The sequence below is a fragment of the Leucoraja erinacea genome, chromosome 17 (assembly GCF_028641065.1).
Source record: "Leucoraja erinacea ecotype New England chromosome 17, Leri_hhj_1, whole genome shotgun sequence".
Lineage (NCBI taxonomy): Eukaryota > Metazoa > Chordata > Chondrichthyes > Rajiformes > Rajidae > Leucoraja > Leucoraja erinaceus.
The window spans coordinates 2,622,280-2,692,500 of NC_073393.1; the positions used below are offsets into that span (position 1 = coordinate 2,622,280).

Consider the following 70,221-nt stretch of genomic DNA (forward strand, 5'->3'; position numbering starts at 1 on the left):
GTTCTATTGCATATGTATCTGTGTGAATTGCCTTTACGAGCCTGTCATGCTGCTGCAAGTAAGAATGCCATTGTTGTGTTGTGGGTGCAGCTAACAATTAAACATCCTTGGCCCTTGACTTAATCTGCCACTATATTCCTAGCACATTGCCCAAGCAATGAGGAGCCTGACTCCTCAGCTCCTAGACTCCACATTGAGCTCGGCCACTCCACATCACGAACATTGCTCCCATTTTCACGGACACACGTGGACCACACGTGGACATTATTGCCATTTGCACCTTCTCTTTGGCCAACATCTACCGACCTCCAGCCAGGGAGCGAAACGCCGCCGTGAAGTGGCCTTCTGGGAGTTGTAGTCTCCACACGCGTGCGCGGCACGGTGGCAGCGGTGCCTTGGACTACAACCCCCAGAACACCTCGCGCCGCAAGGCCGAGCTGAACCCGTTGGTAAAGCGGGAGGAGAGGGTGACTGCAACTCCCAGAGCACCCCGCGCGGCTGGACATCGGCTACTCTGAGGTAAAACAAAGTGTTGTGAGGCCGCCTGTGGCGAAGGGAACACGGACTACAACTCCTCGAACACTTTGTGAACAGGGCCTTGGCGGGAGAGGTGGATCTGACGGTTTAAAACTGTTGTTGACATGGGGGAGAGTTGACTACAACCCCCAGGGTACCTTGCGCGGCTGAGCTGAAGCTAACGGTGCGGGATGCACAGGTGGCGGCGGTGACGTTGGACTACAACTCCCAGAGGGCCCTGCGCCAGTGGCTGTTGCCGGGGATGGAGCTAACGGTCCTGGAGGCGGGGGTGACGTTGGACTACAACTCCCAGAGGGCCGTGCGCGGCTGGGCATTGGCGGCTAGCGGACAGACGGACGGACGGACGGTTGTGGAGCCGCCGCGCCGATGTGAGGGCAGCCGTCGTTTGCACGGCCATGTACGGGCTGAGGCGGGGATGGGTGGCCTGTGGGGCGTGGGCCGCCCGCCTCAGCACGGTGGGCACCCGGTCGGCAGTGAAGGAGCGGCCGGCGGTCCCGGTCCGGGGCGGGGGCAGCGGCAGCGGCAGAGTGCTGGACATGGGCAGCCTGAACCCGCAGGTCCGCGCCGCCGAGTACGCGGTCCGTGGGCCCATCGTCATTAAAGCCGCACAACTAGAGAGAGAGCTGCAACAGGTAGGTGGGTGCAACCTGTGCCTTGACCAGGAGAAGCCGCAGCCTGTTCGGCCCATCGTCCCTCTACTAGCCCTGTCAGAGTGCCATTCCGTCTCTTGGCTTCTTGGTCCTCCAAAATATTCCAAATTGAATTTAAACTGGAGTTGGTGGAGGGAGGACTTGAGCCATTCAGGGTTTTCAGGGTCTCCCCAGAGATGCTCCCTGTCCCAAAAGTCTTCAATTCTAAAAACTGAATAATATAGAAATAATACAGGTAGCTTGTTCGTTTTGTAACCCTAATCCAATCCTAATGCAGAACGCCTGATGCCAACTCATTGGGAACATTGGGCTTTGTCTCTGGAAATGATGCAATAGACAATAAATGCAGGAGAAGGCCATTCGGCCCCGCCATTCAATGTGATCATGGCTGATGATTCTACAATGTTTCCTATCGAGTCCATACACAAGATTAGAAGTTGCTCAGCCAGAGCTGAACACACTTCTCATCATTTGTATACAATGGTGTCTGTCTTGCGTTTCTTGTGCGTGGTGGTGGAAAGATTGGTGAAAAAGGGGCCGCAACGTGCAAGCTCTTTCCTTGACCCCACTACAATGCTGAGAATAATTATTTCTAACCCTTTGCTCTGCCTACTATACTTGAAGATAGACATAAAATGTAGGAGTAACTCGGTGAGACAGACAGCACCTCTGGAGGGAAAGGTCTTCAGACTCGAGAAGGGGCTTGACCAAAAAAGTAATCTATTCCTTCTCTCCAAAGATGCTGCTTGTCCCGCTGAATTACTCCAGCATTTTGCGTCTATCTTTGGTGTAAACCAGCATCTGCAGTTCCTTCCTGCACTTGTCAAAGAGTTGTTTCTTTACTCCCCATGTCCTTTCCTGGTAGCCTTTCAGTTTATTGTCTCGTAATCAAGATACAGTGTTCTATTGCCACGTATACTAAGGTAGTGTGAAGCTTTGTTTTACATACAATCCAAACAGGTCAGATAGTACATTACGTAAATGCAAAGCAGCCAGACTCAAGTATAGTTGGAAGGAACTACAGATGCTGGTTTACACTGAAAATGCTGGAATAACTCAGCAGGACATGCAGCATCTCTGGAGAAAGGGAATGGGTGGTGTTTCGGGTCGAGACCCTTTTCTAGTCTGCAGAGATGCTGTCTGTCCCACTGAGTTACTCCTGCATTTTATGTCTATCTTCAAGTATAGTAGGCAGAGCGAAGGGTGCAGAATATTATTCTCAGCATTGTAGCGCATCATTTCCAGAGACGGCCCAATGTTCTCAGTGAGTTGGCATCAGGCATTCTGCACGAGGATAGGATTAGGGTTATAAAATGAACAAACTACCTGTATTATTTACATTATTCGGGCATGCCTGTAACAGAACGTTAAAATAAATTGAGTGAAAGAAGACAGTCTGAAGAAGGGTTCCAACATTGCTGATCCATTCTCTGCAAAGATGTGGCCTGACCTGCTGAGTTACTCCAACATAAATTTCCAGCATCTACATTTTCTCAAGTCCCCCAAAATAAGACAGTGTTGAGGCTGTGTAGTGCATTAATTTGATTCCACTGTCCATGCAGGGAGCCTCCTTCACAAATGTGCCCAAATTCCTTTGTAAATTTGTCCCCCTTCCAGCAATCATCGGCTTGCTAACCAAGGGCAGATTTTCGACATAAGATTGCTTCTGCACGGGTGACAAATATGGAGAAGGGTCTGTAATCTTGACAACACATTAATGTTATCAGGGCATGCTCAGCACCCTCATTTTCACACTATAACTTGAAAATAAAAACCAACGGTGCTGAAAGCATTCAACAGGTCTGGTAACATATGGTGCTCGTGAAAGGCAACATTTGACCGCAGGTCTTTTGTGCTGTGGCTCTCTGATAAAGAATTACATAAACAAAGCTAATTAAGATACTGTATGTCCTCTTCTTGGCAATTATTTATGTATACATTCACTTTTATTTTGGTGAATAATTGGATGGTTTAGAAGGTGGGTGGGGTTTGGAGGATCTTGTTTTTGAGCTATTTATTATTGTGGCTGTCTAATGAAGATCGAGCCAAGTGTTTATTCAAGCATATCCAACATGGGAATAGGAGAACAGTAAGTCCTTGGACCCTATTCAAGAGTCTAGAGTGCTTTATTGTCATATGTCCCAGATAGAACAATTACATTTTTACTTGCAGTAGCACAACAGAATATGTAAACGTAGTACACTGTGAACAATATAATAAATGAGAGAGAAAGAAAGTTCAGTGTGTGTGTATATGTATATACACACATACTCACACATAGACATATATATAGATTATATTTTTTATACACACTTACACACACTTACACACACACACACACACACACACACACACACACACACACACACACACACACACACACACACACACACACACACACACACACACACACACACACACACACACACACACACACACACACACAAACACAAACAAGTGCATGTTGTTCAGAGCTTATTTTAAGTTGTAGCGTTTAATAACCTAATGGCTGTAGTGCAGAAGCTGTTCCTGAACCTGGACGTTACAGCTTTTAGACTTTTTTGTATATAATTTCAGATTCCCAGTATCTGCAATGTTTTGTTTTCGTATTTGCCTGTATCACACTGAGAAGAGCGAGTCATTTAAGCTGGTAATAATTTAACTTGTTGGCAACAACACTCTTCGACGAGAAGCAGTCTTTAACACCATTTCACAGAAAAGTTATTTTCTGTAATATGAAACTTATGAGAGCAAGGTTTTCATTCCAAGTTGTTCAGGATTCAATAGTTCTTGCACGACTCAATAGTCCTTGCATGAAGTCAATAGATTGTAATTTGGTACCATCAGAATAAAGAAACATTATCTCTGCATTTAAAATAACTCCAGTTTAAGTTTTTTCCTTTGCTAATACCTTTTTTGCAATCTGACATCTGTAGATAAATAAGGTATCTTCAGTTGCAAAAACAATTTCTTGACATGCTATTGTACATATCCTGTTTCGGAAAGATTTGTACAGCTTCAGTAAATAGAAAGCAAGATTAATAAGTGGTCTTTTCATTCCATTTCCATTCAATGGACCATTCTATTGTGTTAGACTATCCGACTAGTATAGTGAGCATTTAAAGGGTTTTGTAACTTAGTTTTAATGTTATCATGTTTTTGATATGATAATGAAATTCAAAATAACTACAGATGTAGAAATCAGAAACAGAAAATAGTGGAAACGTGTCCCTTTATTTTGTTTTTCCTCTCCATAACAACCTCAGTCACAACCAGCTGACCAATGGCTTATCACCATAGAAATCCTGTCTTGGCTATAGCCTCGGAGTGATTTCAGTTGTCCTCTCCGTTTTCTTTCTCATGCTCACTGCAACTTAAATCTAATGTGTTTTCTCACTTTCCCAGTTCTGACGAAGGGTCGTCAGACCGAAACATTCTCGACCCGAAACGTCACCCATTCCTTCTCTCCAGAGATGCTGCCTAACCCGCAGAGTTACTCCAGCGTTTTGTGTCTGTCTTCGGACTGAAATATTAACTATGTCCCTTTTTCTGCAGATGCTGCTAGATCTGTTGAGTGCTTCAAGTATTTAATTTTACGTTACATTAACCTTGGTTTCCTGAGTGTAAAAATATTTCTGTTTTATCCTTTAAGATATTAAAGGCACAATTCAACTATTTTAGGCTGTTAATCACATGGTACTTATTGATTGGAAAGATCTATTCATAAAGTAAGGAATGAACTTAATCATGTGAGCTGAGCTTGCCTGAAGCAAATAGATGGCTGTTTTTAAGCATACTTACTGTGGGACATAATTATAAAAGCAGGTGCAATGAGTATCCTGTGAGAATTTGCCAGACTTTGTTTACAGTGTTGCCATTCTGAGTCCTGGCACCTTGCCGACGTTTGGTTATTGCTCTCTCTATTGCTTCTACAACTCCTATAACTGACTGTGTTTTTCTCTCTGCATCAGCTTCCTCGTTTCTCTGCTGTTGCCCAGTGTCCTACATTGTGCAACAGTTTCCCGTCTCAGTTTTCTTTCTGTTAACTATCCAAACCCTTCCAAGAAAATCATGAAAAGGTTTGGATAGTTAAAATAACCTTTCTTGGAAGGGTTTGGATAGTTAACAGAGAGCTTGGACTCTGTTTTATCAAACTATTGTACATAGAATCTCCTCTCATCTACTAATAATGCAGGTAAAGTGACATCTCTTGCCATACAATGCACATTTCAAAACCCCTTTTTATGTTTGTAAACACTTTCTAGTAAATAGGCTAACGTGGACAGAACAAGTCATCAAACTATTCATGGTCATGCAGTGCGGCACAGTGGTGCAGCGGGTAGAGCCGATGCCTCACAACGCCAGAGACCTAGATTCAATCCTGACCTCGGGTGTTGTCTGTGTGGAGTTTTCTTGCTCTCTCTGCAAACGCATGGGTCTCTTCTGGATACTCCAGTTTCCTCTCATAGCCCAAAGATGTACGGGTCTGTAGGTTAATTGGCCCTCTGTAAATTGCCCCTAGTGTGTAGGGAGTGGATGAGAAATGGGATCACGTAGAACTAGTGTGAACGGGTAATTGATGTTTGGCGCGCGCACTGTGGACCCAAGGCCTGTATCCATGCTGTGTCTGTCAAACTTTTCATCAATCAGCTGTCGCTGCTGATTGATGGAAATGTCGAATGTCTTCATAAATGTCGAATCTCTTCATTTAATCTGATGGGGGCTCGGCGTCGGTAATGGGAGTCTCGGCGGGCGGGGGGGGGGGGGGGGGGGGGGGGGGCTCACGATCGACCAGCGATCAATGGTCGATGAGCGTGGGGGGGGGGGGGGGAGAGAGAAGACAATGGGGACCCCAGCATGGGGGGACCGCCGTGAAAGAACAATGGAGGGTCTGGCGTGGGGGTACCCCGGTCGGGGGGGGGGGGGGGGGGTGCTCTAGTTCTAGAATCCTCTGCATAGGGGATAAGTCTGTGCTCGTTTGTTTGTTCATTTGTTCCAGTGAAGCCAGCCAGTCGCTTGTCTTTTTCTTTTTATTTTCACTGTTAATTTCAAGTTTTCATGTCCCTTGTGTGTTGTGACTGTTGGCAGACCAATTTCCCTCTGGGGATGAATAAAGTTTTATCATATTGTATCGTATGCTTTGAGTTTTATATGCACACTTGCTTTTCTGATTTTTTTCAATGTTCATTCCCTTTGTTTCTTCCTGTGCCTCATAGCATCTCTCCAGCAACTCTTGGCACCTATTATCACATTTTTACTGGCAGAAACATTCCTCGCTTTCTGTAAACAGCAATTCTAAAGCAGATGGACACGTTTATCGTAGTGTAAGACCCAACTATTTAGTTAGAAGCCATCATATCTCCCAGCAACCATCCCATTCAAAAGGAAAAATCCCATTAATTTCCTGCCATTTCCTTCATTCTCCTTTTCCTCCCATATTGCAAACCATAAATTAGTGCAAATATGCAGTCACAGTTCTTCTTCCTCTTCCCCCCCCCCCCGCCCCCCATTCTTCCCTTCAGCATCTCTGCCTAGCCGAGCTCTGACAATGTGTTGGGAAAATTTGAGGTGAACATTGAAGTTGTGAAGGAAAATAAGCTGCACATTGCAGAGGCTTTGGGAAGAATTGTGCGCCAAGTGAAGAGGAATGTGATTGTAATGGATGATCTGGACTCTGGACTGAAAGAAGACAGCAATGTGAATGAAATAAAGATTTCAGATTAGTACTGGGAAGGAAACCTTGGAATTCACCAATTATCTTGGTACTTTATTTGGGTTAGTCCTTTACCAAGAACCAATGTGACTAATGTACCATTGTGACCACAAGGCCCCCGTGATCCAATTTCACTGACATAATTTCAGCATATTGTGTGTTGCTGGCCCTCTTTTATCCGTTTGATGCTCTGGTCCTATCCAACTTTTCTATTTTCTCTTGCCTTTGCACCCACAATTGTGATCTGTGGGATAGTGTCGGCTTGGCCTACGTGGAGCCAGCCAGAACCTGTAGCTGTCTAAACTCAGTATCTCTCATCATCATGGCCAAATATTCCCACTGCTCCAGCAATATTCCGGATGACTTGCTGACCCCTTTCTCTGGCATTACCTCATTCATATGCCTCCGGAATCACGTGCTAGCAGTTTGTAGTGTGCTGCGGTTCTCAAAATGGAACCTGCATATGAGCTAACTCCATCACTATTATCTCCTCTTTTTCTCGTTTATTAGAGTTTTGATCCAATGTCACTCTGCAAATGCGTTCCCATTTCGCATATCAGTGAGCCAGTTTCCTTTAAGTAGACACGAGGAGCTGCAGATGCTGGTTGACAAAAAAGACAGAGTGCTGGAGTAACTTAGCAGGTCAGGCAGCATTCGGCCCGAAACGTTGCCTATTTCCTTTGCTCCATAGATGTTGCTGCACCCGCTGAGTTTCTCCAGCATTTTTGTGTACCTTCGATTTTCCAGCATCTGCAGTTCCTTCTTAAACATTAATAAACTGTCACTTGACTGGTGATGCCCTTTCTACTGAACATCTGCAGAACACATTTAATTGCTCCATCATCTTATTTTCAGGGAGCTGCCCTTAACTATTTCAATTTGTAAATTGACTCTGAAATGTGTTTCCTGTCACGCATGCTTCCTCCTAACTGCAGTCACTTCCCTAGTTATTCCACGTCTTCAACCTTTTTAAGCAGTTTGTTCAGAGATTAACAACCTGTGCCCTGTTTGAACAATATATATATTTGCTTTGTCACACAATGCAATCTCAACCTAACCTTGGCCTAACCTCCTCTTGCATATTCTACACACCGCTTTGCAAACTCCATGCTGCTCTGTCTTCCTCTTGCCCAAGGCTTGCTTTGTTGGCAAATCTTTCAACATTTGTAATTTTAGTCCCTGGAGTTTCTTATGTAAATTATCCCCTTTCTTATTCCTTTTCTGCTTTTTTCGGGCAAAATAACTAATCTGTAACTTCAGCCCACTGCTGCCTGGTCCTCTGTTAGAGCACAGGGAAGCAATTTGAACTAGATAAAAGTGCAGTGGAATGAAACTTGAACACATACCTCATTTATCTGGAAGATTTGTTTAAAAATATCCACAGGAGTTCCAGTTCCAGTTTAATTCCACATGGTTTCTCAGTAAACTGGTTTTGTACGTTATCTTATGCAAAGTCATTCACTGAGGTTTTTAAATTCTTGGCCTCGGTTCAAATCATAAATATTTGCCAATAAATATAAAGTCAGTTTTTGTATTTTAACGAGAACTTTGGTGTGTGCCGAAGGTGTGTCAATGAATAAAATTAAGTCCACACTTTCGATTAGTACTTTGCAAAAAAACAATTTTTGGCGGTTTTTAAAACTATATTTACAGACAGATGAAACCACAGGCAACTGGCTGCATAAAGGATTCTTTTGAGTCAGTTCATGCTCATTTGTGCAGTTGAAAATAATCTTATGCATTCATGCTGGGTCTGTTCTAGTGTATAGTATCCAAATGCAATAGAGAATCCAAGGCATGAAAGAGTCTGCCATATTTCCTCAGCTAACCTACTTGTGAAAAATTAGCATACAGATTGTTTATTTAGCCTAGCAATAGTTGTGCAGTCTGGATTTTGACTTCGCTGAGTTGGCAATCTTTACAATGTATTCTCCACATTTAAATGGCAATAATACTGATTTGTAAAATGAACAGTTTTATGCTAGGGCATGCTTCTCAATCCAGTGAGAACACTGCAGTGTTTTCTCCAGCTCACTGCGGCAGTACACTGCAATCATTCTCCATCAGAACTATTGGACAACATCACATTGTTCCTCATGTTGATGAGCCCATTTTTCTTTTAATATTTAGGTAATTTCCAATGCTGTCTCATGGTAGTCCACACATAGAAGGCATTTAAAAACATCTTTACTGTGGTCCCACAGCAGCTTAAACAAATTAATTTTACTGAAGTCAAAACTATTACACATTTACATAAAATTTGAGGAACTACCGGCTACTGATCTGTTGTACAGATTACAACAAGATAAATGATTCTGTCTTCTGCTCTGCACACCTCATTCCCATTTACTTAGGCTGCTTTTTTTTCATTTAGAATCATAGAGTAATACAGTGTGGAAACAGGCCCTTCGGCCCAACTCGCCCACACCGGCCTGATGTGGCTTATTCTTACCACCCTGCTCAGTTACTGGTGTGATTTATAACAACTATTTTCTACCACTTGCTTTCCGCAACATATTTCAACTGTGCTTACTGTAGTATAGGGGAGCTTGTTCTTGTTCTGCCAGGAATAATCAATAACTCTATCAATACTAGGTATCCTCTCCCTCCTGCTTCCTGTTGTATATAATTTGTCCGTTATTATTGTGGTGCAATGGAATGTGTTCCTGTTTCGTTTAGAGTAATTCAATCCAAATGTGACTTTTTTTGGCGGTGGGGGGAACGACAAGAGCAGTGCAGGGCTGCCTCACAGCGCCAGAGGCCCGGATTCGATCCTGGCCTCCGGTGCTGTCTGTGTGGCGTTTGTATGTTCTCCTTGTTACCGTGTGGGTTTTCTCCAGGTGATCTGGTTTGCTCCCACATTCCAAAGGCGTGTGGGTTTGTAGGTTAATTGGCTTCTGTAAATTGCCCCTAGTTTTAACAAATATTGACTTGGGACGGATGAGGGCTGGCTTTACTGTTTTTGTGTGTTTGTTTCAGGATTACATATCTTTTAGGCAGGTTTAGAGTCTCCGGTCCGACGGCCCATCGCGTGGCTGGCTGGAGCAACTGTTAAAATTGTTTGTCAGTCCATTCACCTTCCTGACTGTTGTTTGAATCAGGTTTGGGTTTTTGTCCTCAAGTGAAGTAATTAAACTCTTTTTGAACGAACCTGGTTGTTGACTTATGTTACTCGGCTCTTGAAGTACCTGCTTTCGGGAGTCGTAACTAAAGGATAGAACTATTATTATAGGTATGAACATCATTGTCCTTAAGAAATTTGCGAAGATGTAACTTGATCAGAATATTCAGAATTTGTTAACTTTTAACAAATATAAAATTACTTTAGAGCAGGTGATTATTTGATTAGAATTATTAATTAGAATTATTTGATTTTAGTAAATTGGATCTGCAGCTACTTAATTTTGTCCTTTGTTGCAGATATTAAACTTAAAAATTTAAACATTATGAGATTCAACAGTGTACTTATGAGATGAGGCAATGTCTTCGAACAGCTTGGATCAACTGATGTGCTTTGTAATATATTTTTAAATTATTTACTTCACATATACATTTACAGTTGATTATTTTTACAGGAATAATGTAAGGATGTTATACAGATGCAATTTATTTTATGTTATTCCAGTCGCAAATATTCCTGGCAAACATTTGATTGAACCATCTGCTCAATGTATTTCCCATGAGTGACAGTTAAATGGAATTGCAAAGTTAACTGGCTTCTCCAGCAAATAGCCACAGTTGACAATGATTACATTCTTCTGTTTTTCCTTTACCCAGGGAACCCAGAAGCCCTTCAGAGAAATAATCAAAGCTAATATAGGTGATGCTCATGCGATGGGACAGCAGCCAATCACATTTCTAAGACAGGTACGTGTGAGCACGGAACATTTACTGCAGTGCTTTCCAAAAGGAATTTTAATCGATCTATTCTTCAAAAAAAGAAAATTAATTCCTGCAGGTCCCTATCAATAACGTCTGCCTTTTTTCCACTGTTCTCCATTATGTTGCTTTAATTGGTGGTGCATATTTGCCATCAGTACTAGAGATTATTTAAAATCATTTTTCAGTCTTTTGGTGGTTTGTGTTGGGACCACGGGATGTGCATGTGGATGGTTCACTTGTAGCATGATCTCTGGGAGAATTTGCACTTTTTCCCAGGGACCAAGAGTAATTGGCTTTGTGCCAGTGCATTTTTTCCCCTCGAGTTTCGTCAAAATTCACCATCTTAAGAGATGCAATATATGTGGCTCCACTTTCAAATCTGAATGAATGGTCAAACATTTAATATTAATATTTGTTTAATATACCAAATATTTTACCGACAGACCAGATTTACATACAAATAACTTCCAGTAATCATTCATTAGAATTATTTTGAAGAGGAAAGATCTAGCTTTTCTACTTGCACCTTCTATATTTTCACCCAAATATTATTTAACCCTTAACTCTCCCACACCTCGCTCTGCATGCGACACTCACAAGCCATTCAAAAAAGGGAGAGACTTTACTCATCTGTTGCGCACTGACAGATGTATTCCTGCCAGTATTGTGCTTCACTTTCGATAGCCAATGACTCAATGCTACAGTAACTCGGGGGGGTCAGGTTGCATCCACGGAGAACATGAATAGGTGGCATTTCAGCGTGAATAGTTGACCTATCCATGTTTTCCAGAGATGCTCTCTGACCCACTGCCATACTCCAGCATTGTGCCTTTGTTGCCATGCTGTGAGCTCTGTGACTCCTTAATAACGCTATTAAGTAACATCCTCTAGCCTAAAAAGCAGCACTTTATGTGTCCTCTAATGGGAGATGCAGTTCTTCATGTTCTCCTGTCACACACCAAAGCAGTAAGTTGGAGCTGTCACATTAGAGGACTAATCAAAGATGATTTAAAGACCTTACTGGGGTGATTCCACATCAGTGATTTAGAGAAAAAAACTCAATTGCTTCAAAGTATGCAACTTTTGTTAAAACTGTTGAAACCGAGCCACCAAAACTCAGCTTGCAGATAAGTTAACAGCTGCAATGATCAAAGAATGAGCCAGAGGCAAGGGTAACACATGGATTCCGGTGCTTCAGCAAGCCAGTAAAGGTTGTGTTTGATATTCTGAATACACTCAAATTTAAGAAATTTCAAAACCACCATTTGTCTGAATGCCACATAGGAATTCAATTATGAAATATATTAATTTGGGATATTTGTCTACAGCATTATATATTTATGTCATATGGCAGTTCCTGAGAAGTATTCCCCAGAAATGAATGATTCTTGCTTTGATCACTGAAAACAGTAGGCAGACTGCAGATGATTATTTATCATTACTTATGAAGGAAAGTTACTAATAGGCAAACCATATAAATGGATAGCCCATTCTCTTCCAGCTTTTCTTCCCTTCCATCTCTTCCCCAGAGATGCTGCCTGGCCTGCTGAGTTAATCCAGCATGTTCTGTTCATTTTTTTTGTAAACCAGCACCTGATCCTTGTTTCTCCATTTGAAGGGTCTCGACCCGAAACGTCACCTATTCCTTTTCTCCAGAGATGCTGCCTGTCCCACTGAGTTACTCCAGCATTTTGTGTCTATCGTATCCATTTGAATGATTGGTTATGTTTCTTCTCTATTCAGGTCGTTGCTCTTTGTACTTGTCCTGAACTGATCGAGAGTCCCGATTTTCCTGCTGATGCTAAGGAGAGAGCACAGCGTATTCTACAGGATTGTGGAGGTTATAGTATAGGTATGTTTGTTTCATTCCTTTTTCTGCTGCTAAACTCGTTTTGGGGAAAGTGGTGTCAGGAATGCTGAGGCCGTTGAGTATTGAGGGCGAGGTCTGAAGGCAAATTAGTTATGGAGCTTCAGCGTGCCGTTAAAGATGAGCTTTGCTTTGGTTCAGAGTCTAATTAAGATCAAAGTTCAATGACAGACAACTGCAGATGTTGGAATCTTGATCAGTCTCAAGAGCCCCGACCCAAAACATCGCCTGTCTATTCCCCGCCCAATTGATGCTTGACCCACTGAGTTCCTCCAGCACTTTGTGTTTTACAACAAAGTTCTGTTGGTGGAGGGAGGAGGAATTGTGCTAATGATGTGTCAGTTGAGACTGCTAAACCAGGAGTTTTTTTTTCTACATTTTGGTACGAGTCTAGCTGGAATGATAAATTAAGCAGTAATTGGCACACTTTGGTTGTGTGGGTCAATAATTTGTTTTAGAAATTTATTATCCACTGGAATAAAAGGTAAAAATAAGAATGCTAAAAAGGTGATAAGTGAATTCTGAAGATAATCGTTACTTGGCCATCATTATCCCAGGCTCTTACACCTCCCTCAAGTGAGTGAGTGGCACGCATCCACTGTCAGGCCCTCTAGGAATGGACAATTAAACAGATATTTTAGGATCTGGCACTATGACAAAATTAGATCAGATCCAAACAATAAGACATAGGAACAGAATTAGGGTATTTTGCCCATCAAGTATACACTACCATTCAATCATGGCTGATCCGTTTTTCTCAATCCCATTCTCCTGTGCAAGGCCCTTCCTAATAAACAACTCTGCCTTAAACATCTCAATGTCTTGGCCTCCCTCCGCAACACTCGTGCTCTAACACCAGCTCTATGGTTGACTTTGAAAACAAAGACCAGACAAGTATGACAGTCGGTTCAGGTTTATTATTCTCACGTAGTCCGTGGTACATTGTACAGCTGTGTTTGCATGCTATCCAAACAGATCAGATATACCAAGGCGTGAACACAGTCAGTTCAAACTAGAGTACAATAGGAGAAGATTCAGAGTGCAGAGTTTAGTTCTCAGCATTGTAGCACATCAGTTCCAGAGACAAAGTCCAATGCCCGCAATGGAATAGAGGTGAAGCAGACAGTACCCTAGCTTCTTGATGGGCCATTGGGAAACCTGATAACAGAGCGGAAGAGGCTGTTCCCAGGGAAGATGATGTTCCTGTACTTTCTGTTCTAAACCGCTGCCACTGGAAGTTGAATGTGGCTTGTACTTGATCTTTGTGTATAGGTAGGGTGGATGTGCTTTTAGAGGACTGGCTTGCATGAAATATTTATCCAATGAAATTTGAATGAAATATTAAATACCAGTTTTAATTTAAATGGACACTTGACAAAATAATTCCAGGTTCCTACAGCGCAAGCCAAGGACTGCGTTGCATCCGAGAAGATATTGCAAAGTATGTGGAGTTAAGGGATGGAGGAGTTCCTGCAGATCCTGATAATATTTACATTACCACTGGAGCAAGTGATGGGATTACTGTACGTATGTCAGCCCTTCAATGGCCAAGTACTTTAGTCATTAACTCCAGGAGTGGGTTTTCCACAGCTACACTCTTGGACCTAATTTTACATTTGTTCTATTATGAACTATATATAAATGACAGCTTCAGATTTTCTGAATTGTGTGTCTTTTTTTAACAGTCTGTATTGAAGCTTCTTATGAATGGCGAAGGCAGAATGCGAACTGGGGTAATGATCCCAATCCCACAATATCCCTTGTACTCTGCGGCCATCTCGGAGCTGGGTGCTGTCCAAGTCAACTATTACCTGGATGAGGACAATAACTGGGCTCTGAATAAAAGTGAATTGAGGCGAAGTCTGGACAAGGCCAGGGAATATTGCTTCCCAAAAGTTCTTTGCATTATTAACCCAGGAAACCCAACTGGTATTTTACCATTTAGAAAATAAGATGCATGCATTAGTTAGAATTTTAAGCCATGTTCGGACTTCACTAACAATATCGAATAACATTGAAAAGCCTGTCTTAATGCAGACGTCTCTACATTCTAATGGATTGCATGTTATTCATGGTGTTAGGTTCGTTATAACACTTTTACTTCTTGGGAGAGAAGGTTGTGGATTCCATGTCCATGCCAGAGGGAGTTAAGGGCCTGTCCCACTTGCGCGACCTCGTGGTCGCTTGAGGCGTACGGGCACGTATGGCCGCACGGGGCCAGTCCCACTTAGAAGCATGGAGTTGTGCGGGGCTGGTCCCGACATCGCGCGGGGCTCCGAAATTCCTGCAGTGACCGAAATCTTCGCTCGCCAACGGCCTGGCGGCCCGCGTACGCATGCAGGTGCATTGCGATCGTACACAGCATCTTGCCGGCGTACGCCTAGCGCGTGGTGTTGCATGATTACGTCATCGCCCGGCGTGGCGTTGTGTGATGACGTCACCGCCCAACGCCGCTCGACGCCCAAATTCAGTCGGCCCGCCACTTGCCCAGCTGATTTGTAAGCATGACGTAAAAGACGTCACGTGCGAACTTAGCGTGAACTCCGCTGCCGGTTGCAATCGCATGCAAGTGGGACAGTCCCTTTACTTTACTCAGTGCTGAACCATGGCAGTGTGCCTTTTAGATGCCACTTAAATGTTGATTTTAAACTGTTAATATAGGCATTAAAAATACCACTGCCTGTGTTGGTGAGAAGCTGCAGATAGTGACAATGCTATTTGGCTGCTAGCATGGAGATAAGGCCATTCCTCTGTTCTCCCTTTAGTGAACACCCCCTTATACCTGAGATTGACCTGTCGCGTGTTTTAATACAACTACCCTACATATGCTGTCATTGTGTGTAGTTAGCCTGCCTTTACTTGGGAGGATAGACACAAAGTGCTGGAGTAACTCAGACGGGTCAGGCAGCATCTCTGGAGAAAGGGAATTGTTGACGTTTTGGGTCGGAACCCCCCTTTAGACTGGAAGATAGAGGTGGGAACAAATCAGTGCCAGAACAAAGGCCTTTTCTCCCTACTAGTTTGACTGTCCTCCTGATTAAATTTCACTTTGTATGCCTTGTTGTCACCTTCCCCAAGCAAACAATGATCTATTCTACATTTCCCTTGAACTTCTTCCCCTTTGATCTCTTGTTTCTACACTTTACCCTTTCATATTTCTCATTTCCCACTCCCCTGACTCTCAGTCTGAACAAGGCTCTGGACCTGAAACGTCACCCATTCCTTCTCTCCAGAGATGCTGCCTGTCCCGCTTACTCCAGCATTTTGTGTCTATCTTTGGTGTAAACCAGCATCTGCAGTTCCTTCCTACACATTTTGTCTGATATTTCCTTCCCGCCCTCCACCATCAGTCACCCACTGCATTTTCTTTTCTTGTAGTAATAAGTATGTTAATCTGGTTGATTGCACGTGGGAGACAGAATTAAACATTGATGTTAAATACAGCACAACCACTGGAGTTGAGGTTGTAGCTCCTTGATCTAGCCTTCCTCTCTGTAATCATGCGCGGCACTGTGCAAAACCCCCTCTAGAGGCTGCTCCGTTAACTGCAGGAAATGTTTCATTGGCAAGTAAGATGACTGCTCAATTAAGTGATCACACAAGGAACTGTAGACGCTAGTTTACAGGAAAACAGAAAGTGCTGGAGTAACTCAGCGGGTCAGGCAGCATCTCTGGAGAACATGGATAGCTGACATTTTGAGTTGGGACACTTCTTCAGACTGAAAGTGGTGGGTGTATCTGCCTATCACTGATCCTCACCTGTATCCACCTATCACCTGCCAGACTTTTGTTCTGCATCCTCCCCTCTTCCAGCTTTCTCTCCTCACCACAATCAGTCTGAAGACGGAAGAAGGGTCACCTATACATGTTCAGAGATGCTGCCTGACCCGCTGAATTACTCCAGTATTTTATCTTTTTTTTTAATCAATTAAATGATTAGTTGGCTACAAAGACAGTACTGCTATTTTGAAAATGTAGACATCCGAGCAAGTGATGGATAATTCAACACGCCAAAAGGTGCAAGAACGTTTCTGAATTTGAATTGTGAAATAAATCCGAGTTTTTAACCAACACCTTTTTAAAAAATACACATACAGGCCAAGTGCAAAGCAAAAAATGTATTGAGGATGTAATTCGTTTTGCGTATGAAGAAAAATTATTCCTTCTGGCTGATGAGGTGAGATTTTTCATGGAATTTATCTAATAATCTCAATGCAGCATTGTAATTTTGAGAGTCTGTATATTCTGTGTATATTGTTCAACAGTATATTTGTATTCTTTGTTTTCTGTACGCTAGGTTTACCAGGAAAATATATATTCAGAAGGTTGTGAATTCCACTCGTTCAAGAAAGTACTGTATGAGATGGGTGCTGAGTACTTCAATACAGTGGAATTGGCCTCTTTTCATTCCACATCCAAAGGGTATACAGGAGAGTAAGTGCTTCTATCGTACATATTATAACCTGATTTCTTTGCATTTTCAATAATTACGTATAGGTAGTTTTGTTAACACGTTTCTATAATGCAAATTGGATGCGATGCGATCAGTGAATCTGAGAACAATATGTATTATGTGAACCGGATCGGTTATAATCACCATTTCGATCGGGAACAGACGGCTGTGGAGGCCAAGTCAATGATATTCTTAAGATTCACAGATTCTTGATTAGTATGGGTGTCAGGGGAGAAAGCAGGAGAATGGTGTTGAGAGGGAAAGATAGATCAGTCGTGATTGAATGGCGGAGTAGACTTGGTGGGCCTAACGGCCTAATTCTGCTCCTAGAATTTATGAACTAGAGAACCATGTAAAAGTCACTTTGTACTTGTCAAACAGAAAATAAAACTGCCTGGGGAGGGGGGAGATAAAAAGTTGTGGGTGTTTCCATGTAACGTCCCGCAGTAATCGGACACCATTGTCTCTTATATACACCGCTGATACTTTCATCACAGAAAGCCATTGACAAGTAATCAACTCTTGTGTAAAACTTGGATTTTCTTTGGACAGTCGGAGGCTGAGAAGAGTCCTGACAGAAGTGAATGAACCTCTGAAAAACATTTTTGGCTATTTTAGTAAAAGCATTGTAGCCGATTTATCCTGAGGATTTGGAATCAAAAAGGTTTTGTTATAAGGTTGATTGAATTTACATTAAGGATGTTCCAAAACTCCTTTCTGTTATGCTTGCCTATATTGTCCATTGTTCCAATTAGCTTGGTACTGAACCTTTCTGTCTTTCTAGATGTGGACTTAGGGGTGGCTATATGGAAGTTGTCAACATGGACCTTGAGGTTAAGGCTCACTTTGAGAAGTTGCTCTCAGTTCGCCTGTGTCCTCCTGTTCCGGGGCAAGTAGCCATGGATGTGGTGGTCAACCCCCCAATGCCAGGAGAGGAATCCTACACAACATTTCAAATGGTTAGTTCACCTGTGTGGTTATCCTGGAACTGCCCCTGCTCTCTTTTCCATTGTTAATCCTCAATAATGAGCAATTTCTGTTTTTGAAGAAGTCACTGCAAATGGGAAAACAAGAAAATGTGCCAATAAATTGAATCAGATTAGCAATCGTCCTTCAAGATAATATGGTGAAAGTTGTTACCCGTGCCGTTTTTGTAGTCATTTAGTATGATATTAGGATTCAGAGGATCACGTTGGCATTGGCAGTACTCTTCAAAGATGTGTTCGATAGTAGCTGTTTTTTCCAGAATCCATAGATCTTAAACATTTTCCACATTTCCAATGTGCTTCAATATCTTAAACTGCAAAGCAGAAAAACAAGTACAATCAGTCTGAAGGGTCCAAACTCAAAATGTTGCTTATTTATTTTCCCCCCCCCCCCCCCCATTCTTCTAAACTCCAGCGAGTACATGCCCAGTGCTGACAAATGCTCATCATACGTTGACCTACTCGTTCCTGTAAAATAATTCTTGTCTGATCTTTAACTCCAGACCCACTGCCGTGGGTTGGCTCCTAAATACCTCTTCAGTTCTGGGGTGTAGGAATGTCTAATAATCTCCAGCTAGACCCACATCCAGTGAATACATAATTTCTTTTTTTTTAATCTAACATTAACTCAAACTGCAGTTGCAAGATTTCAACATTGAATTGAATCCTTTATTTGTCATTCCGACCTTTCGGTCTGAACGAAATGTCGTTGCCTGCAGCCATACATGTAATAATAAACAACACACAATAAACACAAATTAACATCCACCACAGTGAGTTCACCAAGCACCTCCTCACTGTGATAGAGGCAAAAGTATTGGGGTTACTGTCTCTTCCCTCCTCTTCTCCCTCTGCGCTGAGGCGATACCCCACCGGGCGTACCCCATCAGGGGGAGGGAGAAGAATTTAGCTAACTGAATCGGGGATTATGCGTAAATATGGAGATTGTAATTTGGCAGTAATCTAATTGTTTTACAAACAAGATACATTTTGGATCATTTAAAATCAGTAAAGGAACAGGCTATAATCTAGCATTATGTGAGGGAAATTGGTTAATTGTTTTTTTTTGGGGGGGGGTTTGTATAAAAATTGAAACTGCATCTAGTTTAAAAAATAAATAAAAAATCCTTAATCTATCTTTAATCTGAGTTTTATATATGGATTAGAATTCTTCCATCACATGCAAAATTCATATGCCCTCTAAGAAAATCTCAATCTAGGCATTCAATGTACAAGAATGTATATTGAGTTTATGGATTCATACTCTGTTCATTCATATGTATATCCTTTATGGTGAGGTTATGGATTTATACTCTGCTATAAATATTAACCATACCACGACCTTTGATAGGATATAGAATCTATTTTTTTTTTAAATCATGGAGTTTTCCTTTGGGGGTAGAGATATCCTTTTCAAATGAACACAACATAATTATTTTGTCTTTAATATATACATGCACAAGTCAAGGTAATGGTGGTGTTGACTGAATTAAAGTGTGACATAATGCTACACCTACTAACAAGGACCGTCTGTTTAATGTGCAGGAGAAGACGATAGTGTTGCAAAATCTTGCTGAGAAAGCCAAGTTATCGGAGGAAGTCTTGAATACTATTTCTGGAATGCACTGCAACCCTTTGCAAGGGGCAATGTATGCATTTCCAAGAATTTTTATTCCTCCCAATGCTATCAAAGAAGCACAGGTTTGTGGTTCGATCAATAACGTATAAATCACTGTTCTCACAACGTTCTCGCTAACTGAATTGATCGCTTACTTCACCGTTAAAGTTAGTTTTTACTATTTTTCCATTCTATTCATTTATACATTTGACTGTTATTTCTCCCAGCTGAATGTAACAGAAGCATGACCTGTCAGAAGGCCTGTAATTAGTTTGCAGGATCACAAATGTCCAAAGCAATCCCATATAATTCCCCTCTCCAACAGAGATGGAATGTGTGGAGTTTGCGCTTTCTCCCAGTAACCATGTGGGTTTCCAGTTTCTGCTCTCATCCCAAAGGTTAATTGGCCTCTGTAAAATTGCCCCTAGTGTGTAGGGAGTGGGATAACATAGAACTAGTGTGAACGGCTGATCAATGGACGGCATGGACTCAATGGGCCGAAGGGCCTGCTTTCCATGCTGTATCTCTAAAACAACAAAACGTGGCAATAACTGCAGCATTTTTAATAAATCTCTAAACAGAATGCATTGTAAATGTCTGGATTTTTATTGTAAGTGTAGTTGCAATGACCTCTTCACCCTGGCACAAAACAATAAATTAGACTCATGAAGATTTACAACAGTTTGCTTTTACCCTTGTTTAGACCAGTGGAATGGCTCCAGATATGTTTTACTGCATGAAACTGTTGGAGGAGACCGGGATCTGTGTGGTGCCTGGCAGCGGATTTGGTCAAAAGGAAGGAACTCATCATTTCAGGTAATTCCACTCCCTTGGCAAGCGCCGTAACAATTAGTTTGTGAATAAACTATGTTCATCATTTATTGCCTAAGTGAATGTGATGTTTCCGGCACTGGCCTCTCACCTGCCCTTCGTAACATCTTTCTAAATTTTGAAAATTACCACCCAATAGTTCAGAAGGTAGACAAAAATGCTGGAGAAACTCAGCGGGCGAGGCAGCATCTATGGAGCGAAGGAATAGGCGACGTTTCGGGTCTCAACCCTTCTTCAGACTGATGAAGGAATAGGTGACGTTTCGGGTCGAGACCCGAAAGGGTCTCGACCCCAAACGTCACCTATTCCTTCGCTCCATAGATGCTGCCTCACCCGCTGAGTTTCTCCAGCATTGCTATCTCCCATCGATTTTTCCAGCATCTGCAGTTCCTTCTTAAAGAAAGTAGGCAGAGCATGGATGTAGCTAACGTGACCCTGATCACAAAAGTGAGAAGAATGCAATGACGTGCTGATACGGTCAGATCTTGTACGATGAGTGAGAGTTATGAGGAACATAGACACTGGTGAACCCCATTTGTGCCCCATATCCTGTCTACTTGAAATACATAGTACATAAGGAACAGGCGTAGAATTAGGCCATTCAGCCCATCGAGTCTATTCCACCATTCAATCATGGTTGATCTATCTCTCCCTCCTAATCCCATTCTCCTGCCTCCACCCCATAACCCCTGACACCTGTACTAATCAAGAATCGATCCTTCTCTGCCTTAAAAATATCCACTGACTTGGCCTCCACAGCCTTCTGTGGCAAAGAATTCCACAGATTCATCACCCACTGACTAAAGAAATGTGTCTTCATCTCCTTCTTCAAAGAAGGTCATTTAATTCTGAGGCTGTGACTTCTAGTTCTGGACTCTCCCACTAGTGGAAACATCCTCTCCACATCCACTCTATCCAAGCCTTTCACTATTCTGTACGTTTCAAAGAGGTTCTCCCCCCTCCCTCCCCTCCCCTCATTCTTCTGGACTCCAGTGAGTACCAGCCCAGTGCCGACAAACACTCATCATAGGTCAACCTACTGATTGCTGGGATAATTCTTGTACAGAAACAGGACACAGATAATTTTAAAAATCCAATAAGTTGTTTATTAGCACAGCTAATTCCGTTCATGCCGTCCTTGCATCTGTGAACTTTGATGATTGCTGCTTTACTTGGCCAAACTATTAGTACTGTTTAATGTTCTAATGCTGACAGCTGTGATCCTGGTTCATCTCCCCATAATGAATCTGCTAACCCACAGAAACCTCGCCGCTGAGGAAACTTTGCCAGAGAGAACTTTCCCTTTCCGCTCAGCATTACAACAGTGTTGTGATGTACCCCCATCCGCCCCACCCCCTCCACCCACCCCTTCCCCCCCACGGCTGTTCACAAAGAACATTCATCCCACAAACCCTGGGGGACAGTTTACTCACCGCCCCTATAACCTCAATATTTTATTTCCCCTTTGAACTGCAAGCAATTCCTCCGTTAATCATCTCCTTTCCTGCAAATGTATTACTTTTTCAGAACCCCACACATAATTAATTACTTTTGATCTAAAAGAGTGCAGGGATTATATTACAAGGCATCAAACACAAAGAGTGTAGATATGATTCATTAAGAATGGACATGATTAATTCTTGTAGCAATTTTTTAAGTTGAATATATTATAAATTTAGCAGGTAGACAAAATTGCTGGAGAAACTCAGCGGTTGCGGCAGCATCTATGGAGTGAAGGAAATAGGCAACGTTTCGGGCTGAAACCCTTCTTCAGAATGATGGTGGTGGTGGTGGGGGGGGGGGTGGCGTGAAGAAGAAAGGAAGAAGAGGAGCCAGAGGGCTGAGGGAGAGCTGAGAAGGGGAGGAAACAGCAAGGGCTACCGGAAATTGGAGAAGTCAATGTTCAGGCCACCGGGATGCAGACTGCCCAAGCGGAATATGAGGTGCTGCTCCTCCAATTTCCGGTGGTGCTCACTCTGGCCATGGAGAAGGCCCAGGATAGAAAGGTCGGATTCAGAATGGGAGGGGGAGTTGAAGTGCTGAGCCACAGGGAGATCAGGTTTGTTAATGCGGACCGAGCGGAGGTGTTCGGCAAAGTGATCGCCAAGCCTACGCATGGTCTCACCGATGTAGAGCAGCTGACATCTAGAGCAGCGGATGCAATAGATGAGGTTGGAGAATGTGCAGGTGAAGCTCTGTAACAGCTGGAATGACTTAGCAGTTTTAAATAAATTTAGCAGTTTTATTTTATAAAAATGTTTACTGACACTGGCAACTTTTTTTCCTCCAGAATGACTATTCTTCTTCCAATTGAGAAGCTGAAAGTGCTATTGCAGAATGTAAAGGACTTTCACACTAAATTTCTTCAGAAATATGCATGAACATCATTGCTATAGTTTACTGGAGAAATCCACATCGACATTAACCCAATCTTCCGTCCCATCAAAAGATCAAATTAATGTTTACTAAAATGAAATGAAGAAACAATTCCATCAGCTATTTGTCAGTTTGGCATCGCGGAAACTGTTATTTTGTACAAATATGCTGCATTATTTTTGAAAACACCTGTTTACAGTGAAACAATACCGTTTGAACTTTTTTGTACCTTTGGTAAAGTTTTTATAGAATAAATTAATGTCATCATATCGGGTGCTAACATGTTGCACAGATTCAAAACTCTAATCTCAAATAGCCAGACATATCTCCTGGTTTCAGGTAGTTAGTGACGCCCGAGATTGTGCCTTGTGTAATGGATGCCATATTCCATGTACTGTGGCCATGCTCATAAACAGATTTGTATACCCCGGCCTTATGTATACTATTGATTTCTCAGCAAATTGAGCTACTGAAACCTATCCGGATTGACAGACAATATATTAACTTGTAACACAGCCTGGCTCATGGATTTTACAATAATTGATAACTTATGACAAAGGGAATAATTTTGTCACTCGCCCATTAAAGAACGACATGTTTACAGTTTCATTGTGCAGTTTGAGGGACAAGTGGCTATCACGACAGACATAAAGTGCGGGAGTAACTCAGCGGGTCAGGCAGTGTCCCGGGAGAACATGGAAAGGTGACATTTCGGATTGGGCCCCCTCATTCTGAAGAAGTCTCACGATCTGAAATGTCAGCTATTCACGTTCTCCAGGGATGCTGCCTGACCCGCTGAGATAGGCCAGCATACTGTGTCTTTGTTTTGTAAACTGGCATCTACAGTTCTTTATTTCTACTAGTTATAACTACAGCTTGCTTTTATAAATTACGTAATTCTGAATTTAATTTTATTTTCTATTCATGGCCTTCCACAAATTCAGAAGAACAAAATAAAGATTGCATTTTCTTGCAGCTTTGTCTCCTTTTAAGAAATATTTTATGATTGCTTCAATAGTTGACATTATCAGAGTGTCTGTTATAATACATTTTGTTACAATAAATATTTAGCTGTAATAAAAATTATTTGATATCAAAGGAGTGAACTTTCTGATACATTTCACCCCAAGAGGTTTCCTCTCTGGGATCCCCCAGGATCTTCAGATTGCCACAGACAACAGGAAGAATATTCAACACTACCTGAAACATTGCCCTTCACAGATGCGACCTGACCCTCTGAGTTTCTCCAGCACTTTGTCTTTTGCTCAAGTTTCCAACATCTGCAGTTTGTGGCTGCAGGAATGAAATTGCATCACAAAAATGTTTCAAGAGAGAGCTAGATAGGGCTCTTAAAGATAGGGCAAGAACGGGGTACTAATTGGGGATGATCAGCCATGATCACATTGAATGGCGGTGCTGGCTCGAAGGGCCGAATGGTCTACTCCTGCACCTATTGTATATATCCCCTTCCAGTGTTACTCTTACACCACATGGTTTTATTTGGCTTTCATTGAAGATAATGCAGCTAATTCATCCGGCTACAAGCCATTGTACTTACAGACATAATTACATTTCAGAGAAAAGGCTTGCATCTCAAACTGACATAGCTCATCTTTCAAGGTGCACTTGTACATCGCTCGTTCTAAGCTTTCCCCCCCCCCCCCCCCCCCCCCCGTCAATCACAGAATCAAGCACTTGAACAACTAATCTTTATTTTGACAAAACACAATTACAGTTCAACTACTGTACCTAAACAACGAGGTTTCGATCTCGTATCTGCCTGATCAAGCCCTCTAGACCTCGCTCAAACAGAGGCACTCCAGAAGGTCACGCAGTCCCAAGCTCTCTCCCAGAAGATCAATGCTGAACCTCGTGGCAGCGGCCCCCGGACCTCGAGGGGCCAAACCACATGGGGGTGGTCCCTGAACAATCCAGGTACAGATATCGGTTAACCCCATACATAACAGACATTTCCCTAACCCAATAATACAGCAGCTTAATACATTGTAGTCAAACTGGACTTAGAAACATTTACCCTGATCTACAAGAAACCCAGACAAGGCCCAATACCTCATCCAATCAAAACTCAGCAAAGTAGAAATCTGCAACATTATTTACAAGGTGTATGTCTGATTTGCAGCCATCCAATCCATTCTATGTATTTTGCACCCAATTGACAGGGTCTGCAAATGTTCTTATTCTTTTTTTTGCAACTTGTATCTAGGCTGTAGACAAACAGCCACCACTCCGCACCTTGTCCCAGCTCTGCAGAGAGCAATTCCAAATTGACCAAATCTCCCAGAAGCCCTGAAGCTTTTACTCCATTTTAAAGTCCTAGCCTCTCCAATTTGGCCAGCGTTCAAAATGTTTCCAAAAGAACCATACCTGACGGACTCACACACACCTTTTCTAATTCTGCAAATCCTACTCATTTTCCAAACAAAAGGGTTATTTTTCCCAGAGGAATTGAGACTTCAAGAACATTTTTTTCAGGATTGTATTCTGCAAGGGGGCTAATATTGAGCACCATTGTATTGGGTAGACAAGTGCTGGAGCACTTTTTCCAGCATCTGCAGTTCCTTCTTAAACACCATTGTAGTGGGATCTGAATTTAGGGTTGATGGCATTTTACACCATGCACACACACACACACACACACACACAGACAGAGAATAAATGGAACTTCATTTTGCATGTCTAACTAGAGTTTTAAATATATTTCCTTACTGAAAGTTTATATTTGGATTTCGAGAGTTAAGACTATTTTATTGTCATATATTCCAGATAGAACAATGAAATTCTTACTTACAGCAGAATATATAAACATAGTACGCTGTAAACAATATAATAAATGAGAAAAAAGTTCAGTGTGTGTATATACATGCACACTGAACTTTATATTTATAAACATATATACACAGACATGTGTATATACACACACACATATATGTACATGTATCTATATGTATATATATACACACACACACACGTATATACATACATAAAAATATACATACATTAAAAAATTATATTTATATAAATATATACACATACATACTGAACTGTGTGTATATGTGGATACACATATATACACACACACTGTATACACACAGACACACTGAACAAAATATATACATTTTTACCTCTGGAGAAGAGTTGCAGAGAATTGACCAATTCAGTGATGGCGAGATTCTGCAAATCAAACTCACTTGGTTCAATTTATATATATATATATATATATATATATATACGCACAGATATACGCACACATATGTATATACACATGTATATATTCATACTCACATATGTACACACACATGTATATACACACACACACACAAGTATATATCGATATACATGTACACACATATTTTAGACCCAGCTCAAAGTTCATTTGTCGAAATTGAAACAAGTAATAAATTGGTTTGCAGAAGGTCCCTAATGTTAAATTGGTCAATTCTCTGCAACTATTCTCCAGAGGATATTAACCAGCCAAACCGTGTTAAATACACATGGGAATAAAGGTCTGACTCAAGTTGAGAGATACAGACCTGCAAATGGCAATATCTTCCATCCTTCCTCCGTCTTGTCTCTTTCCAAGTATCCATCATCTCAATATTCATATCATACACGATGTTCCATTTTGGGTGAAGTTCCAGTAAACCTTGGCACCTTCTCCATTCAAGTTGTACTTTATTTCAAACAGGCCAGATTGGTTCACGTATCCTAAGTGTATCTTATCTGAGATTCCATGATCTTTTCAATTCGATCTCCCTGGAAATGTGCCCAGTGTTCACAAAAGGACACAGAGTGCTGGAGTAACTCAGTGGGTCAGGCGGCATCTGTGGAGAACATGGATAGGTGACGTTTTGAGTTGAGACCCTTCTTGTCTGAAAAAGGATCTTAATCCGAAACAGAGATGCTGCCTGACCTATTGAGTTACTCCAGCACTCTGTACCCGCTTGTGTATTAACTAGCATCTGCAGTTTCTATGTCTGTCTGGTGTTGATGCCTGCATTGGGCTGTCATTGATTGTGTGTCTGTATATGAAATATTTTGCTTTCCCCATCCCATTTTCCATTCCATTTCTACCAAACATTTTTACCCAAAGATGCATTTCAGACATTTCAACAGCTGGAGTTTAACGAGTTGGACAACATTGGAGAGGTTTCCTTGAAGGAGGTCATCTGGTCCATTCCCCCGAGAGGAAAATAGTTTCACAGAACAATTACCACTGGCGTATTTGGCAACACAACCCATTATTAGTTTGAGATGTCGACACAGGGAACTGCAGGTGCTGCATTACAAAAAAAGACACAAAGTGCTGGAGTAAGTCAGCGGGTCGGGCAGTATCTGTGGAGAGAAGGAATGGGTATTATTTCGGGTCGAGACCCTTCTTCAGACTGGAGAACATGGATAGGCGACGTTTCGGGTCGGGGCGGTTAGAGTTGAAAATGCCTCTCTGTTTAACATCAACCTGATGCCCAGCCGCGACCGTCTTGGAGAATTTCTAACCTTTACGAAGGCACAAACAAAGATGTAATCAGTATTAGTAATCATGAATGATTCACAAGCCGGGACCAGCAGCTGCGGTGGGGAACTGCTGGGAATGAGCTGGAGAAACGCTGTGATATCTTCTCAATGTTTACAACGAGGTTTATAGGCATGCAACATGAAAACAATCCCAAACAGTCTCGACTCGAAACATCACCCATTCCTTCTCTCCAGAAATGCTGCCTGTCCCGCTGAGTTTATTGTGTCTACCTTCGTTTTTAAACCAGCATCCGCTGTTCCATCCTGCACCAAACTCTCACTGGCTGGAATAAATTAGATTAGACCTCAATTGGATCATTATTCTCAGCAGACCAACATTGAATAAAGGGCGGTAGGGGTTTTCCACACCCTTGTCTGTGTGTGGATGGTGTGGGAATGGCTGCAGGAAGTGGAGCTCGCTGTTGGGACACTGAAGGAACACTAACACAGACCACCCTCCCGCAAGAGATCAAAGATGAGAAAGTGCAACTCTTCATGAAGTATTTTGATGCTAAAGGTGCGTTAGATTCATTCTGCTGATTGGATATTCCACAGCCCCATTTCTTCCTCCAGGTTTCTGGCTGCACTTGTTTGCTTTTGCGTTGCCCGCAATCTTTATACCATAGACTGTAAAATCTAGGAGCAGAATGAGGACATTCGGCCCATTGTGTCTATTCTGCCATTCGATCATGGCTGGCCTATTTTCCCTCTCAACTCCATTCTCCTGTGTCTCCTTTAACTCCCTAAGAAATCTATCAATCTTTACTTTGAAAACACCCAAATGGCTTGTCCTCCACTGCCCTCTGTGGCAATTAATTCAATAGACAATAGGTGTAAGAGTAGGCCATTCGGCCCTTTGAGCCAGCACTGCCATTCAATGTGATCACGGCTGATCATCCCCAATCAATGCCCCATTCCTGCCTTCTCCCCATATCCCCTGACTCCGCTATTTTTACTAGCCCTATCTAGCTCTCTCTTGAAAGCATCCAGAGAACTGGCCTCCACCGCCCTCTGAGGCAGAGAATTCCACAGACTCACCAATCACTGTGAGAAAAAGTGTTTCCTCGTCTCCGTTCTAAACGACTTAGTCCATATTTTTAAATTCCACCGATTCACCACCATTCTTCATTAGTACAAGTGCCAGAGTTTATGGGGAGAAGGCAGGAGAATGGGGTTAGGAGGGAGAGATAGATCGGTCATGATTGAATGGCGGAGTAAACTTGATGGGCCGAATGGCCTAATTCTGCTTATGAACTTATGACCACCCTCTGGCTGAAAAGATTCCTCCTCGTCTCCTTTCTTTTTATTCTGAGGCTGTGCCCTCTGGTTCTAGATTCTTCCATTACTGGAAACCCTAGACTGATGATAAATATTTATTGTGTAAAATACGTGTGGTAAATATGAGGTTGTGAGCGAGGTTGTGTCTCTCTCTTCTGTCCATTCCATTTTTTGAATATTCCTGATTTTTTTAATTTCAATTTTAATTGAATGCAATCAATACTGCGTTCGGCTTAATTGCACTTCATGAGTTTGAACGTTTCATTATTTCCGCTGCTTTGGTTCAATGAATTATATCCCTCTGTTGCAGCAAATGAGAAACTGAGGGAAATGGAGCAAGCATGTGGGAAACTATTGGACATGGTTGACAATGTGTTGGCTGTCTACTTGCTGAAGATGCCAGCTGCAATCAAAAGGATGAAGTTGCGAGATTTCCTTGGTAAAACCTTTTTAAAGCTAATAGTTAAACTGTTGAGACTAGTTAAATAGTTCACCAGACTGATTCCTGGGATGTCAGGACTTTCATATGAAGAAAGACTGGATAGACTCGGCTTGTACTCGCTAGAATTTAGAAGATTGAGGGGGGAATCTTATAGAAACGTACAAAATTCTTAAGGGGTTGGACAGGCTAGATGCAGGAAGATTGTTCCCGATGTTGGGGAAGTCCAGGACAAGGGATCACAGTTTAAGGATAAGGGGGAAATCCTTTAGGACCGAGATGAGAAAAAAAAAATTCACACAGAGTGGTGAATCTGTGGAATTCTCTGCCACAGAAGGTAGTTGAGGCCAGTTCATTGGCTATATTTAAGAGGGAGTTAGATGTGGTCCTTGTGGCTAAAGGGATCAGTGGGTATGGAGAGAAGGCAGGTACAGGATACTGAGTTGGATGATCAGCCATGATCACATTGCAGGCTTGAAGGGCCGAATGGCCTACTCCTGCACCTATTGTCTATGTTTCTGTGTTTCTAAATAAAATGCACACAGTGTAGAAAGTGAATCTTCATCAAAGATGCATGTTGATGAGTATAATCACAGAATGTACTCGCTCCTCATGTCTAGTCATGCTAAACATGTCCTATTCATTCTTTTTTTTTTCTACTTTCCTTTTGCTGTTACTGTCACAGTTCCTTTGGTATCAAATTCACACTCCTGAAGCTTTGTGACAAAGATGTTTGTCTTTTAATTCCACATTTTCTCTCGGCAAGGGCAACATCTTCCATCCACCCCTCCCCTCCATCTTGCCTCTTTCCAAGTAGCAAACATCTAACTCGGTCATAATAAGCACAATGTTCCATTTTGGGTGACGTTCTAGTAAATCTTAGGAAGACAAAAATGCTGGAGAAACTCAGCGGCAGCAACTATGGAGCGAAGGAATAGGTGACGTTTCAGGTCGAGACCCTTCTTCAGACTGATGAAGGAATAGGTGACGTTTCGGGTCAAGACCCGAAAGGGTCTCGACCCGAAAAGTCACCTATTCCTTCGCTCCATAGATGCTGCCTCACCCGCTGAGTTTCTCCAGCATTTTTGTCTACCTCACCATATGCAACCCTCAGTCTGAAGAAGGGTCTCGACCCGAAACGTCACCTATTCCTTCTCTCCATAGATGCTGCCTCACCTGCTGAGTTTCTCCAGCATTTCTATCTACCTTCAATTTTTCCAGCATCTGCAGTTCCTGCTTAAAGATGTTTCGGGTCGAGACGCTTCTTCGAGTAAATCTTGGCACCTTTTCCCATTCCCTTGTTTCTAAGAGGCCAGAGTGGTTCCAGTATTGTTCCCGATGTTGGGGGTGTCCAGAACCAGGGCTCGCAGTTTAAGAATAAGGATTAAGCCATTTAGGACTGAGATGAGGAAAAACTTTTTCACCCAGAGAGTTGTAAATCTGTGGAATTCTCTGCCACAGAAGGCAGCGCAGGCCAATTCACTGGATGTTTTCAAGAGCGAATTAGATTTAGCTCTTAGGGCTAACAGAATCGAGGGATATGGGGAGAATGTAGGAATGGGCTACTGATTTTTGATGATCAGACATGATCACATTGAATGGTGGTGCTGGCTCGGAGGGCCGAATGGCCAACTCCTGCACCTATTGTCTATTGTCTACTTGAGTATGATCCCTGTAAAAATTATTTCACATGGATCAGCTTCAAGTGGGGAAATATATAGGGGATGGTTTGGAAAGATGTTTATGTAATTGAAAGCCGGCTCTGTCCATTTGCAGTGAAGTAGCTCGGGTAAAGATGCTTCCATGTCTTTGATTTTAATGTTTCACGTTTCCATCATTGTTTAGCTACAGGGGGGACAGATCACAATTCCACTGCAGCTGTGATGGTGAGTAGTTGACTCAATGCACTTTCAAGCAGCAATCTGCTCGAGTAATTAACGACAACTAATTAGCTGGTGCAGTGGCGGAGTTTGCTGCCTTGCATCGCCAGAGTCCCGGGTTCGATCCTGACCTCGGGTGCTGCCTGTAGAGAGTCTGTGTGTTCTCCCCGTGACCAAGTGGGTTTTCTCCTGGTGCTCTGGTTCTCTCTCTTTACCCCCTCCCCCACCCCCCACGCTCCAAAGACGTACAGGTTTGTAGGTTCATTGGCTTCAGTTAAATTGTCCCTAGTGTGTGTAGGATAGTGTTAGTGTACGGAGTGATCGCTGGTTTGATGCGGACTCGGTGGGCCGAAGGGCCTGTTTCTGCGCTGTGTCGCTAAAGTCTCTAAAGTGCAGGAAAAATGTCCCCAATGTTGGGCGAGTCCAGAACCAGGGGCCACAGTCTTAGAATAAAGGGGAGGTCATTTAAGACTGAGGTGAGAAAAAAACATTTTCACCCAGAGAGTTGTGGATGTGTGGAATTCCCTGCCACAGAGGGCAGTGGAGGCCAAGTCACTGGATGGATTTAAGAGAGAGTTAGATAGAGCTCTAGGGGCTAGTGGAGTCAAGGGATATGGGGAGAAGGCAGGCATGGGTTATTGATAGGGGACGATCAGCCATGATCACATTGAATGGCGATGCTGGCTCGAAGGGCCGAATGGCCTCCTCCTATTTTCTATGTAATTGTATGTTTCTCTCTCTGAATCATTATTTTAGTTTGTTCTGGGAATTTCTCAGTTTGCTACCTTTTTTAAAATGCCAAGTACCACAGTGTAATGTTGATGCCCTGATCAAGGGAGGAGTGCTCTATAGTACAACGTCTCCAGTGGGAATGTGTTACGTTTGTTAGACCAGGTGTTCAATTCATTGATTAACCTTTGGACATTGTAGGCCTAGAAACAGGGTTGGGAAAGACTGCCCGATTGAATTTATAAAAAAATAAAAGAAGCCATCAAGCAGTTTCATTTACTGTAGAGATACAGCATGGAAACTGGCCCTTCGGCCCACCGAGTCTGTGCCGACCCGCGATTCCCGCACACTAAAGGGCCTGTCCCACTTGCGTGACTTTTTCGGCGACTCGTAGGTCATTTCAGGTCGTTGAAAATGTTCAACATGTTGAAATTCCTGCGGCGACCAGAACAAGGTACGGCTCTTTGGGCGACTACTCACGACCATGCAGGCTTCACCCCGCGACATGTCTCCCGGGTGTCGCCTGTATGGTTGTGAGTCGTCTCCTAGTCACCCAAAGAGTCGTAGCGTCTTTCTGGACCTATGACGGGTGCGGGCAGTCACCAAAAAAAGTTGCGTAAGTGGGACGGGCCCTTAACACACGCACGCACACGCACGCACACACACACGCACACGCACACGCACACACACGGGACAATTTACAATTTTACTAGAAACCGACAAACCTGAGCGTCTTTGGAGTGTGGGAGGAAACCGGAGCACCCGGAGAAAGCCCACGCAGATCATGGGAAGAATAAATAATAGGTGCAGATGTAGGAGGAGGCCATTAGGCAGCGAATCGTCCGATCAGTGGAGAAGATTATTGGCTGCAACCTTCCCTCCATTGATGAACTGTGCACTGCAAGGGCCAGGAAGCGAGCAGGCAAGATCATCTCTGACCCCTCCCACCCTGGCCACAAACTCTTTGAATCACTTCCCTCTGGAAGGCAACTCCGGACTGTCAAAGCTGCCACAGCCAGACATAAAAAAACAGCTTTTATCCACGAGTAGTTGCTCTACTCAATAGCCAAAAATCTGTAGCCTCCCATTGATCTGGTATATTGTTGGTTCACATACTTGATCAATGGTGTTTTATCATTAATGTTTTATTATTATTAATGTTTAGTGTTTTCTGAGTCATTCGTAACAGTCACTGTATGTCATGTTGTTACTTGTGGGCGGAGCACCAAGGCAAATTCCTTGTATGTGAATACTTGGCCAATAAACTTACTTACTTTTTGGCCTTGACTACAGACAGCCCCGTTGTCGGGACCAAACCTGGGTCTCTGGTGCTGTAAGGCAACGACTCTACTGCTGAACATATAGTATTTTATTGAAAGATAAATGTAACAGCAAACCTTTGGCCAACTAATAGAACATTAGTTGGCCAAAGGTCAACAAAATAGAGAGTACAGAGGAGATTTACTAGAATGTTGCCTGGGTTTCAGCAACTAAGTTACAGAGAAAGGTTGAACAAGTTAGGGCTTTATTCTTTGGAGCGCAGAAGGTTAAGGGGGGACTTGATAGAGGTCTTTAAAATGATGAGAGGGATAGACAGAGTTGACGTGGAAAAGCTTTTCCCACTGAGAATAGGGAAGATTCAAACAAGGGGACATGACTTGAGAATTAAGGGACTGAAGTTTAGGGGTAACATGAGGGGGAACTTCTTTACTCGGAGAGTGGTAGCTGTGTGGAATGAGCTTCCAGTGAAGGTGGTGGAGGCAGGTTCGTTTTTATCATTTAAAAATAAATTGGATAGTTATATGGACGGGAAGGGAATGGAGGGTTATGGTCTGAACGCAGGTATATGGGACTAGGGGAGATTATGTGTTCGGCACGGACTAGAAGGGTCGAGATGGCCCGTTTCCGTGCTGTAATTGTTATATGGTTATAACATCTTTGTGTTCAAAGGCTGATCTACCAGATGAGGGGATGATGGCTGAACTTGCCAGCAAGGCAATGAGAAAAGGCAAGTATATCGAGTGGAAAAAGCACGCGGTTAATCTTCAACTTTAGATGGTTTAATGGAAGACTAATGATGTGCTTTGTCAGGCAAAGCTCCGCTGAGTTCAAATGCGACAGAAGCGAAAGGCAGAGGAAAGATAACGGCCACAAAATCTTGCACGGTTGCAAAAGTAAGTTCCCAAACACAAAGTCTTGGGGCACAACTATCTGATCTACTCTCTCAGTGAATAAAACACTCATTTTCACTTTGTTGGTGGACAAAAATGCTGGAGAAACGCAGCAGGTGAGGCAGCATCTGTGGAGCAAAGGAATAGGTGACGTTTCAGGTCAAGACCTGAAACGTCACCTATTCCTTCATCAGTCTGAAGAAGGGTCTCGACCCGAAACATCACCTATTCCTTCGCTCCATAGATGCTGCCTCACCCGCTGAGTTTCTCCAGCATTTTTGTCTACCTTCGATTTTTCCAGCATCTGCAGTTCTTCCTTAAACATTTCACTTTGTTGAATGAGTGGGGCTGCATGTGTGGGTTTATTAGTTTCTCTTATTGGATAGTGACTAGGACCTCTTCTGATGGGTTGGTTTTCTGGCCATTCGGCCCATCAAGTCTACACCATTCAATCATGGCTGATCTACCTCTTCCTCCTAACCCCATTCTCCTGCCTTCTCCCCATAACCTCTAACAATAGACAATAGGTGCAGGAGTAGAGGCCTTTCATCCCTTTGAGCCAGCACCGCCATTCAATGTGATCATGGCTGATCATCCCCAATCTGTACCCCGTTCCTGCCTTCTCTCCATATCCCCTGACTCCGCTATCTTTAAGAGCCCTATCTAGCTCTCTCTTGAAAGTACCCAGAGAATTGGCCTCCACCGCCCTCCGAGGCAGGGAATTCCACAGACTCACAACCCTCTGTGTGAAAATGTTTTTCCTCATCTCCTGTACCAATCAAGGGTATTAAACAGTACACCTGTACTAATCCAGAATCTGTCCTGAGCCACCATCTATCTCTTTGGAAACCCTTTTAATCAGACATTACTGGACTTTATCTTGCACTTCCTGTTATTCCCTTTATCTTGTATCTGTACACTGTGGACGGCTCGATTGTAATCACATATAGTCTTTCCGCTGGCTGGTTAGCACGCAACACAAGCCCCCAACCAACCACCCCCCACGAACATCTCTGCCCCTCTGTGACCAGCCCACTGAATGGTCCTTCCATTTGTAACGTTTAAGAAACATTTAGACAGGTACATCGTTGGGACGGGTTTAACAGGTAGATGGGGCATGCCATGTTGGTTATTCAGGGCCACAGTCATTGTCAGTGTACAGTACAGAGACAACGAAATGCATTTAGCATCTATTGAAGAGCGAATAGCTAAACTGGAATAAAAAAAAAAGAAAATAAGTGTCCGATTGACCACCGAGGTACGTTGTTGAGTAGAGTGACAGCCGCCGGAAAGAAGCTGTTCCTCGACCTGCTGGTTCGGCAACGGAGAGACCTGTAGCGCCTCCCCCCCCATGGTTGGGGTGAGAGCAGTCCTTGGCGATGCTGAGCGCCCCCGCAGACAGCCTCTTTGGACAGACTCAATGGAGGGGAGCGTGGAACCGGTGATGCGTTGGGCAATTTTCACCACTCTCTGCAATGCCTTCCGGTCAGAGACAGAGCAGTTGCCATACCATACTCTGATGCAGTTGGTAAGGATGCTCTCGACGGTGCAGCGGTAGAAGTTCACCAGGATCTGAGGGGACAGATGGACCTTCTTCAGTCTCCTCAGGAAGAAGGGACGCTGATGAGCCTTCTTGATCAGAGTAGAAGTATGGGCAAGTTGGGCCGAAGGGCCTGACTCTGAATCTATTCACCTCTACCCCATTGTGGACATTGGACTTTGTCTCAGGAACTGATGTGCTACCATGCTGAGACCTATATTCTGCACTCTGTATCTTCCCCTTTGTTCAAACTATCATATTCTAGTTTGACTTGTTTGTATTTGTGTATAGTAATATCTGATCTCTTTGTATAGCATGCAGAACAAAGCTGTTCTCTCGACCTTGGTACACATGACAATACTAAACCTAAACACTAGTATGTTTAAATGTTTTTGTTCCAGGCACCTCCGACCAAACCAAGATCATTTACCAGTCGTGATAAGGAAACGTTCATTAGAAGGTAAAGGTCCAACTTTGACGGGCTGATCACCCGCCTTCTGTATCATATGGAACATGGCAATGCAATAGCGGTGATCCAAAACCGGGCAGTGAAAAGCCCGCCGTTCATCACGGAACCCCGCTGACAATTAAGACTATTGTGGAAGTTGTCTGTAAGAAACCATTCCCAATCCGACCTTTCTGTCCTGGGTCTCCTCCATGGCCAGAGTGAGGCCCAGTGCAAATTGGAGAACCAGCACCTCGTATTTCGCTTGGGTAGTTTACACCCCAGCGGTATGAAGAATGACTTCTCCAATTACAGATAGTCCTAGCTTTCTCCTCCACTTCCCCTTCCCTTCCCAGCTCTCCCACAGCCCACTGTCTCTGCCTCTTCCTTTCTCTCCCCCCACTCCCCCCCCCCCCCCCCCCCTCGCATCAGTCTGAAGAAGGGTCTCGACCCAAAACGTCACCTATTCCTTCTCTCCAGATGCTGCCTCACCCGCTGAGTTTCTCCAACATTTTTGTCTACCTCCAAGAACTAAGGGTCATAATTGTTCCCTGAATAAGATCATAAGCGATAAGAGTTAGGTCAAGTCTACCCCACCATTCAATCATGGCTGATCTCTCTCTCCCTCCTAACCCCATTCTCCTTCCCTGACACCCGTACAAATCTATCTATCTCTGCCTTAAAAATATCCACTGCCTTGGCTTCCACAGCCTTCCGTGGCAAAGAATTCCACATGTCCTCCAGAGACGCTGCCTGACCTGCTGAGTAACACAATAAGTTTTTTTGTAAACTAGCATCTGCAGTTCCTAGTTTCTGCTAAATTGTTCTGCTGCTGCTGCTGATGTGAGTTTGGTTATTAGAGATCTGGTCAAACATGAACTTTCTTGGATTAAAGTTGCGATGCATATGGATCGCAACCATCAAACTTGCCACTAATTTTATTCTGCAATTTTGTCTAAACGTGGATAATGTTCTTAACCCGTTTAAAAAATAAAAATAAAAAGTGAGATGTGCGGAAAAGAACAGCATGAAGATGCTGGTTTAAACCGAAGATAGACACAAAAAGCTGGAGTAACTCAGCGGGACAGACAGCATCTGTGGAGAGAAGGATTGGGTGATGTTTCGGGTAGGAAGAAGGGTCTCGACCCAAAACGTCACCCATTCTTTTTCTCTGGAGATGCTGCCTGTCCCGCTGAGTTACTCCAGCATTTTGTGTTTGAATATTGTTGCTGTCACCGGGCAGAATCCTCGTGTAAACGCCAAGTGCATGTTGCTCGCACTGACTTTGTTTTCTTGATCTCAGAATTGGACCAAAGACGAGCCAGTGTTTGCATCGTCCGAGAGTGAACCGGTCGCTGCCGATGATCAAAATACCATTGGCTGATGGCCAGGCAAGTGTCTTCCAACTACACGTTGGAAATTTTTTTTTTTTAAACTTCAAGAATAAATCTTTGGCCTTGAGAATTCAAACCGCTTAAATTAGTTCAGTTTGGAGATACAGCGTGGAAACGAGCCCTTCAGTCCACTGACTTCGCCCCGTACACTAGCACCATCCTACACACTAGGGACAATTCACAATTCTCACCAAAGCCGAGTTAAACCACAATCTTGCGCATCTTTTGGTTGTGGATGAAAACGCACGCGGTCACGGTGAGAAGGTGCAAACTCCGTACAGACAGCGCCCATAGTCGGGATCGAACCTGCCTCGCTGGTAACATAGAGACATAGAAAATAGGTGCAGGAGGAGGCCATTCGGCCCTTCGAGCCAGCACTGCCATTCATTATGATCATGGCTGATCGTTCCCTATCAATAACCCGTGCCTGCCTTCTCCCCATATTCCCTGACTCCACTAGCCCCTAGAGCTCTATCTAACTCTCTCTTAAATCCATCCAATGACTTGGCCTCCACTGCCCTCTGTGGCAGGGAATTCCACAAATTCACAACTCTCTGGGTGAGAAAGTTTTTTCTCACCTCAGTCTTTATTCTAAGACTGTGACCCCTGGTTCTGGACTCACCCAACATTGGGAACATTTTTCCTGCATCTAGCTTGTCCAGTCCTTTTATAATGTTATATGGCTCTGTAAGGAATAGGTGACGTTTCTTCAGACTGATGAAGGAATAGGAAACGTCACCTATTCCTTCGGGTCGAGACACTTCTTCAGACAAGAATGTGAATTATATTTTGATGAATGATTGACACTATTATCACCTGTGGCGTTACAGTGAAATGTCTTGTTTTGCATCCAATACACACAAAGTATGCAAATATGCGCTACAAGTTGATTATAAACAAATAAAAAATAAATTGCAGCATCAGCAATATCTTGCCTCTATGCGTGCATGTTTTGGGGACAATTGTTTTTGTACTTTGAGATGAAACCGAGTGGTTTTATTAGTCGTCTTTTTTTGTGTGTTTGGAGCATTTGAAGTTATTAATGACTCTGCATCTACAAATGGGTTCACTGCCCCTCGTGACGTTTTGAGCTTTGCTTCGCAGGCAATCAGTGCAGCTGGTGAAGAAGTAAATAACATTGATGTGCAGTCACTTGATCCACAAACTCTTCAGGGTATTCAATTACTTGTGGTAAGCGTCTTGTTCTGCATCTTGACTTGTGATGTTGTGAAAACTGATGCCCAGCTACAGCTCCAGATGTTTTTTTAATCCCTTTTAAACCAACTGCTTGTTTGGTGTTTTCTAACGGGAGACGTATTTAACCACCGTTTGTAGGGTCTGTCTTGCGCTTGGAGTCCGAGCTCTTTTGCCCACCGAGTCCATCGATCACCCGCTTACGCTGGTCCAATTAACTCAGCGGGACAGGCAGCATCTCTTCTTCAGACGGGCCTCATAGAAACATAGAAACTAGGTGCAGGAGTAGGCCATTTGGCCCTTTGAGCTTGCACCACCATTCAATATGATCATGGCTGATCATCCAACTCAGTATCCTGTACCAGCCTTCTCTCCATACCCTCTGATCCCCTTTAGCCACAAGGGCCACATCTAACTCCCTCTTAAATATAGCCAATGAACTGGCCTCGACTACCCTCTGTGGCAGAGAGTTCCAGAGATTCACCACTCTCTGTGTGAAAAAAGTTCTTTTCAACTCGGTTTTTAAAGGATTTCCCCCTTATCCTTAAGCTGTGACCCCTTGTCCTGGACTTCCCCAACATCGGGAACAATCTTCCTGCATCTAGCCTGTCCAACCCCTTAAGAATTTTGTAAGTTTCTATAAGATCCCCTCTCAATCTCCTAAATTCTAGAGAGTATAAACCAAGTCTATCCAGTCTTTCTTCATAAGACAGTCCTGACATCCCAGGAATCAGTCTGGTGAACCGTCTCTGTTCTCCCTCTATGGCAATAATATCCTTCCTCAGATTTGGAGACCTGAAACATCACCCATTAGCTAGATAGGGCTCTTAAAAATAGCGAAGTCAGGTGATTCACCCAAGGCAGGAATGGGGTACTGATTGGGGATGATCAGCCATGGTCACATTGAATGGCGGTGCTAGCTTGAAGGGCCGAATGGCCTACTCCTGCGTCTATTGTGTATTCCTTCTCTCCAGAGATGCTGCCCGTCCCGCTGAGTTACTCCAGCATTTTGTGTCTACCTTTGGTTTAAACCAGTATCTACAGTTCTTCCCTACAGCCACAAGGAGGGATTGGACAACATTTGTTTTTTTTCCTCTGCAGTGTCGGGGGTCGAGGTAGAATTGCTGCCTCACAGCGACAGAGACTCTGGGCCCGATCCTGACTGTGGGTGCTGTCTGTACGGAGGTTGTACCTTCCTCCGCCTGGGTTTTCTCCGGGTGCTCCGGTTTCCCCCGCACTCCAAAATGTGCAGGTTAATTGGCTTCTGTAAACTGTCTCTGAACTGTTGGCTAGCGCTAGTATGTGGCACAGAATCGCTGAGCCGAAGGGTCTGTTTCATGTCAAAGATGACGACTCAGCTGTAAGTAAGTTTATAGAAAATAGGCGCAGGAGTAGGCCATTCGACCCTTCGAGGCTGCACCGCCATTCAATATGATCATGGCTGATCATCCAACTCAGTATCCTGTTTCTGCCTTCTGTCCATACCCCTGATCCCTTTAGCCACAAAATGTTTTCCTCATCTTGGTCCTAAAAGATTTCCCCCTTATCCTTAAGCTGTGACCCCTTGTTCTGGACTTCCCCAACATTGGGAACAATCTTCCTGCATCTAGCCTGTCCAACCCCTTAAGAATTTTGTAAGTTTCTACAAGATCCCCCCTTAACCTTCTAAATTCTAGCGAGTACAAGCCGAGTCTATCCAGTCTTTCTTCATATGAAAGTCCTGACATCCCAGGAATTAGTCTGGTGAATCTTCTCTGTACTCCCTCTATGGCAAGAATGTCTTTCCTCAGATTAGGAGACCAAAACTGTACGCAATACTCCAGGTGTGGTCTCACCAAGACCCTGTACAACTGCAGTAGAACCTCCCTGCTCCTAGACTCAAATCCTTTTGCTATATTATTGGCCAAGTATTCACATACAAGGAATTTGCCTTGGTGCTCCGCCCACAAGTTACAACATGACATACAGTGACAGTTACGAATGACTCAGAAAACACTAAACATTAATAATAATAAAACATTAATGATAAAACACCATTGATCAAGCATGTGAACCAACAAAATACCAGATCAAAGGGAGGCTACAGATTTTTGGCTGTTGAGTAGAGCAACTACTCGTGGATAAAAAAAGCTGTTTTTATGTCTGGCTGTGGCAGCTTTGACAGTCCGGAGTCGCCTTCCAGAGGGAAGTGATTCACAGAGTTTGTGTCCAGGGTGAGAGGGGTCAGAGTTGATCTTGCCCGCTCGCTTCCTGGCCCTTGCAGTGTACAGTTCATCAATGGAGGGAAGGTTGCAGCCAATAAACTTCTCTGCTGATCGGACGATTCGCTGCAGCCTCCAGGTGTCCATATATAACCATATAACAATTACAGCACGGAAACAGGCCATCTCGGCCCTACAAGTCCGTGCCGAACAAATTTTGTTCCCCTTAGTCCCACCTGCCTGCACTCGTACCATAACCCCCCATTCCCTTCTCATCCATATGCCTATCCAATTTATTTTTAAATGATACCAATGAACCTGCCTCCACCACTTCCACTGGGAGCTCATTCCACACCGCCACCACTCTCTGCGTAAAGAAGTTCCCCCTCATATTACCCCTAAACTTCTGTCCCTTAATTCTGAAAGTGCTTGGTGGCCGAGCCAAACCAGACCATGATGGAGAAGGTGAGGACAGACTCTACGGTGCATGAGGTTTTGGATAGGTACGTGGATATAGAGAGATGGGTGAGGTGCAGGCAGAGATTAGTTTACCTTGGCATCACGTTCAGCATGGACATTGTGGGCTGCAGGGAACATTGCTGTGCTGTGGTGTCTTGTGTTCTATTGCTCTTATTGAAATCTCGGCAGCAGGGAGGCTGTTGTTATGTTTTAACCCTGCTGGTATTTGGTCCCAATTACATGTTTGCACTAGATTCTGACTTAGTCACTGAACCAGAGACAAATTTTTTTGGGAAAGGTAAAACTTAATGAACTTTTTACACATTTATTTCTCCCCACAGACTCGTCTAACAGCTTTGTGTGAGAAGGCTCAGAACTCGGCCAAGCACGCCAACAGTATATAAATATTTGTAGCCATTTTACATTTTTTCCGTTCCATTAATCTTGGATTTGGAGCTAAAGTGCAATTCTGTTGTTGTTGTTGTTGTTTGCTTAAGTGTGTTGGGAAACTTTTATGTCATATTTTAAAATTTTAAAACAGTGCATCTATTTAGTGGGGAAATGGAGCAACTGTGCCAAATAAAAACTTTTTTAACAGAGTTTTTATTGTCTTTCCTTGTTTTGGACCATACATGCAATGAGCAAACTGAACATCGGCATCGGACGGCTGCAGGTTGCTGGAAGGAAGCAGAGGCAGGGAGGTTAAATGTGATGGGACCCAGATTGCTTGGGCAAGCACTGTAGGTAGATTAGAGGCTGTTTTTAACTCTGACCCCATGTACAATTTGTGTGGGAAGGAACTGCAGATGCTGGTTTATACCGAAGATAGACACAAAGTGCTGGAGCAACTCAGTGGGTCAGGCAGCATCTCTAGAGCAAAAGGATGGGTGACGTCTTGGCTCAGAGCCCTTCTTCAGACCGAAAGTAGAATGGAGGTAGGGAAAGGCCAGAACAAACCAGGGGCCAGTAACAAATGACCAAGAAAGGCTGGAGCTCACAATGGCCCATTGTCATTGTCATGTTGTTCCTTGGCAGTCGAGATGGATGTCTCCATCTGTATCCCAACTCCGTGGGGCTTGGCTGAAACTCCAAGAGACAGCGGTTTGCGGTTAGCCGATGCTGACATGGCAACTGAGCTGAATTTTAATGTCTGTGACTGGGACAATCTTTGGGTCTAAGCACGTGGCTTAGACGACGGCTACCTGCAACCTGCAAATGCTTTGCACCTTGCCTCGTGCACCGTGAGTGACTTCTTTTCTGGTTGAGTATTGTCTAGTCTTTCCGCTGACTGGTTGGACTGCAACAAAAAGCTTTTCACTATACCTACATTTGACATTGAACCAACCAAGCCTACAGGATACTTGCTGCTGTGTGTATGTACTTGTATGTCAGCTCAGGAGAGCCTCTCTCTTACTCTACTCATGATCACATGTTTATAATGCAGTCTATCCCCATTTACACACAATTGCTAAATTAAAATTCCCTGAAGCTACTGTACATATTGGACTGAGGTTACATGCCTGTCACTATCTGGTGTTCAAGAAGGAACTGCAGATGCTGGAAAATCGAAGGTAGACAAAAATGCTGGAGAAACTCAGTGGCAGCATCTATAGAGCGAAGGAAATAGGCAACGTTTCAGGACGAAACCTATCTGGTGTATTCACACCACAGTAGCAGCATAACTCCTAACTCTTCTCTCGTATGCTGTATCCTCCAGAAATACAGTGTGAGTGGGCATAGCTCGGGTCAAGCAGGTTCCAACTGGACCTGCTACTAGATCTTGCCCAACTGTTAAGTGTTTAGTTGGGAATGCACCATAAAGGCTATCAAATAACTCGAAGGGTCTCGACCGGACCATAGATGCTGCCTCACCCGCTGAGTTTCTCCAGTATTTTTGTCTACCGTTGATTTTTCCATCTGCAGTTCTTTCTTGAACATAAAATAATTTGTTATATCTTTTCGTGATGGATTCTGCTCTGAAGCGTCACCCGTCTATGTTCTGCCTGACCTGAGTTACTCCAGCACTTTGTCTTTTTCTGAGATTATTTATCACCTTCTGTTGTGTGCAGATATTATTTGTGCTTAACCCCCACCTGCTGAGTGCGTTCAAACTGCAGAGTAGCGCTGGTTTAGGATGTTACATGCTGATGTACATGCAGGAAGTTTCTGCACCTTCAATGCTGGATGAGAATTAAAATCGCAGGGGCTTGGCAACCTGGTCTGAAACGTCACTCATCCCTTTTCTCCAGCAATGCTGCCTGGCCAGCTGAGTTACTCCAGCACTTTGTATGCAGTAACTCGCTGGGTCAGGAACCATCCCTGGGGAACGTGGATAGGTGACATTTTCAGTTGGGAACCTTCTTCAGACTGCTTTGATTTTTCTTTGTAATCCAACATCTGCCGATCCTTTTATCTATATTGAAATTTGTAATCTACCCTGTGTTATATTCCCCTATTTTGGGGACTAGTGTTGTATAGTTAGTGTGGGAAGGAGCTGCAGATGCTGGTTAAAACCAAAGATAGACACAAAATGCTGGAGTAACTCAGCGGGAAAGAAGGAATGCGTGACGTTTTGGGTTGAAACCCTTCAGATTAGTGTTGATAATCCATGTTTCTGCTCATCACAAATTTAGCATTGATAAATGGCCAGTTATTTTTAATCTCTGCCCCAATTCACATCTGAAATCTTGACTGAACTGTAAAACCTGCTACAGCCACAGGGGGGAGCCAGTGAGAGAACCAACCAAGGTCAACCTGCTGTGCTAAAACGTGGGGAACAGCAACAGTCTTTGAAACTTTAGGCTGTGCACGCCATACACAAGAAGAAAGATACAAGGACAACTGGAACTGAGCCATCAGCAGAACTGTGTAGGAAGGAACAGTAGATGCTAGTTTAAACCAACGATAGATGAAAAGCCTGGAGTAATTCAGCAGGTCAGGCAGCATCTCCAGAGAAAAGGTGATGTTTCAGGTCGAGATCCTTCAGTGAATCAAGGGGAAAGGGAAATGAGAGATATAGAAAGTACGTAGAACAAATTAATGAAAGATATGCAGAAATATCTTAGATAGATTCTTGATTAGTGCGGGTGTCTGGGGTTATGGGGAGAAGGCAGGTGAATGGGGTTAGGAGGGAGAAATACATCAGCCATGATTGAATGGCGGAGTAACCTAAAGGGCCTGTCCCACTTACGCGACCTTTACAGGCGACTGCCGCCACCCGTGATAGGTCGCCAACATTTTCAACATGTTGAAAATTCAGCTACAACTCTTTGGAGACCTCTCACGACCATAGGAGACCTCTTATTGTTTCTGAAGCCTCTGCCATCTTCTCAGCTGGACTTATGACGCGAATCATTCAATCTTTCCAGCTTACAATCCTATTTCTGCAGCTTCAAAACTATTCTTATTTTCAACGTTCCCCTTGCTCGGCAACCTGAGATATTAGCAGAGCATTATATTTAAATTTAAAATATAACCTGTATTTATATGTAAAAACATTTACTGCCTTTTCTTTTTAATTTTGGATTTCTCGCATCTTGTGCATGTTTGCTTTAGGATTACTCTCTCGAACATTCAGAAATGTAATCAGATGCGAGAGTTGGTGATAAAGTGGGTACATTCACCAGATAATCTCAATCTGCTCTTACATAGAAAACAGGTGCAGGAGTAGGTCATTCGGCCCTTCGAGCCTGCACCGCCATTCAATATGATCATGCCCGATCATCCAACTCGGTATCCTGTACCTGCCTTCTCTCCATACCCCCTGATCCCTTTAGCCACAAGGGCCACATCAACTCCCTCTTAAATATAGCCAATGAACTGGCCTCAACTACCTTCCGCGGCAGAGAATTCCACAGATTCACCACTCTGTGTGAAAAATGTTTTTCTCATCTCGGTCCTAAAAGACTTCCCTCTTATCCTTACACTGCCTTCTCCACAAGGTATACAAAATCACAGGCAAGTCCAGCCTTGCTGATGTCAACTAGATACGCACTAATGTCAATAAACTCTAGAGGTTTAAAGAGGAGTCTCATATTTAAATATTTTCAGCAACTCACTCTAAACATCCACAATTGCAAGCTTTCATAATTCTGATTTTATAATGATATCTCTGCCTTTTCTTCTCCGCGACCTTTGGTGACTCCTTTGACCTGGTGTTAATTTAGTGTTTTTATAAAAAGAGCTCAGCATTTAAGTGCTCAGAAGACTGCACACATCTTGCTAGTGTTCAGCTATGGAGCAACGAGGACAATCTTTACCGAGACACGACTAGATTTTGCTCAAATAGAAAGAATGGATCCAGCGTTTTTATCAGGGTTCACATTATATATTCACAGCCTCCACACAATGATTCCAAAATAAATGCCCATTATCATCTTTAATCAATACCATCCATTTCACTCGTTGCAGGCCAGGTTTCAAGTTTGTTATAATTTGCTATATATTTTTGTTTTAAATCAGACTTCACAGCATTTCTAGTAAATGGTTTACATGCCTGCTTCAAAAATGGTCAAACCAGCCAAATACTTAACAGTGCATACAAATGATTGTAACTTTTCCAAAACCTTTTTTAATTTGAACAAACATTTTAAACATACGACTCAATTTTGGACTTCAGAAATAACAGTTTGAATATGGAAAAACATTATCAGTGTTACAATGCAGAATGGTCCAAAGACTTTGCCAGAATAAGGCAAGGGGGGGGGGGGAGGAAAAGAATAAAGCAAAATAAAACCTAGTCCAAGCTTTATAAAGTGAACAGAATGGGTCCAGCTTGCAAGCACAGGCTCAGAGTTAAAAAAAATGTTCCTCTGTTGCCATTTAAAGTCATTACTTAACAACCACAGAACTAAGATTCTCGAAAAGAACCTTATAACCACATTATTTAGATTTTTTTTTTTTGAAGCTCTCAAACTTATAGATGAAGTTCCACTTGGGGTGACATGCAGCTGTTTGGAGATATGTGCACCACTAGTCTTTAACTATTTACGTTAGCAGCTCATGTGATTTCAGCCCATAGTCAAGTGTACACAAATAAGGGCTTTAAAACATCGAGAAAACTCTTTTTTTAAAATGGCAGCAGAAAGCAAAGAATGTACAGAAACATTTTTCTTTAAAAAAGCAGAAACAAGGACAGACAAATTTGTGATATACGTTTAATTTTCACCAGCCGCTCCTCTGCATAGGTGTCAAAGAATTGAGCACCTCACACTGTGCCATGGTTAGTTGACTTTAAATTATACATTCGGTAAATATAATTAAAAGTTACATATACAGCGAAGAGATGTCGGTCAGAGTTCCTCTGGATTAAGTCGTGACAAAGTCCAGCTTGGCTCTTAGCAAAATCAGATGAAACCTGAAAATATCCAAAACTGAACAGAACATGGTTTGCAAGTGTTTTATCAAAGTTTTACTGATGGGCGCACTGGACGCCCGGGCCAGTGTGGTGGCCCCCCTCCTCGTCAGAGCTATCGTTGTACGCCTCCCGCCTGTGGCCACCAGCAGTGCCGCGAGAGTTGTCGAACTCCTGCAGATCCACCTCCTCCACATCGCCAATCATCTCAGGGACATCAGGTCTGGCTGGGAGGAGATCTTCAAGTTCCTGAACACAGCACAAGCATTGATATTGCACATCTTTCATTATAGAAAACGTTTAAAAAAAAAAAAAATGTTTTCCTGGTTAAATCTACCATATAAACTATGATACTAGTAATGTATCTAATAATGGACCACACACTCATCTCCCCGCTACCTTCAGGTACCTGAAGACTGCAACGACCAGGTTCAGGAATAGCTACTTCCCCACAGATCAGGCTATTAAACTTGGCTTGGTCAAAACTCTGAACATTAATAGCCCATTATCTGTTTATTTATTCATGTGTGTATATATTTATATAATGGTATATGGACACACTGATCTGTTCTGTAGTCAATGCCTACTATGTTCTGTTGTGCTGAAGCAAAGCAAGAAATTCATTGTCCTATCAGGGACACATGACAAAAAATTGTGTCCCCCCCCCCCCCGATGTTTTGATAGCAAGTTCTGCTCTTGAAAACAAGGAACTGCAGATGCTGGAATCTTGCGTAGAACAGAGTGCTGGAGTCACTCAGCGGGTCAAACCGTATCTCTGGAGAACATGGATAGGAGACGTTTCGGGTCTTTAGACTGATTGTTGTTGGAGGGAGAAAAGAGGCAGTGGTGGAACAGAGTCTGGCAACTGAGAGGTGGATACTGGTGAGGGAGATACTAGACACAAGACACAAGACGCTGGAGTAACTCAGCGGGACAGGCAGTGTCTCTGGCTAGGAGGAATGGGTGACGTTTCGGATCGAAACCCTTCTGAGGGAAGTTGGTTTGAATGGCAGAGAAGTGGCCAAAGGCTAGAGATGAAATGGAGAGAAAGGAGACACTAGACAATAGGTGCAGTAGTAGGCCATTCGGCCCTTCGAGCCATTCAATGTGAACATGGCTGATCATCCACAATCAGTGCCCCGTTCCTGCCTTCTCCCCATATCCCCCGAATCCGCTATCTTTAACAGCCCTATCTAGCTCTCTCTTGAAAGCATCCGGGTGTAAAAAGGTGCGACAAGGAGAGGAGTGAAATGTTAATGCAGAGAAAGGGATACAAGCGGAAGAACAATATTGGGCATGCACTCAGGTCAGGAGAGGGTTGAGTGGGATATTACTCAAAACTGGAGCATTCAATGTTTGTGGTATATTGCTATAATCATGTTCTTAGTAATATGTACTATCCCTAGAATAGGAATACTCTGTGACTTTAATCTAGGATAACATTATTTGCCAGAGCTACTACACTCAAAACTTTCTGAGTTGACTGTGCCTGAACCCCTCTGTCTGTGGATCACCAACTTCCTGACAGACAGGAAGCAGCAGGTGAGACTGGGAAAGCACATCTCGGACCCGCAGACCCTCAGCATAGGAGCACCGCAAGGCTGCGTACTCTCCCCTCTCCTCTACTCTCTCTATACCAACAACTGCACCTCTACAGACACCTCTGTCAAGCTTCTCAAGTTTGCGGACGACACAACCCTGATTGGACTGCTCCAGGATGGGGAGGAATCTGCCTACAGACAGGAAGTGACACAGCTGGCACCCTGTTGCCGTAGCAACAACCTAGAGCTCAATGCTCTGAAGACGGTGGAATTGATTGTAGACTTTAGGTGAAGTCCCCCTCCCCTCACCCCACTCACCATCAACAACACCACAGTCACATCTGTGGAATCTTTTAAGTTCCTGTGAACCATCATCTCCAAGGACCTTAAATGGGAGGCTACCATCAACTCCACAGTCAAAAAGGCCCAACAGAGGATGTACTTCCTGCGGCAGCTGAGGAAGCACAATCTGCCACAGGCTATGATGGTCCAATTCTACACGGCCATCGTAGAGACTGTTCTCACCTTCTCCATCGTGGTCTGGTTTGGCTTGGCCACCAAGCACGACACCTGGAGGCTACAGCGAATCGTCCGATCAGCAGAGATGATTATTGGCTGCAACCTTCCCTCCATTGATGAACTGTACACTGTAAGGGCCAGGAAGTGAGTGGACAAGATCATCTCTGACCCCTCTCACCCTGGCCACAAACTCTTTGAATGACCGATGGTGGCACCCTCTGGAGGGCTACTCTGGACTGTCAAAGCTGCCACAGCCAGACATAAAAAACCGTTTTTATCCACAAGTAGTTGCTCTACTCAACAGCCAAAAAACTGTAGCCTCCCTTTGATCTGGTATTTTGTTGGTTCACATGCTTGATCAATGGTGTTTTATCATTAATGTTTTATTATTATTAATGTTTAGTGTTTTCTGAGTCATTCGTAACTGTCACTGTATGTCATGTTGTTACTTGTGGGCGGAGCACCAAGGCAAATTCCTTGTAGGTGAATACTTGGCCAATAAACTTACTTACTTACTTATTTGCTACAAAACTTGATTGACTGACTGAAACAAATTCAAACTTCCTACTTACGGCAATTTTCTCAGGGCTAATCCAATTCTGCTCAGGGAACTGAACATCAAATTTGATGTACAAGTCTCCTTTCTCAAAGGGGTTACGATACTGCGGCATTCCTTCACCCTTAACAACGCGAACACAACCTGTGGAAGGAATTACATCGAAAATAAACGAATGATGTAAAAAAACTTAAAGGAACGATTTCTCAGATGGAGAGGACCACTAGTGAGCTTCAAAATACTACAATGAAGAACGCCGACACAATTCATCCAGGATGAAGAGCTAGACGCAAAATGCTGGAGTAACTCAGCGGGCGAGGCAACATCTCTGGAGAGAAGCAATGGGTGACGTTTCGTGTCGAGACTCTTCTTCAGTCTGAAAGAAGGGTCTTGACCCGAAACGTCACCCATTGCTACTCTCCAGAGATGCTGCCGGTCCCGCTGAGTTACTCCTGCATTTTGTGTCTATCTTCAATTTTCTTGGCCCCGCTCTGTGAGTAGAAGTGGGGGCGGATCCGGACCGCAACGGCCGTGAGCCCCAGGCTGAGTTCGGCGATCGTTTGCCTGCTTCTGCTGCTGTTGGAGATGAGACGTTGCGTCGCGCCAGGGTCTTGGGCCTGTCCCACTTTGGCCGTCAGTTACGCGACAGGCCGTCGGCGAGCGAAGAATTCGTCCGCTACATTAAATTTCGGAGCCCCGCGCGATGTCGCGCACAACTACACACCCCTCCTCGCTTCTCAGTGGGACCGGCCCCGCGCGGCCACACGATGCCCGTGCGCCTCAACGCGACCACGAGGTCGCGCAGTTTGCGTGCCGAGGACACGTAAATAGGACAGGCCCTCAAGTCCTCTAGCTCTTCACTCCCTGCCCCTTGGGGAGAAGAGAACCTGTGCACGTGACCATCTCCATGGATACCCAGATCTGGGGAGGAATCAATGCGTTTTGGAAAACGTTTGCTAAAAAAATTTCACGCTCCAGACGGCTGCGCGGGCGAATGAATCGCGCGCGACCTTCGCGAGACCATCGAGCCTCAACGTGCCCACGAGGTCGCGTAATTAGCGTGCCAAGGACACATAAGTGGGACAGAGGCTTTAGGTTTAAGATGAGAGAGAAAAGATTTAACAGGAACCTAAGCAGCCAAGTTCTCCCACACAGGGTGGAATGAGCTGCCAGAGTAGCTGAGGCAAGTACCATAGCAAAGACATTTGGCCAGATACCTGAACACTGAAGTTTTTCAGGGTTATGGGTCCAACACAGGTAAATGGGACTGGCATAGATGGGCGGGCATGGATGAGTTGGGCCAAAGAGTCAATTTTCATGATGCATGACAACCATTTTTCATTGTTCCAATGAAGTAATAGGCTAGAGCACAAATAAGATGGAGTTCCAAAGAAACTATCACAGCTGGCTTGTTTTAAAAGCTTGAGTAGATTCGGAGGAATCGGGGAGGTAGCGAGGGTCGGCGTAATCGGTGAGGGGGTGTTTTAAAATCTGGTATTTTAGTTACTATGCATGTAAGCACAAAAAAAGACTCTCAAGAACAAGATGTTCGTAAATATCAATTCCCAATGCCAACTAATGGATAGAAAATGCAATCATTTCCCACTGCCATATCCATAGGTTCCAATTTACAAAAAATATGTTAATAGATGCCAGAGGAGAAAATTGGTAAAGGGCTTGTCCCACTTACCCGACTTTTTGGGCGCCTTGGCAGCACCCGTCATAGTCGCAGCAGGTCGCCGAAAATGTTCAACATGTTGAAAATCAGCAGCGACCAGAAAAAGGTCACGCGACCACTCACGGCCATACAGGAGTCACGTGTCGACATGTCACGCGCGGGGTGACACCTGTATGGTGGTGAGTAGTCGGCCAAAGAGTCCTACCTTTTTCTGGTCACCGCTGGATTTTCAACATGTTCAACATATTCGGTGACTTGCTGTGACTATGACGGGTGCTGGCAAGTCGCGGAAAAATATCGCGTGAGTGGGACAGGCCCTGAAGCGTGCCGCCAGTACCTGGTTCAATAACTTTCCCTGGGGGATACTTCACAACAATATGCCGTCCATCCAAATGTTGGAATGTGAACTGAAAACCACAGAGTGCTTCAACAAGACCAATCTTGTGTGTCATGTGCAAGTCATTTCCCTCTCTCTGAAACACCTAGAAAAACAAAAACAATCTTTAGTTGTTCTGTAAATTAAGGACAACCAATGTTAGAGTAAAATGAGTATTAACAACTAGAGATAGACACAAGATGCTGGAGTAACTGAGCGGGACTGGGAGCATCTCTGGATAGAAGGAATGGGGGACGTTTCAGGTCTCGACCCATCTTCAGACACTTCTGAGGAAGGGTCTCAACCCGAACCGTCACCCATTCCTTCTCCCCAGAGATGCTGCCTGACACGCTGAGTTACTCCAGCATTTTGTGTCTATCTTCGGTGTAAACCAGCATCTGCAGTTCCTTCCTGCACATTAACAGCTAGAGCGCTGCACATCATGGGAAACGTACTCCAAAATAAAAATAGAATGCCGAATATACTGAGATGGCAAGTCTCATTGCGGGCAGAGAACAGACAACATATTCCAAGTTGATAAAATATTAACATTGTTCCCTCTACAGATGCCACCTGACCAGAGTATTTTTAGCATTCACATTTATTTGCACATCTCAGGCATTTTCAGCACTTTGCTTTTCAATTAGTGCACTCCAACTGTGCTCCATACACTTATGGACAAATATAACTTCACCGACTCATTTTTATAAAAACAACCAATGCTATATCATTACTTTTGAGATTTAATTCAATTCTTGTTTACCTGTTTTAGTTTGTGCTTGAACACTGCATGCATTTAATTAGTTTATAGCACTGACATTATGAGATGATTAACTTTTGTTTGACAATTCTATTAAAGGAATGCATAAATACATGCAAAATAAAATGTAATCTCACAGCTACATAAACCACCAATAAAGTAGTAATGAACGAGGCAGTTGTATATGACAATTACATTTGGTCGCTTTAAATGAATTAATTGTGCCAGGGACTTCACAGAATTTACTCCCATCAATTTATTTTTGCATTAAATAAGGCGATAACCATTAGTCTGTAGCAATGTTGAGGTGCCATGCTGAGGTGCTTATCTCTTCCATCCCTCTCCCTCTGGTACTCGAGATTGGTCTGGTTGTATTTATGTGTAGTTAGGTGGACGGTAACATCGGGAGCTCGCGGGTCCCTGGTGGGAGACCGCTTTTCGGAGCCCCCGCAACGGCAACTTCTCAACTTCTCCCGCCCAAATTGCGGGGTTGAAAATGACCTGTAGCGGGGCCTTACATCGCCCCGCGCGGCTTTAACGGCCGCGGGACTTGCTAGCGCCCGCTGGGGCTCTAACATCAAGACCCGGAGCGGGGCCTCACATCGCCTGGCGCAGTCTTAACGGCCGCGGGACTTGCCAGCGCCCGCCGGGGGCTTTGACATCGGGAAAAGAATGGAGAGCAGGGGAGAGACAAGACTTTGCCTTCCATCACAGTGAGGAAGAGATTCACTGTGATGGATGTTTGTGTAAATTGTGTTGGTTGTGTGTTTTGGTTCTTTTCTTGTTGTATGACTGCAGAAACCAAATTTTGTTTGAACTTCATTTGAGGTTCAAATGACAATTAACGGTATTGTATTGTTTAGTGATACAGAGTGGAAACAAGGCCTTTGGCCCACTGAGTCCACTCCCGTTACACTAGCTCCATCCTACACACCAAGGGCAATTCACAGAAGCCACATCTCTCAAATGTAGGAGGAAACGAGCACCCAGAGGAAACCCACGCAGTCACAGGGAGAACGTACAAACTCGGTACAGAAAGCAACTACCTCTGTGCCAGTGTCGCCCCAGTTGGTGATAGGGTGGTGATAAAAGTATTATGTGATGTGTTTGGACAGCATGCAAAACAAAGCTTTTCACTGTACTTCCGTACACATGACAATAATATATCTACACCTAAACACCACAAAGTTTGTGGAAGATAACACATGTTGAAATTCATTCAGTGTGTATGAACCTTTGCTCCATGAGTGGACTAATTTGTCCACATTAGGGCAGGCAGAGAGGCAATATGATGCTTCAGGTGGTAGAGGGGGAAAAGGAGAAGAGAGATTTGCTCAGCATTCTGGATCCTTTTTCAGGCAAGGGATCAGCAAGGAAGAGCTGTACAGAATGGCTGAGGAGAGACTTAATCAGGTTCCATTTTCGACACGTGTTCTGACTCGGTCTTTAAGAATGAGCCGAGGTTGCATGTGACTTGTGCAAGTCAGAAGTCAAACATCACCCATCTTGCGATACTGGCCCTCTCCGATGTTCAGCCCACTCAATGCCTGTCAGCTGGGTGTGGAACTAGAAGCAGGAGCCAGCCAGCCCAGTGGAAGGGCTCTGCACAGAGGCTCATCGCACACCTCCCGATTCAGGGACCGTTTCTTCCCAGCTGCAATCAGACAACTGAACCACCCTATCACCAACTGGAGAGCCTACCATCTTCCTCATTGGAGATCCCCAGACTATCTTTATTTGGACTTTACCTTGCAGAAAACGTCATTCCCTTTATCCGGTAACTGTACATGGCTGGTTTGACTGTAAACAGGTATAGTCATTCTGCTGAATGGATAGCACGCAACAAAAAATCATTTCACTGTGGTCATCCAGCGTGGAAACAGGCTCTTCTGCTCAACTTGCCCACACTGACTAACATGCGCCATCTACACTAGCCCCACCAGCCTGTGTTTGGCCCATATCCCACTAACCCCTTTCCTATCCACATTTCGGACTGAATTTTTCTTGAATGGGGCAATAGTACCTGCTTCAACCACCTCCTCCGGCAGCTTGTTCCATAGACCCAACACCTCAGTACACGTGACAATAATACACTATACAAAGCTGGCCGCTGACCCATGCTGGACTGGGGCTGGGAAAAAATCCATTGAGAGGTGTCATCACTAATTCTTCAAAGTATTACAAGGATGTGGATGTGATCATTCAGTTGAAGTTGGAGATGATGGTATTGGTCAGGATGCTGAAGTTTCCAACAGCTTGTCCACAGAACAGTCGAGCTGTGCGCCACATTCCATCCAAGTGAAATAGGTTCCTCTTAACTTCCTCACTTTAGGGCCAGGGATCTTTTATTAATAATGTAAATATAACATTTAGGTGAATCATTTTCGAGATATAGCATGGAAACAAGCCCTTCGGCCCACGCCGACCATTGATCACCCATTCAAATCAGTTCTATGTTATCCCACATTCCCCATCCGCTCCCTGCACACCAGTGGCTATTTAGAGGCCAATTAACCTACAAACCAGCAAGTCTTTGGCATGTGGAATGAAACTGGTGGACTCGGAGGAAACGCACACTGTCACGGGGAGAACATACAAACTCTGTACAGACAACACCTGTAGTCAGGATCAAACCCAGGTCTCTGGCGCCGTAAGGCAGCGACTCTAACACTGCGCCACCATGCCGCTCCAGTTATTCAATAATAATGTAAAAAGGGCACTGGATTATTATTAGGTTAGAAATGTGCAAAATAGATGCGTAGGTGAATGACCAGGGGCGAATGAGGCAAATGACCAGGGGGCACCCTGCCGGCAGTCTGTTCGTATTTTCTTTCATTTTGTTATTTTTTAGTTTATTAAAAGCTTGTTTTAATGTTCTTCGGTTTGTTTTATGTGGAGGGAGGGGCAAGGGGATCGGGGGGGAAACTTTTTTTCAGCTTCTTACCTTCCCGGAGATGTGATCAATTTTCGGATCACAGTCTCGGGGCTCTACAGCCTACCATCGATGGAGCTGGAGGCCTCCTCGCACTGTCGTGAGCCCCACCGCGGTGGGGGCGCGGACTTAACATCGGAGCTGATCCCTTGCCTGGGATTGCTCCCACCGTGGACTTTATCATCAAGAGCTCGCAGTCGGGAGAGGCAAGTCGGGAAGCTCCAATGTCGTGGAAGGTTCGACCAGCCCCGACGCAAGGTTCGATCGCCCAGCGCGACCTGACATCCCCTCGACGCTGAGGGCAAGAACGCCCACGGCTACGGGAGTCAAGATCATCCCGTCAACGGGGGCTTGAGGAAGAACAAAAGACTTGAACTTTATTTTGCCTTCCATCATAGTGAGGAATATGTAGGAGTCACTGGTGGATGTTTATGTTAAAATGTGTTTATTTTAAGCGATCTGTTGCTTTAATTGTATGACTGACCTGGCCAATGAAATTCCTCGTATGTTGCAAAAAATACTTGGCGAATAAAGTGTGATTCTGATTCGACAGCAAATAAAAATGTTGTCGTTCTGTTACAAACACCACACACAGCGCCAGAGGTCAGGATCAAAGCTGGGTCACTGGCGCTGTGAGGCAGCAGCTCTACCTGCTGCACCACTGAATTTGAGCACCATTCTATTCCCCTTGCCTTAAATAACCCAGCGTTGGAGAAGGTGAGGAGTATGACTCTGGCTCTGAGATGTTAGCTGTGCCTGGAATTCACCAGGTCATCAACATTATTGATCTAGGAGCTGGACGGACATCTCTTGCCTATTTCGAGATTTTTACCTACTTATAAATTTGAACACCAGTGTGTTCATATTTTGCACTGAGAGTTGGCCCCTTTATAGATAGTGTAAATCTTAGCGTAGTCTCAATCCACAACCACCCAAATATTTGTTTTAGTGTAACAAACCCTGTAATTCCCAAATGTAGATCACTGGGAGAAATGACAACAGCGCCTGTGAGCTTGTAAATCAAAGCAAGTTAAATTATTCAGCACTTTTTTTTTTAAACAATTAGGAAAATTGGCTATTTGTAGCACACAGATTATGCTCTTTCCCCTCGACTTCAGGCTTCATTTCTGGTCTATACTAGTGGTACTTCACAAAGGAAAGGGCATCTTAATTGATCACTGGCATCAGACCGAATTATAGGATATAGATCACTCTTTTGACTATGGTGATTACTGTCATCCAGCCAAGAATTTAAAGAATTAATTTGGACAATCTGCACGCCTTTTCTACTTCCTCAGCTACTGCAGATGTTGATGCACACAATATACCTTATGGTCGGCCTTGTAGTCACCTTGCTCGAAGGATTGCTGGATAAAAGAACAGCCAAAATATGTATTGGCTAACCTGCTGAATGTTCAGGAGAAGTACTGCAAGATGCTGGTTTAAATCAAAGGTAGACACAAAATGCTGGAGTAACTCAGCGGGACGGGCAGCATCTCTGGAGAGAAGGAATGGGTGACGTTTCGGGTCGAGACCCTTCTTCAGACCGTCTCGACCCGAAACGTCACCCATTCCTTCTATCCAGAGATGCCGCCTGTCCCGCTGAGTTACTCCAGCCGTTTCACTTTCATATAAATATTGTTGCATTGACTATATCAGGGTTGAGCAGATCTGGCCTGAAGTGCGTGATTACGAGTCACTATCAGTAATGGAGGACATCGATCTTCACAACTGCAAGTTGTTCCCAGATAACACAAGGACTCTATCTCAAGAAACCCGCCTGCAAGCAGCCTTTTTGATGTCAGAAACACCCTTTTTTCCATAGCCCGTGTTGTATTTCTCTACATTCTCTATAATTCTTTCATTTCATTGAATGTTTAAGCTTTCTATGAAAGTTTCACCAACAGAGAACAGTAAAACTCTTTAGGTAGACAAAAGTACTAGAGAAACTCAGCGGGTGCAGCAGCATCTATGGAGCGAAGGAATTAGGCAACGTTTCGGGACGAAACCCAAAGGGTGAACCTTTGGTCAACGAGCAGTTACAAACTTCAGTTTCCCATAGATCTACCATTGGGTCTGGAGCAGTGTTTCCTGAGGGGACCAGCCAGAACCCTGGCTTTGGCGGCGGCACTGCGCTGGAGCGCTATCGTGGAGCGGGCGATGCCTTGCCCGGGTCGCCACGCTGGAGCTCCGGAATGCGGAGTCCGCCGTTGAAAAATCGCGGAGCTGGGGGACTGTGGAGCGGCCAGCCGCGGGCCGTGGCGCTGACTTTAACATCGCGTAGCCTGGAATCTTTCGCCGAGATCGCCAGTGGTGGAGCTCCGTTGGCTTCGGAAGCCGCGGCCGTTCCAGATATCCTAAGCCGCTGAGAGGGTTCTCTCGACGCCAGAGCACCATCACCCGGCGAGAAGGGCCTGAAACATCGGGCCGCCGTAGCGGCGATTGCGGAAGTCTCAATAGGCCCCGACTATGGGTGGACAAGGGGATGGCGACTGGACTTTGTGCCTTCCCTCACAGTGGCAACCATTGTGGGGCGGATGGTTTTATGTTTTATGTTAAATTCTCCTTAATGTTGTGTTGTATTCTTATTAGTGTGCTGCAATGGCAACTTGAATTTCACGACACCAATTGGTGTATGTGACAATAAATGAACCTTTGAACCCTTTGATCAAATAAAACTTGAAAATAAGCTCAGTGAGAGTGTCAACATTGAATCTATTAACGTGCAGTCACGAACCTCGTTTTCCTTCTCCTGCAGAACGAGGATGATGTCCCCAGGCTCCACGCCAGGAGACTGGTCAGCTTCTCCACTAAACGTAATACGCTGTCCATGTTTCATTCCTTTATCTATATGGACTTCTAAAATCTTCACCTCCTTTATCACCTTCTTCCCCTCGCATTTCTTGCATCGATCCTTCTCATTGATAACCTCACCTGGAAACATTCAAAGACATCACACCACAAGTTAGACAGGGCACGGGCTAAGGGAGCAAACTTTCACAAAACTAAAATTTACCATTTCTATCTTTATGCAAAATAAATGACGTGCCTTTCAAGGCATGTCAATTATTTTGCATAAAGATAGAATTGGTAAATTAAAAAACTTGTTTTTTGACAATAAAGGTAACTCTATTCTATTCTCTATTAACAAATTAAACTTGTACAGCACAAGAACACAATGACCGGACTGAACAGGATGCCAAGACCAACTCTTATCTGCCTGTACATTAATCCATATCCCTCCTTTACCTGCATATACCCGTCCAAAAGTCTCTTAAATGACACTATCCTCTCGTACTCAGACACCTTGACAAAATACATAAAACTTATTATGTGAAATAATTAAAAAAATATCTAAATCATACCTTACAAGGCCAAATGTACTAAAGGCTGGAGGCTCTGCAGAATTATTGTGGAATATTAATTCCTTGCTGGTCAGGCCACATTTGACTTCCTTCAACATGGCTGGATAAAGGTGACGATATACCCAAGTCCCCATGTCACTGTTAGACTCACCATCGAGTGCTAACGTACCACGTGGAGGGGGAATGCGACTCTATGCCAGTCATGAGCTCAATCCCATTCACATGAACGGGTCACTCATCTTGATTACAAATTGGATGTGGTTCCCTTTCATTTTACTACCAAAGTTATATAAAGAAAGCAAAAGTCAAAGCAGATTAGAATGTTACCGTGCCCTAAAAAGAGATTATAAATTGGCAGACTATCTCTCAACTGTTAGAGACACAAAGCAGAGACAGACCCTCACCAAATACAGGTTAAGTGACCACTATTTGGCAGTTGAAAAAGGAAGACAGAAGAGATTCTGGCAACCAAGAGAAAATAGAATATGCGGCCACTGTTCGACAGATAAGGTTGAAACAGAGGTGCACTTCCTCCTAAAATGAAAAAAATTTGACAAAGCAAGGAAAATATACTTTAACAAACTCAGTCTGGCAACCCCTGATTTTAAAGAACTAGATGTTATATCAAAACTAAGAATAATCCTTGGTGAAGAAAATACGGCACATCTTGGTGCACAATGCGTAACAGCATGCCATAACCTGAGAGACGGTGAATGACCAACATGCACATATGTACGCACACACTAATTGACATTAACTGACACTAAGAAATTAATTTTGAATTGCTAAACTTGCTATTCCGTTATACTGCTTACAGCTGCAAGAACGTGTAGCAATCAATAAAGGGCTATAGGTCTATTGCGAGTATATGTACAGGGACATATCTATCCATGCACTGTACACTTGTATTTATATTTATGCATTTTAAATATGTATGTTATGTTTTATACTTTGGCAATATAACGATGTATTTTATCATGCCAATAAAGTTTTTTTTAATTGAAAATTGAATTGAGAGAGAGACAGAGAGACAGACGGAAAGAGAGAGAGGGACAGAGACAGAGAGAGGATAATTTTTCTGCAACGGGTAGCAACAACATCAAAGCACACAATTTAATTCTGAGTCGCTGAGCATGGCTTGATGGCGGAAATGTTTTTTTCATAGAACGCACTACATTTTGCCAGGAGATAAGAATTGAATATGATAAAATGCCTCCAGTAAGCAATGTATTATTATTTGGTAAAATAAACGCCCTTTAAACTCACATATTTCACACACTCGGGTGAACAAATGTCAGCAAAGGGCAAAAGGCTCCATAGCCTGTGCTAGCAGATTGATTTGAGTTTAGGCTGCTCTGTGAAAAGCTGCCATCTCATTGTACACTGGCAGTTGCGAAACCTCGTGTGTTGTTTAGGTCCGAACACAGGGCAATAAAGTCAAAACCATGCAACTCAGGGACTGGGAGTGACATCTTTGCAAGACAAGGACAGTTCAAGACCTAAACTATCTGACCATTTAGTAACATTGGAAAACGGTCCTTCAGCCTTTGCTTTTCACAGTAATCATTTGGACAAGATATGCCATGACCTTCTTGCAAGTTTAAGCCAAGATCAACTTCTCTTGCACTTATCATCTATGTAGTAAAAACGCTGGAGAAACTTAGCGGGCGAGGCAGCATCTATGGAGAGAAGGAAATAGGCGACGTTTCGGGTCGAGACCCTTCCGGGTCTCGACCCGAAACGTCACCTATTTCCTTCCTGCAGATGCTGGAAAATCGAAGGTAAGATAAAAATGGTGGAGAAACTTAGCGGGTGAGGCAGCATCTATGGAGAAGGGTCTCGAAACGAAACGTCGCCTATTTCCATCGTTCCATAGATGCTGCCTCACCCGCTGAATTTCTCCAGCATTTTTGCCTTACCTTGGATTTTCCAGTATCTGCGGGTGTTCCTTCTTAAACATCAAGGCAGCAAATGTAAGCAAGACTACAATGTCTCTCTATATCTCAAATTAAAAGTTGTTCCCAACACTCTGGGATTACTTCACGCCCCTTTCATGCAAGCCGAATCACCAGGTGGTATTTGTAACCAGTAGACATGGACTTACCTTCTCCATTACAATCGGAGCACACAGATTGCATCTGCTGAACCATCCCTGGTGCCAACTGTCTGATCATGATCCTCACACCTCGTCCTCGGCAAGCAGTGCACTTTTGAACAGCTCCTGGCTTTCCACCCTGACTGTTTAAAAGAGTGAATGCTATGAATAGAAAGAACTGATGTATTCAACAATACCGTTGCCACCTAACGGTGCTATTTAGAGAATGGCACGATTAAGAACTGTGTTAGATCTTTTTTGAATATTTGAACACAAAATCGACTTTCACTCAGTCTTTTACAACACGAAGACTTCAAAACGTAAATAGATTTGATCAAGATTAATCCCGGAGAAATAGCCTGGGCGACAAGAGCCGACAAAGATGATCTAGTCGATAGAACAGGATAACTAAAAAGGCACCAAAGAAATACTGAGCCGATGCAAATTCATAAAAATACTCTTGTATTCACTGGAGTTTAGAAGGATGAGGGAGATCTTATAGAAACATATAAAATTATAAAAGGACTGGATGCAGGAAAAATTTCCCCAATGTTGGGCGAGTCCAGAACCAGGGGTCACAGTCTTAGAATAAAGGGGAGGTCATTTAAGACTGAGGTGAGAAAAAACTTTTTCACCCGGAGCGTTGTGAATTTATGGAATTCCCTGCCACAGAGGGCAGTGGAGGCCAAGTTAATGTGTGGATTTAAGAGAGTTAGATAGAGCTCTAGGGGCTAGTGGGGTCAAGGGATATGGGGAGAAGGCAGGCACGGGTTATTGAAAGGGGACGATCAGCCATGATCACAATGAATGGCGGTGCTGGCTTGAAAGGCCGAATGGCCTCCTCCTGCACCTATTTTCTATGTTTCTATGTTTACTTATCCTATTTATTAAATCACGACATAAAAAGAGCTGAATTTTTGAAGGTTTACATCTTCCTTTGAAAAGATCAGTAAAGATGACTATCTAATGATAAATAATACGCACCATCCAAGGTCACCATTGATTCAGTTAATTAACAAGTAGCCACAATACCAAGAACACGGCAATTTTAGAAATTAGTGCCTTCAAAGGAGAACATCTGCAATGTCCTTCAGAAAGTACGACCAAATTAAACTGTGATAAGAGTTCTTTTTATAACTGGAAGGTTCAGTTGAAGAGTTTCAGAGCCGCAATTTTAAAAAATCCAAGCAAACTTCATGTTTTATTAAATGCATGCAACTTTTAGATGACTGCATTCAAATTTGAAGTCTTCTGATACAAGGGTCAACATTGCACCCTCCAGCACTAAATTGCTGTTTTTGGTAGGGTTTTTGCAAGAATGAACTTTGTCAGATCTTATTCTAACCAAGACTTCACATTAAATATTTTTGAAAACATCAAATACATTTCTGGATTAAACTTCCTCTTTGCTCAAATAATGCACAACTTACCCACTACACGAACTGCAAAGAACATTTTTGCTCAGCTGTAGTTTAGTCGTCTTTGCATTATACAAATCTTCTAAAGAAACCCTGTTGAATGAATTTAAAAAAAACACATTTAGCAGGGCAATTGGTGGGCCAAAAGAGAGCCTTGGAAAAAATTAGAAATCCACTCACTTTAGGGGATGCACCATATCCTCGCCCCTTCGTCTACTGTTGCGGTTTCTACCTTGACCACCCATGAAGCCAAAGAGGCCCCCACCAAAGATATGCGAGAAAATATCGTCCATTCCACTTCCTCCACCACCACTCTCTCGCAGACCTTGTTCGCCATAACGATCATAGAGTTCTCGCTTCTCTGGGTTCGATAAAACTTCATATGCAAAGCTTATTTCTTTAAACTGTGGATGAAAAAGAATGTGTTTCATTGCTCTCAAATCTTAACGATCGATTTAAACATGCTCAAACAAGATTTTGCGGCCAGCCATTTAGTTGAAAAGCAAGACTATAATGAAAGCACGACTGATTATACATTACAAATATTTGTGTTGGCAGTTTCCATCCATGAAACATATAAGTTTCCACCCCAACATAAACACCAACTCCACCTCTGCCACTTTGGGACCGACAATCAATTCACTCAATGAAAAATGCCCCAACTAAAAACAAGGTTTTATTGTGTGCAACGGCGATGTCTTTCACAAGTAATCTAGCAAAAGGTCACAACCAAAATACTTGGCAAACAGGTGTAGTTGCAAAAATGCTGTAACCAATTACCAAAGATGTAGCCAACGCGCCTATATGGTGGAATTCCTCTATTCACTTAACGGCAACATGAGAAGGTTAGACATTTGGTGAGCAATCTGGGTCATAACTCTACATTCCATAATAAACATGGTTAATCAATTTTGCTTGCCATTTGAGAATAGTTATTGGATGGAAACAGTAACAAGACAAAGATTTTAATTTTCAATCAACTTGAACTGGGATTTTGATTTCCACTATCATTATGAATGCATGTTTCATTTCGTTTCAACAGACAATAGGTGTAGGAGTAGGCCATTCGGCCCTTCGAGCCAGCACCGCCATTCAATGCGATCATGGCTCATTTCCTAGACAATTAACAAAAATATCTGACAGAGAATGACGGAAATAACATTAATATTGCTATCAAATAAAATCCTGCACCTTCACCATTTTGTGCTTGGAATGGAGGTGTGGATGCCATGTTAATGGGAAGCACTGAATGACAGCTGGCACCTATGGAAGCTGCCCAAGATGGAGTTACACATCCACGAGAGGAAGACATTATTAACAAGATTTGATTTGGATGGGCCAAGTATATCAAGCTGCATGTTCTCAAGCACCTCCATCAATACTACTTTGCATTCATGGCATTATTTAGAAAGGCAAACAAACACATCTATCACTGAAGGCATTTTGGAAAGCAAGATAACTGTGCAAGCAATTAATGCAGTGGAAAAATCCAATTTACAAATAAGACAGCCAAGGAATGTGCCAGATAGTCCTAATTCAGATTCGCTTTTCCCATTGACACCATGATGCAATTAAATTTCTTATCTGCGTGAAACTCCAAGGACAAAATAAACACAATAAGTAGAACTATAAATCCAACGACAACTGCAAAACGGTGCAGATTGTAGTGACATATTAATAGTATAAAAACCTAAAGTCGATAATGACCTAACAAGGCAACGTTAAGAGCAAGAGTACATGGCAGCACCTCTGGAAGGATGAGAGTATGACATAGCATAATATAGATAGATAGATAGATAGACAATAGAAATCTTATGGCTAAAATCGACAGAATGGCCAAGTTCAAGTCTCCATTTCTACTTCCTGTGAATTGCATCACAAAGCAGCTGGCAGAGCTAGGGGATTGGCTGGCAGGGAGGCAGTGACGGAGTAGATGCCCTGTAGATAGTGACAGGGTGATATTGACCAAGAATGGGCAGAAGTGGCCCAGTGACAGGAGGAAAATAAAATAGAAGCTGGTCTGCGGATGTCATTATGTTGAAGGAGTTATTCGATCTTTGAAGGGTAGTAAAAACAAATGCTCGAATGGGGAAGATAAAACTGATTTTCTAATTGTGCTTTGCTGATTGTGACAATAACTGGAAAATACCTCCTACTATTCCAGTTCTGTGATGAACAGTACCAATTTTCCCCTGAACGACCAAATGAGTAGGTTAACTCAATTTAGTGCCTGGACTGTGATATAAATCTCCAGAAAGAAATACCCTACCAGTTGTGCACAGGTGGTTGTGGATGAAGATATCAGTGTGAAATGTCACCTTTTTGCTGGTCCCAGGCAAGTTGCCAGATGACTAAAGGCAAGCCAGTGCAATCCTTTTATTCCATTATTAGTGTTTATTAGCGTTCTTCCGTTCCGAAGTCGGAGTTCCGATCATCCCGCGAGAGGGCCTGAACATCGAGCCGTCCGTAGCGGCGACTGCGGAGGGTTCAAAGGTCCCGACCACGGGTGAGCAGAGGAAGATGACTGAACTTTATTGCCTTCCCTCACAGTGGGAAACGTTGAAGGAAATGTTCATGTTAAATTCTATCGTGTATTGTGTTCTTTTTAGTCGTATGGCTGTATGGTAACTCAAATCTCACTGTACCAATTGGTGCATGTGACAATAAGTGTAACTTGAACTTGACTTATTCAGGAAGGCAGCAGACAACAGCCAGGTAATCACAAGCTTGTGAGGAGGAAGTAATTGGGGAAAAAAAAATCTGAGGGACACCATCAATGTGTAGTTGGAAATGCAGGGATTAATCAAAGGTGATCACCATGGTTCCCTCCTGTCTAATAATGTGACAGACTTTTTTTGAAGAGGTAAAGTAAATGAAATTCAGCAACAATTGACGAGATCTTATGCGTGAAACTGGTCCAACGGGTTAGGTCCAAGCAAATGGGATCCAAGACATTGGCAAATTAGATCCAAAATTATAACTTGGTAACAGAGGGAGTTAGTTTAGTGATAGGAAACATGAGGTTCCTATTCCTCGGTGTTAACCACTCAGATGATCGCTGGGCTCAACACATAAACGTCATCATAAAAGCGGCAGGCAGACAAAAATGCTGGAGGAACTCAGCGGGTGAGGCAGCATCTATGGAGAGAAGGAATAGGCAATGTTCCCCCTTCCCAGCTCTCCCACAAGCCTACTGTCTCCGCCTCTTCCTTTCTTTTTCCCGCCCCCTCCTGAAATCAGTCTGAAGAAGTGTTTAAGAAGGAACTGCAGATGCTGGAAAATCGAAGGTAGACAAAAATGCTGGGGAAACTCAGCGGGTGAGACAGCAACTATGGAGCAAAGGAAATAGGCAACGTTTCGGGTCGAGACCCTTGTTCAGACTAACAATTCCTCCATCCACGCCGCACCTGCACCCAGGATGAGGTGTATTACACACCAGGGCATTGGAGATATACTCATGCTTCAGGGAACTGGGGTTCCCCTCTTCTACTACAAATGAGGCTTTCACCAGGGTCTCTTCTACACCTCGTAACTCTGCTCTCACTCCCCATCCCCCCCACTCGTAACAAGGGCAGAGTCCCCTTTGTCCTCACCTTCCACCTCACCAGCCGTCACATACACCAAATAATCCTCCGACATTTTCGCCACCTCCAACGGGATCCCACCACTGGCCACATCTTCCCATCTCCTCCCCTGTTTGCTTTCCGCAGAGACTGCTCCCTCCTTAACTCCCTGGTCAATTCGTCCCTTCCCACCCAAACCACCACCTCTCCTGGCACTTTCCCTTACAACCGCAGGAAATGCTACACTTGTCACTTTACCTCCCCCTTGACTCCATTCAAGGACCCAAGCAGTCTTTCCAGGTGCAGCAGAGGTTCACCTGCACCTCCTCCAACCTCATCTATTGCATCCGCTGCTCTAGATGTCAGCTGCTCTACATCAGTGAGACCAAGCGTAGACTTGGCGCTCAGTTCGCCCAACACCTCCACTCGGTTCGCATTAACCAACCTGATCTCCCGGTGGCTCTGCACATCAACTCCCCCTCCCATTCCTAATCCGTCCTTTCTGTCCTGGGCCTCCTCCATGGCCAGAGTGAGGGCCACCATAAATTGGAGGAGCAGCACCTCATATTTCACTTGGGCAGTTTACAACCCAGCGGTATGAACATTGACTTCTCTAATTTCAGGTAGTCCTTGCTTTCTCCTCCCCTTCAGCTCACTGTCTCGGCCTCTTCCTTTCTTCTTCCTGCCCCCCACCCTCACATCAGTCTGAAGGGTCCCGACCCGAAACGTTGCCTATTTCCTTCGCTCCATAGATGCTGCCTCACCCGCTGAGTTCCTCCATCATTTTTGTCTACCTTCGATGTTTCCAGCATCTGCAGTTCTTTCTTAAACATCAGGCTCTGGAACTCCCTCCCCCAACTGATCCGCAATTCCGTGTCCCTCACCATCTTCCAGTCCCGCCTCAAGACCCATCTCTTCACCTCTGCCTATCCTTAGCCCCACGTCCCCCTCCCTTTTCATCTGTGCATTAATTGCCTCATATTGTGTTTTGAATTGAATTCTGTCTTTACTTTGTGTACTAGTCATGTCTCTACTATTTATTTCATTCCCCTTACATGTTTTTCCTCTACCTGCTAAATTTTTGCAAGGTGTCCTTGAGACTCTTGAAAGGCGCCTATAAATAAAATTTATTATTATTATTATTATTATAAAAGGAGGCATGTCAGCACCTCTACTTTCTTAGAAGACAAAAGAGATTCCGCATGCCATCAAATCATCTACCAAACATCAACAAATGCAAAAGTATCCTGACTGGTTGCATCATGGACATGACACTCATGACAATTCATTTCGTTGTCTCTAATTGAGACAATGACAATAAATTTGAATACAATACTCACCATCAAAAGCATGAGCATGGGGCATCATTTTTTTTAAATCATACGTCTGAAGTGAAACACATTGGAAGAACTAACAACTATAGGGCTAATGTCCTGGTGCCATCACAACAACCTGGAGCTCAATGCTCTTAATACAGTGGAATTGATTGTAGACTTTAGGAGAGCTCCCCCTCCCCACCCCTCCACTCACCATCAAAAACATCGAGTATTTTAAGTTCCTGTCATCTCCAAGGACCTTAAATGGGGGGGGGGGGGGGGGCACCATCAACTCCACAGTCAAAAAGGCATAACATAGGATGTACTTCCTGAGGCAGCTCAGGAAGCACAATCTGCCACAGGCAATGATGGTCCAATTCTACACGGCCATCATAGAGTCTGTTCTCACCTTCTCCATTATGGTCTGGTTTGGCTCAGCCAACAAGCACGACATCCGGAGGCTGCAGCGAATCGTCTGATCAGCTGAGAAGGTTATTGGCTGCAACCTTCCCTCCATTGACGAACTGTACACTGCAAGGGCCAGGAAGTGAGCGGGCAAGATCATCTCTGACCCCTCTCACCCTGGCCTCCACAAATCTTTTTTCCACGAGCAGTCGCTCTACTCATTAACCAAAAATCTGTAGCCTCGTTTTGCTCCGGTATTTTATGTAATTCACATGTTTAATCGATAATGTTTTATTATTAATGTTTAATGTTTTATGTGTCATTCCTAACTGTCACTGTATGTCATGTTGAAACTTGCGGGTGGAGCACCAAGGCAAATTCCTTGTATGTGACTACATGGCCAATAAACATATTCATTCATTCAGGTAAGGAGGCAAAAGCTTTTGGAGAGGATCTGAGAAAGAGGGTTTTTTGGAAGCCGGAATATCAGAAGTGAAAGATGAGCTTTTAACAACTTTGTCCTTAACATCAGCAAGCCAAAACAGTTGGGTGTTAACCCAAGGAAAGGGGGGTAGAAGGAAGAGGGAAAAGGGGACACACACCATCCTCATCAAAGAGCTGCTGGAGAGATGATCGACAGCTTCAGCTTCCATAACACCATCAACCCCAAACAGGTCGCTTCATACGGATGAGTGACAAAGAAAGTGCATCACCATATTCACTTAGGGTCTGAGAAGATCGGTTATGTCACAGGATGCATCTCAGTCTGGCACGGCAACTGCTCTGCCCTTGACCACTGGAGTTTCTGGAGAACAGTGAACACAGCACAGGCGCGTCACTTCCTTCTATCCAGTCCATCTCCACAGTGGGTTGCATCAGAAAGCCGGGAGGTATCATCAAAGATGTCTGCCATCCTGGCCATTCATTTTACTCTCTTTTAGCTTCTGGGAGAAGGCAGAAGCTTGAAAGCCCAGACATCTAGACTTAAGAACAACGTCTTCCCCACTAACACCAGATCAATTACCTCTTTCACACCCTTCTACATACTCCAGCTCTTAATACAACCTCTTCCAGTTACACTGTTATTTGTGTTTTTCTTTCCCCTGCAGTACTTCAGATTATACTACAATCATTACAGTAGTCTGCTCTTTTGCATACAACATTGTATTTATTGTTTACCTATCACGACCCCGTGTATTGTTTACTCTACAAGCTTCATTCGAACAAGGAGTTTGGTATCTATGACAACAAACTAATCTGAATTAGAATCACCACCGCATAAAGCTACAGACCATGTGCTGGTAAATAGAATTAGTAAAGATAGAATCAGGAAAATCACCCATACAGTGGGTTTTCTGTACAGTTTCCGTGTAGTAAATCTTTATTCCATCAACTTAGAATGAAAATGTATTCAGAATTATTAATTGCTCCAAGCTGCCCTCATTAAATCTCAGAGTATATTATTGTTATTGGCTCACAATGGTAGGTCTTGAAATGTATATTATTAACAACCGGTACATTTGCTATTGACTGTGAAGACTTGCGTTTCATGATTTCATTTGTCTGGACTAAATGTGATTCTGCAGGAAGGAATTCAAAAGCGGGGTCTGTATTACTGTATGGCATCTCGAACGGCTGTAAAAAAAAAGGTGCTGATGGAATTACACACACCTTCTTTGCAGGCAGGTGGCATTCAATGTGGCTTTTCAATACGCTGGGACTTTAAATTTAGTTGGCACAATCATAAGTGTATATTCAATCTGATTTGTAATAACTGTAGCAGTCAGTAGTCTTTTTTTCACCTTTTTTTCCGCTGGCATGCAATCCTATGATTGACCACCCTCTCAGTATTGACTGGAGCTTATCACCCAATATTTCTGAGTTCTGCTGAAAGGACATTAGGATCTACTTAAAACATTGTTTCTCTCTCCAGACACAGCCTGACGTGCTGTGTATTTCTAGCATTTTCTGCTGATGTCACATCTCCAGCATCTGCAGTGTTTTGCCTTCGGGCAAGACTGCCCCAATTTGAAACTAAAGCTGTACTTTGGAGGAATTACATTTTTGCATCTTGTCCTCCTCATCTTGTTTTTATTCCACCAAAATAAATACATCTCAATTTGCCAAATCAGATAATGTATTCAATCTGTCAATAGTTAAACTCGAGTTTGAAACTGGGCCCAGCTCTGATTCTTATGATACAATAACCATAATTTCAAACCACCACCCACTATATATCTATTAATTATTCCTTTTTTTATCAACCAAGTACCTTTGTCCGTACCATTCATTCAGCCAAGCATCTAGGTTGATTTAAATATAGCAATCGCAGCCTAATCTCCAATGGTTCGGGTTCTTTAAATTTATTTTATGGGAGCCAATTGGCATTGTGTAGACAAGACAACAGACTCAGTTATTCTTAGGTCCCAACATATGTGGAGGCAGAGGCGAGGGGCAGAAAGATGACTCGTAGAACCGTAGAAGACAATAAAAGGCTATCTATCTATCTATCAAGGGTGTGGGAGAAAATGAGTATTCCATCGTCCACTCGAGCATTCATGGCTGATCCTGCACTCTCTGACCCAATCACACATTCTGCTTCCTGTATTAGTGGATGCACAATGGATTAGAGTTAATGAGATATTAATGAGTCATGTTCAAGGCTATTTTTTTTTTTTTTTAAAGGGATGGAGAAACTGAAAGCTAGATTTCGATAGCTAAAATCATGTAGCTACCAAAGGCATTGGATGGCATTGAGAGGCATTCGGACAGAACAATAAAGAATGGATGAAGTGCTGAAGCTAGGAGGAAAAAGGGAAATGTTGCCGGAACTCTCACATAAGGAAATTTAAATTGCAAATGGTGTGCGGCCATATTCATGTTAAGACATGGGGCAGAAAGACTTGTGCAGTAGTTTTGGATTAGCTGGGGTTTTAGAGTACATTGAGGATAGAATCTCACTCAAGAGATTCAGTTATCAATGGTTTCCTCATGGCCTGAAACTTAAAGCATCATTATAACTGAAGTGGAAAAACAATTTACAGACACAAAATACTGCCGATGATGGAATCTTGAGCAAAAAACTGCTGGAGGAACTCAGAAGAAAAAGCGCATCTGTGAAGGGGAGTGGATAAACGTCCTTTCAGGTCGGGTTAAACGGTGTTTCAA

General features: G+C 43.5%; 3 protein-coding genes across 3 annotated transcripts; 2 read left to right on the plus strand and 1 right to left on the minus strand.

Annotated features, from left to right (window-relative positions):
- Nucleotides 1-763: 763 nt before the first annotated feature.
- gpt2 (glutamic pyruvate transaminase (alanine aminotransferase) 2) lies at nt 764-23,889 on the plus strand. The gene is given in 12 exon segments (XM_055648380.1): nt 764-865; nt 867-1,169; nt 10,678-10,767; nt 12,526-12,634; nt 14,039-14,172; nt 14,335-14,578; nt 16,747-16,826; nt 16,947-17,083; nt 17,887-18,061; nt 19,634-19,789; nt 20,410-20,522; nt 22,828-23,889. Coding segments are annotated over 12 exon segments (1,719 nt in total). The 5' UTR covers nt 764-778; the 3' UTR covers nt 22,919-23,889.
- Nucleotides 23,890-26,620: 2,731 nt separating this feature from the next.
- On the plus strand, nt 26,621-37,323 carry LOC129705006 (borealin-2-like). The gene is made up of 6 exons (XM_055648381.1): nt 26,621-27,963; nt 29,035-29,163; nt 31,009-31,049; nt 33,723-33,946; nt 35,885-35,943; nt 37,232-37,323. Exons 1-4 carry the CDS (start codon nt 27,843-27,845, stop codon nt 33,825-33,827), a joined length of 396 nt encoding a protein of 131 aa, XP_055504356.1. The 5' UTR covers nt 26,621-27,842; the 3' UTR covers nt 33,828-33,946; nt 35,885-35,943; nt 37,232-37,323.
- Nucleotides 37,324-45,723: 8,400 nt separating this feature from the next.
- Nucleotides 45,724-62,215, minus strand: dnaja2a (DnaJ heat shock protein family (Hsp40) member A2a). The gene is made up of 7 exons (XM_055648382.1): nt 61,950-62,215; nt 61,782-61,862; nt 60,361-60,494; nt 57,629-57,825; nt 51,161-51,305; nt 49,162-49,289; nt 45,724-46,778 (listed from the first exon to the last, which is right to left on the minus strand). The coding sequence occupies exons 1-7, from the start codon at nt 62,198-62,200 to the stop codon at nt 46,587-46,589; spliced, it is 1,128 nt and encodes a 375-aa protein (XP_055504357.1). The 5' UTR covers nt 62,201-62,215; the 3' UTR covers nt 45,724-46,586.
- Between the last annotated feature and the right edge of the window lie 8,006 nt (nt 62,216-70,221).

Excerpts from the sequence above, each read along its gene's own strand:
- LOC129705006 (XM_055648381.1), top strand. The coding sequence starts at position 27,843 with ATGGCTGCAGGAAGTGGAGCTCGCTGTTGGGACACTGAAGGAACACTA. Across the intron at positions 27,964-29,034 it reads GAAGTATTTTGATGCTAAAG|CAAATGAGAAACTGAGGGAA; the intron begins GTGCGTTAGATT and ends CCTCTGTTGCAG. Across the intron at positions 31,050-33,722 it reads ATTCCACTGCAGCTGTGATG|GCTGATCTACCAGATGAGGG; the intron begins GTGAGTAGTTGA and ends TTGTGTTCAAAG.
- dnaja2a (XM_055648382.1), bottom strand. The coding sequence starts at position 62,200 with ATGAAACACATTCTTTTTCATCCACAGTTTAAAGAAATAAGCTTTGCA. Across the intron at positions 61,863-61,949 it reads GATATGGTGCATCCCCTAAA|GGTTTCTTTAGAAGATTTGT; the intron begins GTGAGTGGATTT and ends TTCATTCAACAG. Across the intron at positions 49,290-51,160 it reads AGGGAAAGTTATTGAACCAG|GTTGTGTTCGCGTTGTTAAG; the intron begins GTACTGGCGGCA and ends TTCCTTCCACAG.